The 60,948-nt window shown below is 39.4% G+C and overlaps 2 protein-coding genes, 1 long non-coding RNA gene and 1 pseudogene across 5 annotated transcripts; 2 read left to right on the top strand and 2 right to left on the bottom strand.

Annotated features, from left to right (window-relative positions):
* Nucleotides 1-4,147: 4,147 nt before the first annotated feature.
* On the bottom strand, nucleotides 4,148-6,001 carry LOC103695904 (hydroquinone glucosyltransferase pseudogene; annotated as a pseudogene). Its single transcript, XR_015972113.2, has one exon. The product of XR_015972113.2 is annotated as a hydroquinone glucosyltransferase pseudogene (transcript).
* An 18,403-nt stretch (nucleotides 6,002-24,404) lies between these two features.
* Nucleotides 24,405-39,165, top strand: SEH1H (Transducin/WD40 repeat-like superfamily protein). Of its 2 annotated transcripts, none has more exons than XM_008777350.6 (8): nucleotides 24,405-24,694; nucleotides 28,569-28,680; nucleotides 29,939-30,039; nucleotides 32,306-32,383; nucleotides 33,989-34,144; nucleotides 35,652-35,764; nucleotides 37,446-37,572; nucleotides 38,673-39,165. In XM_008777350.6, the coding sequence occupies exons 1-8, from the start codon at nucleotides 24,542-24,544 to the stop codon at nucleotides 38,811-38,813; spliced, it is 981 nt and encodes a 326-aa protein (XP_008775572.3). In that variant the 5' UTR covers nucleotides 24,405-24,541; the 3' UTR covers nucleotides 38,814-39,165. The 2 variants fall into 2 exon arrangements, with proteins under 2 accessions (XP_008775572.3, XP_008775573.3); XM_008777351.6 differs by having other exon boundaries at nucleotides 24,426-24,694; nucleotides 38,610-39,165.
* Nucleotides 39,166-40,366: 1,201 nt separating this feature from the next.
* On the top strand, nucleotides 40,367-43,592 carry LOC103695901 (uncharacterized). Its single transcript, XR_015972118.2, has 4 exons — nucleotides 40,367-40,408; nucleotides 40,585-41,093; nucleotides 41,281-42,116; nucleotides 42,722-43,592. It is a non-coding gene; the product is annotated as an uncharacterized LOC103695901 (long non-coding RNA).
* Nucleotides 42,560-45,344, bottom strand: LOC103695902 (putative WRKY transcription factor 41). The gene is made up of 3 exons (XM_008777349.5): nucleotides 43,957-45,344; nucleotides 43,716-43,844; nucleotides 42,560-43,451 (listed from the first exon to the last, which is right to left on the bottom strand). Exons 1-3 carry the CDS (start codon nucleotides 44,268-44,270, stop codon nucleotides 42,818-42,820), a joined length of 1,077 nt encoding a protein of 358 aa, XP_008775571.3. The 5' UTR covers nucleotides 44,271-45,344; the 3' UTR covers nucleotides 42,560-42,817.
* Between the last annotated feature and the right edge of the window lie 15,604 nt (nucleotides 45,345-60,948).

Here is a 60,948-nt window from a genome sequence, read left to right on the forward strand (position 1 = left end):
CCCCCACGTCCGTTCAGAACCCAGGAAGAAGAATTTCTTCTTCCAGTCATGAATAGATGAAGGAGCACCCTGAAAGAGTGGCCGGCCCGCCCGAAGGGCGATGTAGAGCCACTCTCCGTCTCCCGGATTCGACTTCAAAATAAAAAGCCGCCGGAAGACGTTGACAGAAGTCGGAATCCCGTGCAGCAAACACAGCTACAGGAAACCGATCACTGTCCTCCAGGCATTTGGAGCGAGTTGCGCCGGAACCAGTTGGTATACCGTCAGCAACTCATTCACAAAGCCGTGAAGAGGGAATCGTAGGCCGGCCCAGAGTGATTCTAGATACACTCCAACCCGGCCTACCGGAGGATCAGTTACCCGATCCCCCCGCCTGGCGGGTTCCAAACGAAACCCTTGAAGAGGGAAAAACCACTCTTCGGTCATCTCGACCTCCAGGACGCTCATAGTGGACTCGACTTCACTCGGAATAGAACCCATTACGAGGAAGAAAGAGATTAAGAGGGAAAAGGGGACCTGCGGAAGACGCCGGAGAAAGAAAACTTCGGACTGGAAAAAGCTGGAGGAAGAAGGCAATAAGAAGGGAACGGGAGACCAGGGGAGAGTTTATATAGACCTCCCCAACGGCCCAGATCAGCAAGAAAAATGCTGCATCTCGTTTAGATAACAATACGTGTCGGCCCGAAAGACAGAGCGCCGCATTTAATTTAGGTTGACGCTTCGAACACCGAAGCGCCCCACCGGATCGAGTGGCCCCATCATGAGCCCACGACGCGAGGACGCTTCGGAGAAGGCGTCCCAATAATGAGATATTTCGGAAAAGAGGAGACGCCGCCTATTAAAGGCACCTCGAAGCGCCCGATAATTCAAAACGCGCAATAATTTAAAATTTTCGGAATCTGTAATGACCCAACTAAAACTACTTCCCGCGCTCAAGCTGGTAGCCAGCTAGAACTCGGAAGTCGGGGGGTAGTGTTGGGGGAAAAACCCAAGTCATGTCGCCTCGGAGGCGCCCGACCAAAAGGGGCGCCGACCAGCAGCGCTCAACTAGAGAGCGCCGACCAGAGAGCGCCGACCAGCAGCGCTCAACTAGAGAGCACCGACCAGAGAGCGCCGAATAGAGGCGCTCGGCTAGAAGGAGCCGACCAGAAAGTGCCGACCAGAAGCAACCCCGCCACAGGACACTCCCTTAGGTAACCAGCTCGGCTCGGAACCCGGGCCGAGCCCGTGCCTTAGCCAAAAACTCAGTCCCCGCCTAACCCTCTAAGGGACCTGACAACTCCACTACAACCTGCCACCATCTTTTAAGCCATTAAGGCACAAGATCTCCGCAGGTATTCGGCACGACCTATCATTAATGCATGAGACCCCCTCAGGTCTCCGATGCACTCAGTCATTAAATGAACACGGCTCAAGATGATCTCCGGATCACTGAACCATCAAAGCGTATGGCTCTCCCTGACCGCCGGCTCACTCGGTAATTAATGCACTCACCATCTACGAACTCCAGGCCCACCACGGCCGACGGTTCAACCACTCCAACGGGTCTGATCAACCGCGACAACTCCCTGACTCCGGTCTGATTCGGCCTTATTCTCCACTACGCCATTAATGAGCCAAATCGTGCTCAATTATCATGAAAGAGGACAAATCCCCTGTCACCTCCCAGGTAACAAAATACCCTTCTATAAAAGGGAACCTGGGGGAAGGAGGAAGGGGACCAACACGAACACAAATACACACATAAAGAACAAACATTCTCCTCTTTTTCTCCCCCCCACATATTAGCCCCCTCTGACTTAAGCATCGGAGGGCCGGCGCCGGAAAGCCCGGCCACCGGCTTTTTTTTTGCAGGACTCTCTCTCTCTCTCCAAGGAGGACGCCACCAGCCGGCACACCGCCGTCCACCGTCCCTGCGGCGGAGCTCCTCCCCCCTTGGTTCGCGGCGGCTCCCGGGTCCAATTTCCAGCAACAATAACAATTATGTAAACATACAAAGGATATTGAAACAAAACTTTAATGATGAACATGTTGACCAAAGTTGTGCAACCAATATGAGTAAGGTGCTTGACCATAACAGATCCTCGGTATCTACAATTTCATTTTCAAAAGGCCAACTTGCCGTCTAGTATCCTGTCGCCATCAATTTTTTTTTTTTTTTTTTTTTTTTTTGTTGCTTCATAGTGCTCCATCATTTTAATTGCGCTTTTGCTCTTGTCCATAATAAAAAAAGAAAAAGGAGCCTCTGCACAAAAAAAAAAAAAAAATTCTAAATGCGTAATTATTCTAGTTTCCTGAAAAATCATAATAATAAAAACATCTACGATTCTTAAACAAAGATCACGTCTGCCCATCCGCGCTTGATGATAACAAACCAGCAAAAGCCAAACGGATGAATGACAGCATGCAAAAACTGAGGAAACAGCCAAAATAGAGGCACGTTATTTTATCGCTCTTTTTTTTTATAAAAATAATAATTTATAAAACTCTAATGTGAATACATTCTGCCAAATTACGAGAAAGTAAAAGAAACAAAAAAGAAGCAATGTCTAGTGCTGCAATCCAAAAGACCTTTCTGGCATGCCGAACAACAAAGGAAGTAACCCAATCTGCTGCCTTGTTTGCTTTCTCAAATATATGTGCTGCCTGAAAATCGTCCATCTCTTGAGCCAATCTGCGGATCTCTCGGATAAAGGGATGACCATCACCTTACCAGTCCTCTCTCCGGATCTAGTCAATCACCACAGATGAATCCCCGTCAAGATACACCCGCTCGGAGCACTAAGTATCCGCCTCGCATCGCATAAGATAAGCTCGTCCACGCTATCCGGAGCTTTGCCCCAACAATAGTGAGTCCTGACATATGGCGACCACCAGCTGCTACCAGTCTGCCAAAAGAATCTCTGATCACAAATCCAACACCTCTAGACATGCCGTCCGTCGATATGCTACCGTTAAAGTTCACTTTGAGATGACCAAAGGGTGGGAGCACCCAAGAAACTAGGACAAATCTGGGTGCTGTAACAGCAGAAAGAGCACCCCAGATGTCCTTGGCCATCCTGGAAAAGAACAATGCGGTAGCTACGGTGACCTCTCCCGCATGTAACATAGCTTTATCCACCACCATCCTCGGAGACGATCTCCTGCCCTTAAACAGATCGGCATATATTCTTATCCAGCCATATATAATAAGCCAAGTATGCTCTGAGGATCCTCATCTCAGCAGAACTGGGACTCCGCATGGAAACTCTCAGTAGGTGAATCAAGTCATGTACCGACTCCATCGACTGGGGTAAAGGTACCGATGACCTATTCCATATCTTCCTAGCCCTGGGGCACTCCAAAAGAACATGACCAATGGTCTCTTCAATATCCGTCCATATCTCACAGCCCGTAGTAATCCGCACGCCTTGCCGAGCTAACAAACTCCTGGTCGGTAGACAATTTCATGCCACCTTTTAGATGAAGAGCGTCACACGCAGATGAACTCATGACACACGACCTCTCGGCCTTTGGAATTGCCTCTCCTTCCAGCTAAGAAATGGAAAGAACATCCATTTTCGGGGAGGACTATTGGATCCCGTCTCTCTTCCACCACGTACCAAAGAAGAATACTTCCGCTGCTTCAAAATGGAAATGGCGAAACCTAAGCTGGGAAGTCTCTATCCCCTTTCCCCTTCAGAGAGTTGAGGAGGAAGACTTAAATCCATCGTTCTCCCCTTCTCCAGCTTGTTCATCCTCAATCATGCAAGGATAAGCCCCGCTGAAAGCTCGCAGCAGACTAGTAATCCTATGTTAAATTCTTTTGCTAGTTCTTAAATAATTGTACAGTGATATGTCTAATTTATAAAGCTTTATGGAAAGCCACACTTTCAAACAAGTCAATTTTTGTGGGCATAAGGAGCAGGTGAGATACTTTTCCTAATTTATTGAATCAAAGCTGAACTTAAAAGTAAGAGAAGAAGTATATTGAGGGAAAGGAACAAAGATTTACAAACAAAATGTCGTTCTCTACGATTTCATTATCAAAAAGGCCCACCTGCCGTCTGGTATCCTGTCGCTATCAAAAAAAAATTTATTGCATAGTGCTCCATCAGTTTAATTGCGCTTTTGCTCTTGTCCACAAAAAAAAAAAAAATGGAGCCTCTGCAAAAAAAATAATTTTTTTCTAAATGCGTAATTATTCTAGTTCCCTAAAATATCATAATAATAAAAAAAATGTACGATTCTTAAACAAAGATCACGTCCGCCCATCTACGCTTGATGCGAAGAGGGCAGCAAAAGCCAAACGGATCTTTAGCAAAAAAAAAAAAAAGCCAAACGGATGAAGGACAACATGGGAAAACTGAGGAAACAGTCAAAATAGACATAAGTTATTTTATCGCTCGACAAAAGTGCAAGCAGACAAAGAAATTAAACGCCATCCGGTTTTCACGCGGCTATTCCAGCTTTCCATTTTCCAGCCACCTCGGCGAGCGCCTTGTAAGACGATCCCTCCTCCGTCAAGGCCCTGGCCGCCGCCTCCCGGAGCTCGGCCATCCTGTCTCTCGCCGCCTTCCCTCCCTCCCCTTCCATCAATTCTTTCACCACCCTCGATATCTCCTCCCTCCGGACCACGCCGTCCTTCCCAACCTCCGGCCTCATCGCCACCTTCACGCTCTCCGACAGCATCACTGCGTTCGTTTTCTGCTCGGCGTACAGCGGCCAGGCAATCATAGGCACACCGTGGACTACGCTCTCCAGGGTCGAGTTCCACCCGCAGTGAGTCAAGAAACCCCCGGTCGAACCGTTGCTCAGCACTTCAACCTGTGGAGCCCAGAACCGGACCACCAAACCGGACCCCTTGGTCCTCTCCAAGAACCCTTCCGGCAAATAGTTGAGTGGGTCCTCAGCGCCATTGTCGCCAAAGAAGGCCCCATAAGCCCCCGTGTCGCCCGGACACCGGACCACCCACAGGAACTGGGTCCCACTCATCTCCAGCCCAAAGGCCACCTCCCTCAGCTGCTCCATGGACAGGGTCCCACCACTCCCGAAAGAGACGAATAAAACCGACCCACTAGGTTGACGGTCTAACCACTCCAAGCACTCGGAGCAATTCTCCTCGCCGTCGTTCGAACCGGCCCGGATTAGCGGCCCGACCGGCCAGACCGGCGGCCTCCCCGGTTCGTTCTCCATGAGAATCCTGGAGGCCACCGGTTCCATCTCCACGAAACTGTTCACCAGAATTCCCTCGGCCTCTCTTGAACGCTCGGAGATGTGGAGGAGCCACGTGTAGGCCTCGTTGGTCCGGTCTTGCATGGCGTCCAGAAGGTCCTCTCCCCTGATGGGCGCGCACCCAGGGAGGACGACCGGCTCGGCGAGGTCCCGGTACTCGCATGAGGTGCTCCGGTGAAGGGTGGGCACGTAGAACAGGAGGGAGAGCACCGTGAAGTTGGTGGTGCGGTACATGTAGTGGGGAACGCCGAGCTCTTTGGCGATGCAGAGGGTGTCGAAGCCGAATATGTCGATGACGTAGGCGGCGAGGGGGGTGGTGGCTTTGAGGGTGGCGAGGATGTCGCGGAGGCGGGGGACGGAGCGGGCGATGACGTGGCAGAGGCGGGTCTCGATGCGGGCATCGGCCGGGAGGTCGTCAAGGGAGACGGGGGGGAGTGAGAGGGAGGAGAGGCCAGGGGGAAGGGAGTTGAGGAAGGCATCTTGCGCCGGGGAGGAGAAGTCAGAGAACGTGATGAAGGTGGCGGCGAAGCCGTGGTGGAGGACGAGGCGCTTGGCGAGCTCGGCGAGGGGGATGAGGTGGCCCATGCCGGGGCTTGAGAGGATAGCGACGTGGGGGGTTCGGCTTCCCGCCGCCATGGGCTAGCTGCTGTGCTGTGCTCGTCTGGCGTGTCTCTGAGTGAAGAAAAGTTGAGTGGTGGTCCTGGGGGATGGGGAGGATGGTCGATGGTCTTCAACTCTTATATTGGCGGTACTTGGTTTACTTATCGTTGCAGTGGATGCCATCTTTGATGGATCCTGTACAAACTTCAACTCATCATTAAAATAAATTAATTATTTTATTTTATCTTTTGTGCTGGTTTATATTAGTTAGGTTGAGTCTTACATTCTCGTTTAGTCAGAAAGATTCGGACCAGGTTAGAAGATTTTTTTCCCGAGGCATCTTTGTGAGACAGAGAGGCAGCAAGAGTTCTGGTATCTGCCGCGAGCAAAGCTGCTGCTGCTGCTTGCTTGTTTGCTTGTTTTTGTTTTTGTGTTTTTTTTTTTTTTTTTTGATACAGCGGTACCTCACGCTATTAGTGTAGGAGCACAACTATAAGAGTCATAAAGAAGAAAAACGAAAGAGAGAACAAGAAACAAAATTGAAACTTGTTGCTGGAAATTGGACCCGGGGGCCGCCGTGAAACCAGGGGAGGAGGAGCTCCGCCGCAGGGACGGTGGTCGGCGGTGCGCCGGCTGGTGGCGTCCTCCTGGAGGGTGTGAGTCCTGCAAAAAAGCCGGTGGCCGGACTTTCCGGCGCCGGCCCTCCGATGCTTAAGTCAGAGGGGGCTAGTATGTGGAGAGAGCAAGGAAGAGATATGTGGAGAAGATGAAGAGAATATTAAGCTCAATTGTGTCTGTGCTGTTTACTTGTGTTTGTTTCGGGTCCCCCCCTTCTTTCCTCTCAGGCTCCCTTTTATAGAAGGATTTTATGTTACCTGGGAGGTGACAGGGGAGTTTGTTCTCTTTTGTAATAATTGGGCACGATTTGGCCCATTAATGGCGTAGTGGAGAATAAGGCCGAATCAGGCCGGAGTCAGGGAGTTGTCGCGGTTGATCAGACCCGTTGGAGTGGTTGAACCGTCGGCCGTAGTGGGCCTGGGTTTCGTGGATGGTAAGTGCATTTATTGCCGAGTGAACCGGCGGTCAGGGAGAGCCATACGCTCTGATGGTTCAGTGATCCGGAGATCGTCTTGAGCCGTGTTCATTAAATGACTGAGGGCTCTGGAGACTTGAGGAAGTCTCATGCATTAATGATAGGTCGTGCCAAAATACTTGCGGGGATCTTGTGCCTTGACGGCTCAGAGATAGCGGTAGGTGGCAGGTTGTAGTGGAGTTGTGTATATAGCCGTCAGATCCTTTAAAAGGTTAGGCGGAGGTTGAGTATTTGGTTAAGGCATCGGCTCGGCAGGGGTGCCGGGCCGAGCCGGCTGCCCAACGGGGCGCCCTGTGGCGGGGTCACTTCTGGTCGGCGCTCTTTGGGCGAGCGCCTTCTAGCCGAGCGCCTCTATTTGGCGGTCTTTCCGGTTGGCGCTCTCTAGTCGAGCGTTTTCCTGGTCGGCGTCCTCTGGTTGGCTTTTTCTAACCGAGCGTCCCTACTTGGTGCTTCGGTTGGGCCTTTTCGGATCGGCGCTCTCTAGCCGAGCACCCCTCCGGTCGGTGCCCTTTGATCGAGCACTTCTTAGCGCTCTCTCTGGTCGGCGCTCTTTGGCCGAGCGCCTCCGTGGTGATATGACTTAGGTTTTTCCCCCAACACTACCCCCCGACTTCCGAGTTCGAGCTGCTTTTTGGCTCGGACGAAGGAAGTAGTCCAGTCGTCGATCGTCCTGTAATATAGCCAAATATGTATAGAGATGTACGTGCCAAGTAGGTTGTACCTCTCATGCAGTTGGAGTTAAAGCGCTCCAGGTTGACTCAGCGGCCTTCTTTGGCCTTGTCTGTTGGCGATCAAGCCGAAATCGAGGCGAGCTCGATGTTTGATGGAGATCGGGCCGAGCTCGATGGTCGATGGAGAACGAGCCGAGCTCGTTGGTCGATGGAGAACGAGCCGAGCTCGTTGGTCGATGGAGAACGGGCCGAGCTCGTTGGTAATTAACAACCAAGAATGAAAATAATTGAGATTATGTAAAGGCATTAATTGAATGAGTACCTGGTACTGAAGACGCTTTTTCTGCTCGGAGTCCGTTCTTTGGGGGCGTCGGCAGAGAAGAATCCAAGTAAAAATAAATGGGATAATGTAAAGACATTAATTGAATGGGTACTGGTACCGTGAACGTTCTTACGCCGAGGCGACTGAAGACGACCCTCTGCTCGGAGTCCGTTCTGGTACCGTGAGCGTTCTTACACCGAGGCGACTGAAGACGCTCCTCTGCTCGGAGTCCGTTCTTTGAGGACGTCGGCAGAGATAGATAAATCCAGTTTGTTGCGAATCACGGACTTTTCGCTGATCACGGACAGGAGAACGAGCCGAGCTTATTGGCTGAAGTCGGTGGAGAACGAGCCGAGCTTATTGGCTGAAGTCGGTGGAGAACGAGCCGAGCTTGTCTGGTCAATGAAGACCGCATCCCAACGTATCGGGGCATCTCGACGTCTCGAGGCATCCCGGCCGAGGTCGGGGTAGGAGAACGAGCCGAGCACGAGCCGAGCTCGTTAACCTGAAAATAGATAAAATATTGAATTTATTTGAAGCCAAAGTGGCGTCCTGTACCTTTTGGAGATATTTTGATGGCTCTCGAGCTTCGAAGTCCCTCAGGACTTGATTCAGCACTGGCCTTCTTTGGCTCGATTTTCTAGGTGGTGTTTTGCGCTCGGGTTTCTGAGCTCGGTCTGCATGAGCTCAGCGGGGGCTTCAGTGATGGCGACGCTCTGAAAGGGGAGCAATGTCGCAGGCGCCGTCCCAAGGAGGGAGTACATGCTGGTTTCTTGCTTGCTGCCGGAAGACAGAAGACTTGGAAGGATAATGGGATTTAATGGGGCTGTACCCTTTGTCACAAAGGCTTACAATCCCATTTTAAAGCTCCATAACTCTCCTTCTCCAGACCTCAGCTTTTATTTCTCTTTCCCCCCAACTCGTTGACGTGAGACTTGGACCACTACTTCTCACTGGTTGCCCCCACATACGTCGTTGCAGCGGGAGCCCTGCCTGATTCGAGATGGTTCGGGAGTCGGGAGTGATGACCCAAAGATTGATTCATAGATTGATTTTGATGATCACAAAACCTTGAAGTATAGATACTAATGTTTATGTTGCAAGGAGAAAGATATTTATTTTGCAAGGAACATAGCAAGTTGGAAGAACATAAGAAGGCCTCCAAAAGCTCTCAAGAAAAGTTAGAAGAAAGCTACAATTCATTGGCCCAAGTTTAAAGTTCAAAAGGTTCAAATTGGAAGAGTAAAATCAAAGGAAAAATTCGAAAGAATAGTCTTCGAGTCGACTCCTGAGGAATTCGAGTCAACTCCAATGTTTACCGAGTCGACTCCGGGGAAGTATGAGTCGACTCCTAGGAGTCACAGGCAGAAAAGTCAGAGAGCAGTTTTCGGGTCTGAGATTCGAGTCGACTCCAGTGGAACGCGAGTCGACTCCGATGGTTGGTAGGTCGACTCCAAAGAAAGCAAGAGTCGACTCTCAGCGGAACACAAGGAAAAAGTCAGAGAGCATTTTTGGGACTCTGAGATTCGAGTCGACTCCCGCATTGCACGAGTCGACTCCGAGACTCCGCGACCATCAACAGACAGAAAACCAAGTTACTGCCTCTGAGATTCGAGTCGACTCCCAGACAGTTCGAGTCGACTCCAAGGCAGCGCGACCCCAAAAATGCAGAGGATCAGTTTTCGGGCTCTGAGAGCCGAGTCGACTCCAAGAGAATCCGAGTCGACTCGAGGAAGAAAATCAGAAAGTATGTCCTCTGGATTCATGGGATGAGCCGACTCCGAAGATGCCAAGTCAGCTCCAGATGTTGGCGAGTCGACTCCGGGTTAAGTCGAGTCGACTCCCAGTCAAGGCATGCACTTTAATTCAAATTTGGAACAGTAGCCGAGTCGTCTCCAGTAAAGCACGAGCCGACTCCTGCAACAGGCGAGTCGACTCCTGATCGCGCGAGTCGACTCCGATCCCAACGGTAACATTGTCAGGAAATGCAGACTGTGTCCAACGGCTCTTTTTCTTGTCTCTAACGGCTATATTCTTGTTTCCACGCCATCTAAAGCTATAAAAACAAGAAGAGAGCTAGGGGAGAAGGCATGGAAGTGGGAGAGAACTTTTAGGGAAGAGATTCCAAACAGATTACAAGGGAAATCTCCCAAAAGCACAAAAGGGCCATTCAAAGTGAAATAGAGGGAAGAAGAGCATCCAAGTGAATCCCAAAGCTTCCTCTCCATCCGTGTGCTGCCTCAGTGATCCTCCACTTCGTGCCAAATCAGAAGAGGATCAAGTAAAGAAGAAGTCGAGCTCCTTCATCTTCCAAACTCGTTTGAGGACTTCACTTTACTCTATTTGCTTATAGTGTTATATTTGCTTGTTTAAGAAGCTTTGATTTATCTTAAACTTTGTTATAATATCTTGTAACTTGATTCAATCACGGGATTGAATCAAGGGGTAAAGGTTTGTTGGTGAGCCAAAGGGAAAACCAACGGTGTAAGGTTTGTTGGTGAGCCAAAGGGAAAACCAACGGGGTTTAGGTTTGTTGGTGAGCCGAGGGTAAAACCAACGTGTAAGGGTTTGATTGTGAGCCCGGGAAAACAATCGGAGTGGTTCTAGTCGGTGAGCCTGGGAAAACCGACCGAGTTCGTTGTGCGCTCGTAAAACAACAAGTTGGGTTGTGAGCTTGTAAAACAACCGGCTGTAATCGGTAGGATTATAGTGAAATTCCCAAGAGGTCTTGGGGAGTGGATGTAGGTGCTGGGGTGCACCGAACCACTATATGTCCTTTGTGTTTGTAATGCCTCTAGTTATTGTCTAACTAACACACTTACTTACTTAGATAAATTGCTTGCTTAATTCTTATCCGCACATCCTTTAGTTGCAAGCATATTTAATCAAGTCGAAGTCTATACATCAAACCCTTGCTAAGTTTAACTTTCACTGTGCATCTAGACAACTTAGCATAGTTAATCAAAAAGTTTTAGAAGTAGTTTAAAAGTTTTAAAAGACCCAATTCACCCCCCCTCTTGGGTTGTCACCTTGGGCAACAAGTGGTATCAGAGCAGGTGCTCAAATATTATTTGTAGTCTTAACCGACTAGAGCCAAAGATCATGACAACTCAAATAGATAGTTTTCTAGGAGAAGGACAATCAATTGATACACCACCACTATTTAATGGCATAAACTATACACATTGGAAAATACGCATGCGCATCTTTATTCAATCACAAAACTATTATTTATGGAAAATCATAATAAATGATCTTCACACACTCTCTCAAACTTTTAATGAAAAGGATTTAGCACAATTGAATGCTGATGCCATGAACCTTTTATATTGTGCATTAGATAGGAATGAGTTTAATTGCATATCTTCTTGCATGACTGCTAAAGGAATATGGAATATGCTTGAAGACAAATATGAATGCACTAACAAATCTGAAACATCATGTGTAGAAGGAGAGCAGTATCATATTGAAAATCCATGCTTGGTGGCACATGAGGTACATGCTGGAACTGAAAGCAATTTTACATTTGATGAACTCCACGATGCCTTTTCTGATTTGTATTTAGAATATAAGAAACTTGTTTGTAAGAACAAGAACTTGAAGAATGAAAATCAAATTCTAATAGATGAAAAACTGAAACTAACTAGTAAAACTGAAATCTTAATTAAAGAAAATCAAGAACTAAATCAGAAAAACCAACTTCTCACTGAAAGCCATGATAAACTTAAGAAAAATAATGAATTGCTTTCAGAAGATAACAAAAGATTAACTAAAGAAGTTGACAAATTAAAACCTGTTGTTGAAAGATTTACTTTGAGCTCTGAAAAGTTGAATCTAATGATAAATAATCAAAGAGCTGAATTTGATAATATTGGATTGGGATGTCAACCTTGGTACACCCAAAAATCTTTCAAGAATATGTTTGTTAAAACAGTTTCTAATCATTTTAAAATAGATTCTTATAATGCTGATAAACAGGAACAAAGGTTATGCAAAATCTCTTCTGTTCCTAAATCTGTACATTACAAATTTGATAAACCTAAAAGGCAAAAACAGAAAACTGAAGGATTATCTACCACTCATGTTAAATCCATGTTTGTTAAATTTAATAAGAAGATGCAGAAATACACTTCTTGTAGTCCAAAAATCTGCAAGCCTATGGACAAAATAGCTATTAAGAAAATATGGGTTCCAAAAGGAACAATAATAGCTAACCTGCAAGGACCCAAAAGAGCTTGGGTTCCTAAGTTGAAAATCTAAATATTTTCTGCAGGTGTGTCTAGCACTCAAGGCTCCAACAAAAGATGTTAAATTGGACATTGAGTGCTCTAGACATATATTAAAGAATAAAACTTAAATGTAATCAAGAAAAATAATTAAAATAGAAGAAATAACTTCAAATTTCTCCATCTTTCTATATTATACTTTACTTATTGTTGGATAAGTTGCTAGATGATTAATCAATTTATTAAGATTAACTCTATGAATTCTCTATATGCTTGATTGAGAGCTTTTATCCATGGCATTATTGTTTATTGATCATAGATATGAAAATGTGTACTTGGTATGCCTTTGAATATTGCACTATAAATACCAAGATTAAAGAAACCATCTTTGGCATATAATATCAACTCATGCGAGTATGGATTTAATTTCAAAAGACTTTGGCATTGGCTTACTTAGAGTATCTTCTGAAAGGTCAAAGTTTGCTATGCATGTTAACTAAGGAAACAAACAAGAATCAATTTCTAAATCTAAAGATGTTGTTTCTATCACTGAGTTTTCAAAAGCTTACATTGGATTTGTTCTTGGCAAATAAAACTGAAGTATTTTCTGTATTTGCTAAATCCTGTAAAAGTGTTTCAAATGAAAAAGGTTTCCAAACTGTGAAGAATCATGACACAGTGTTGAAAACCAAAATCCTGATAAAAGTTATACAGAAAATAATATTAAATCCAATGATTTCAGCACCAAGGACACCATAAGTAAAATAGAATTAATAGAATTCTTGAAGAAATGAAAAAGACAATTATGTATGATAGTCATCTACTCAAACAATTTTTAAAAGACTATCATCACTGCTTGTCATACATATGACTTCTATTAAATCTATTTTTGATGAAAATTTTGATCTTCTGAAAAATGGAAAATGAACCATTGCATATCCTTTTCAGTCGTACATGTTATGCTTGATATGCTCTTATGAAAATAATGCCAAATCTGATAAAGATATTTCTATTCTTGGATATCATTCATCAAGCAATGCATATAGAGCATTCATGAAAAGATTCTAGTTGTAGAAGTATCAATTCATTTTGATTCTTTATGAGACTAGTGATTTATTATCAAGATACTAAAATTATATGGTTAATCTTTTACATATAACAATCTGAAAAACTTGTTAATAATTAGAACCAAATTGGATTTTTCAGATATGCTCTTAATAAAAAAAATTTTTGACTATTAAAAGACTAAATTAAGAAAAGATAAAATAGATCTTGATAAGATTCTTGCATAATTAGAAGTAAAAATCACCTTTATCATTTATTTGCTTTACGAGCGTTATTTTCTATCAAATGAATGTGTAGAACACACTCTTGTGTGGTTATTTCATTAAAAAGGAGATCTATGTAAAATAACCACCATACTTAAAAATACACATTACATATATGATAAAGCAATATGAGATTTGATACAAGCATCAAAAACTTAATATATAAAAGCTTAAGTAAACTTTTTGATAGAAAGCAATAGTGATAAATCTATGGATCAAAAAGAAGAATTTGTAATATTTTATTTGCTCAAAGAATGCATTGATGACATCAGTTTTGGTTCTACTAATGAAGAGTTATATGAAGATTTTACTTAGCTCATGTAAGGTGAGTTTGAAATATGTGTGATGAATGAATTAACATCTTCTCTCAAACTCCAAATTAAGACAAACAAGAAAGGGGATCTTCATTGACCAATGTTAGTCCACAAGAACACTCTTATAGAAGATTGGCATGAAGAAGGTACATCTAAGACCCCATCTTGTAGAATTTGAATAGGATGAGCAAAGTAGATCTATTGTTTAAAGTTGTATTGAAGATTGATAGAATAATTATTTCATCATACAGCTAATAGACCAGAATGTATGCTCATTATGTGCACTTGGGCAAGACTTCAATCTAACTTTAATGAATCTTATTTTATTGATAACAAATAAATCATAATCTGAATTTCTGATAGAAACAACTGTTTAAGATAAAATTGATTAAAACTTAGCTAAAATATCTTATTGATAATTATCTTAAACAAATAGAATCTAAACTAAATTATTTTTGAAAATAAGAAATTGAATTGACCTTGATAAATCTTCTATTGCCTCACATGCTTGTCCTTGAACTATCTTGGTTAATGAAACTATCTCTTTAGTTCAAGTGAAATGTGCTTGCTTATATTTAGGCAATCTCTTGAGTAAAGTGATTCAACATTTGATTATTGTCATATCTTATGATTGAGTCATCTAGTTTAAATAAAAATATGTTGGTTGAATGTTTTGTATCTTGAAGAAACTAATGACCTTCTTTCAAGAAAGAAAAGGAGTTTGTTAATAATGCAGGATCCTTGAGCAAGAAAATGAGAGATCTCAACTTGAAGGATATCTCCATGTAAGATACAATAAACATTCACATGCAAACAAGAGAGAGGACCTTCTTCAGCCAAAAGTTCATACATAAGAAATCTAGTAGGTATTTGACTGAAGAATGCAGAATGAAATGGTAATTCTAGATACTTCTCTCATAAATTAATTGAGCAAAGTCAATAACTTAAGTCTTATTACGACATGATTAAAGTCTTTAATTATTAATTTTTGATATCATGTCTATAATTGATTGAATTGTACTTTTAGAGAGTGTTTCATGGTTTGCCAAAACTAGAATATATCTTTGCATATGTCATAACCATGAAATACACAAGTATATGCTTAAAATTTTGATGTAAAATAACTTATGAGAAGTTATGAATCCATGAGCATAATGAAAATGTTGTTTGCATGATACACATATAAATGATACACAAGATAAATTCTTTATTCTGCTCTTTCGTGTAAATTACTTGAGAATAACAAAAAGAGAGAGAGATAAAGAAAAGAAAATGGATATTATTCAAGAGAAGTAAAATCCAAGTAGAGGCAAATACCCCAATCTTAAGGAAAAGCAAAACAAGCATAATATATTCGGCACATTTGGAAGGGATAAAATTCGTAATTAATTACACTTAAACAGGAATAGTTTGAAGTGAACTTTATAAATTTTCTATATTGCTCATCATAGGGATGGTGCCAATGGGGAGGCTAGTGGTAGTACCCGGCACTATTTGACCCAACTATTCGGTGTAGGGCATATTAGGGACGGCACAAGAGGGAGGCTAGTGGTAGTACCTCGTGCCCCTTCCAACTCCACCGGATAGGGAGCAAATAGAGTATAGAGCATAAGAAAGTTATAAATGAAAGACAAAGTTAATGAAAGTAGAATTAAGTCAATTTTTTTTTTAATCACTTGAAAACACACTTTAAGGATAAAATCATTGCAAGATTATATTTAAATAGGGGGAGTTTATTTGAAAAATATTGATTTGGATCCTTGACATGCTTGTTCTTAATATTTTAATGCATGATTTAACACATGATTTATTTTGCATATGGTATGATGTCTTGATTTATTGGTTCTCAATGTTTTGTAATGCTTCATCCTTGGACAATTTGTTTGAATGTTTGAATTGCTACATAACATCTTTTGTTTGGTTCTATTGAAAAGAAATTTCAGATTTGTCGTTCACAATCATCTTTAAAATCTGAAAGTTAAATAAATTTGTAAAAAGGAGAAGAGAAAGATATCTCTATTTAGGCAGAATGAATTAATCTTGATCTATCCTTCAACTTGCCTAAATTTGGTATATAATGTTCAAATTCGTACCAAAACTCAACATTTAATACAAAGATTCTGAATATGCTCTTATATGTTTGAAATATGTATTTTCAATCGTAATGATTTAAGATGAGCTATAATGTGGAAGATACATATCTCAAATTATGATTTTGAAAGCCTCAATTGAAAATCCTATGTAATTCAGAATCTGATTTTGTATACAAGCTTAAACTCAATATGATTTCTAAATAAAATCTTAATGTAAGAAAAACAGAATTAATTCTGATGCCTTTGGTTGATTGCTCCGATACGCATCCGAAACATATCATTTCTTATCTTCAAAGTGTACTAATATTGGTCCAAATGATGTGTTTTTCGATGATCTTGATTGCAAACAAAAATTTCTAAATATATGATTTTATTTTGATATTAAAAAGATTTATTGTGTTTCATGAATACATTGGTGAAAAACTATGATTAAGAAATTGAGTTCTAAAAATATATATATTTCAATAATCATCTATATGTTTTTCTCCCCTACATTATTAAACACTTCTATCAATAGAGTGAATGATCTTAAAGCTAGAAATATTTCAGCTCACTCAAATGATTCTAAAAGAAAGAAAATGTAAATGCGGTTGAAAGAAACTAAGCTTCAAATGAATCATTTTCTGATTAATATTTCTACACATTTTCTCTAAGATTATGAGAAAGCATAACTTGTTCGTAAAGGATTAGAAAGAGTAATTACTACAAATTTTGAAATAATACTAGATTACTCTACATTCTTGATATTACAGAATTTTAGTGTTATTCACGTTTATCACTAAAGTCTGAAATTCAACAATTAAGAATGATTAAAGAAGTACGCATCTTTTGAGGGGGAGCTTTAGATATTCAGTATCTTATCCTAAAGTTACTTCAATTTGATGTATACCTTAAATCTTATGGATTGATTTTTATGAACTTCCTTATATTGCAAGACATGCTTTAAATTACCTTGAGATAAGTTCTATAAAGGTTGTCTTATCTCAAACCTTGAGTCTTATGAAAATAAGCTGAAACTTATAGAAAATATATTTTTGAAATTGACAATTTTATTGAACATTATCTTAGGATTCTAAACTCTTAAATGGAATGATCAATTGAGGGGGAGAAAGAAAATTTCAGAAGGAGAGGTCTTATGGAACTTAATCACATAAATCTATAACTAAAGGAGAGAGAAAGAATACTAAATGAAAAGTGATTCTAATACTCTCCAATATGTATCATCTGAAATTTAAATCTGAAAATCTTTATGATACACCTTGAGGCGTGTTATTTGGTTAGTATATCTCATGCATCACTCTTGAACCAAATTGCAAATCTTAAGAGCCTCTAATTTAATGAAAAAGGAGGAGAACAACGTGTAAAATTTTCTTGAGCATCTCTTAGAAAACCTATTTTGATATTCACTAATGAGTCCTAATTGACTTGATCTTTAGAACTTAAATTGTGTGCCAATTCATATTTTTATGTATCAAATTGTTTTTTTTTGGAATAGAAGAATAAAGTCTTTAAAAGAGCTTTAAAAGAACCTTCAAAGCCTTGAACTTTATGTATACTCTAAGATATATTATAAATTGCATGAATTCATATTTTGGTATTTATGCCACAATATTTTTACACCATAAAAGAACTTTGCAATCATACTTAATATATTGTTCTTATACTCAGAAAATTAGTTAAATTGCTCTCATGTTGATAAAATACTTAATAGATTGGGCACAAGATCTTAAATGAACAAGCTTTCACACTTATTATTGAAGAGAGGTTAGATTTCCACTTCTTGAATTAACCTAAGGAAGATCCCACCTACACTTGATTAGAAAACTATCTGTGGTATCAACTTAGAAAAACTTCTTGAAAACTATCTTAATTGGCTCTGATCTGTGCTCACTAATCTGATTCCAATATTATTGCCTTAAGTTATATGATTCATATCCTTGCAATAATTTAACATTCAAATCAGAGTACAATAAGGGAAAGAAATATTTGAGTGTTCTTATCTTTGTGCTTAATGTTTCCCTATCTTTTTGATGTTGTCAAAAAGGGGGAGAAATATCTAAGTATATGCAAATATCTAAGTATATGCTCATAATGCCTTTATGCTTTGAATTGAATACAAATCAGCTTAAATTGAAATATGTTGATTGTGTTAAGCTGATTAAATCTAAAGCATTATCATGAAGTATGTTTTAAAAATATATGTTTTCTACTTCATGCAACTTTGCTATGTATTACTTCTAGAAAACAATATCTTTTATATTGCATATACTCCAAGTTTTGTCATCATCAAAAAGGGGGAGATTGATGACCCAAAGATTGATTCATAGATTGATTTTGATGATCACAAAACCTTGAAGTATAGATACTAATGTTTATGTTGCAAGGAGAAAGATATTTATTTTGCAAGGAACATAGCAAGTTGGAAGAACATAAGAAGGCCTCCAAAAGCTCTCAAGAAAAGTTAGAAGAAAGCTACAATTCATTGGCCCAAGTTTAAAGTTCAAAAGGTTCAAATTGGAAGAGTAAAATCAAAGGAAAAATTCGAAAGAATAGTCTTCGAGTCGACTCCTGAGGAATTCGAGTCAACTCCAATGTTTACCGAGTCGACTCCGGGGAAGTATGAGTCGACTCCTAGGAGTCACAGGCAGAAAAGTCAGAGAGCAGTTTTCGGGTCTGAGATTCGAGTCGACTCCAGTGGAACGCGAGTCGACTCCGATGGTTGGTAGGTCGACTCCAAAGAAAGCAAGAGTCGACTCTCAGCGGAACACAAGGAAAAAGTCAGAGAGCATTTTTGGGACTCTGAGATTCGAGTCGACTCCCGCATTGCACGAGTCGACTCCGAGACTCCGCGACCATCAACAGACAGAAAACCAAGTTACTGCCTCTGAGATTCGAGTCGACTCCCAGACAGTTCGAGTCGACTCCAAGGCAGCGCGACCCCAAAAATGCAGAGGATCAGTTTTCGGGCTCTGAGAGCCGAGTCGACTCCAAGAGAATCCGAGTCGACTCGAGGAAGAAAATCAGAAAGTATGTCCTCTGGATTCATGGGATGAGCCGACTCCGAAGATGCCAAGTCAGCTCCAGATGTTGGCGAGTCGACTCCGGGTTAAGTCGAGTCGACTCCCAGTCAAGGCATGCACTTTAATTCAAATTTGGAACAGTAGCCGAGTCGTCTCCAGTAAAGCACGAGCCGACTCCTGCAACAGGCGAGTCGACTCCTGATCGCGCGAGTCGACTCCGATCCCAACGGTAACATTGTCAGGAAATGCAGACTGTGTCCAACGGCTCTTTTTCTTGTCTCTAACGGCTATATTCTTGTTTCCACGCCATCTAAAGCTATAAAAACAAGAAGAGAGCTAGGGGAGAAGGCATGGAAGTGGGAGAGAACTTTTAGGGAAGAGATTCCAAACAGATTACAAGGGAAATCTCCCAAAAGCACAAAAGGGCCATTCAAAGTGAAATAGAGGGAAGAAGAGCATCCAAGTGAATCCCAAAGCTTCCTCTCCATCCGTGTGCTGCCTCAGTGATCCTCCACTTCGTGCCAAATCAGAAGAGGATCAAGTAAAGAAGAAGTCGAGCTCCTTCATCTTCCAAACTCGTTTGAGGACTTCACTTTACTCTATTTGCTTATAGTGTTATATTTGCTTGTTTAAGAAGCTTTGATTTATCTTAAACTTTGTTATAATATCTTGTAACTTGATTCAATCACGGGATTGAATCAAGGGGTAAAGGTTTGTTGGTGAGCCAAAGGGAAAACCAACGGTGTAAGGTTTGTTGGTGAGCCAAAGGGAAAACCAACGGGGTTTAGGTTTGTTGGTGAGCCGAGGGTAAAACCAACGTGTAAGGGTTTGATTGTGAGCCCGGGAAAACAATCGGAGTGGTTCTAGTCGGTGAGCCTGGGAAAACCGACCGAGTTCGTTGTGCGCTCGTAAAACAACAAGTTGGGTTGTGAGCTTGTAAAACAACCGGCTGTAATCGGTAGGATTATAGTGAAATTCCCAAGAGGTCTTGGGGAGTGGATGTAGGTGCTGGGGTGCACCGAACCACTATATGTCCTTTGTGTTTGTAATGCCTCTAGTTATTGTCTAACTAACACACTTACTTACTTAGATAAATTGCTTGCTTAATTCTTATCCGCACATCCTTTAGTTGCAAGCATATTTAATCAAGTCGAAGTCTATACATCAAACCCTTGCTAAGTTTAACTTTCACTGTGCATCTAGACAACTTAGCATAGTTAATCAAAAAGTTTTAGAAGTAGTTTAAAAGTTTTAAAAGACCCAATTCACCCCCCCTCTTGGGTTGTCACCTTGGGCAACAGGGAGAAAGTTTTGATTCGAGATGGCTCGGGAGTCGGGAGAAAGTTTCTTCCTCTGCTTAACATGATTCCGTGGAGGCGGCACAGGAGGGGCCTCCACTTGTTGCAGGCTTTGGGCTGCAATGGCTAGCGCTTGGACTTGCTGCACTAGCGCATCGAAGTGCTCGAGTTGGACTTGTGGAACTTGATCTACCGGAGATCTTGGTGCTGAATTCTGGACTGAGCGTTTGGGACTTGGAGCATGATACTCGAAGGGGAAGCCCGCTTGTAGGGGGCTCCGGTTGAACTGGAGCCGGAGGAAGCGGTGCCGTCGGGACGCCCCTGGGTTGCAAGCCTTGAACAGCGGTAGCCAAGGCTTACACCTGTTGCACCAGGGCATCAAACTGCTCCGGCCGAACTTGAGGAGTTGACTCGGCCGGAGGCGGCGAGTTTTGGACAGAATATTCAGGACTGAGTGGAGGACGTCGAGAGGCGTTGGAAGCCCCTTTACTTTTTAGCTTCATGGCAGCAACTCGGGCCCTTCCTCTAGCGCCAACTGTTGCTGGAAATTGGACCCGGGGGCCGCCGCGAAACCAGGGGAGGAGGAGCTCCGCCGCAGGGACGGTGGTCGGCGGTGCGCCGGCTGGTGGCGTCCTCCTGGAGGGTGTGAGTCCTGCAAAAAAGCCGGTGGCCGGACTTTCCGGCGCCGGCCCTCCGATGCTTAAGTCAGAGGGGGCTAGTATGTGGAGAGAGCAAGGAAGAGATATGTGGAGAAGATGAAGAGAATATTAAGCTCAATTGTGTCTGTGCTGTTTACTTGTGTTTGTTTCGGGTCCCCCCCTTCTTTCCTCCCAGGCTCCCTTTTATAGAAGGATTTTATGTTACCTGAGAGGTGACAGGGGAGTTTGTTCTCTTTTGTAACAATTGGGCACGATTTGGCCCATTAATGGCGTAGTGGAGAATAAGGCCGAATCAGGCCGGAGTCAGGGAGTTGTCGCGGTTGATCAGACCCGTTGGAATGGTTGAACCGTCGGCCGTAGTGGGCCTGGGTTTCGTGGATGGTAAGTGCATTTATTGCCGAGTGAACCGGCGGTCAGGGAGAGCCATACGCTCTGATGGTTCAGTGATCCGGAGATCGTCTTGAGTCGTGTTCATTAAATGACTGAGGGCTCTGGAGACTTGAGGAAGTCTCATGCATTAATGATAGGTCGTGCCAAAATACCTGCGGGGATCTTGTGCCTTGACGGCTCAGAGATAGCGGTAGGTGGCAGGTTGTAGTGGAGTTGTGTATATAGCCGTCAGATCCTTTAAAAGGTTAGGCGGAGGTTGAGTATTTGGTTAAGGCATCGGCTCGGCAGGGGTGCCGGGCCGAGCTGGCTGCCCAACGGGGCGCCCTGTGGCGGGGTCACTTCTGGTACTTCTGGTCGGCGCTCTTTGGGCGAGCGCCTTCTAGCCGAGCGCCTCTATTTGGCGGTCTTTCCGGTTGGCGCTCTCTAGTCGAGCGCTTTCCTGGTCGGCGTCCTCTGGTCGGCTTTTTCTAACCGAACGTCCCTACTTGGTGCTTCGGTTGGGCCTTTTCGGATCGGCGCTCTCTAGCCGAGCACCCCTCTGGTCGGTGCCCTTTGGTCGAGCGCTTCTTAGCGCTCTCTCTGGTCGGCGCTCTTTGGCCGAGCGCCTCCGTGGTGATATGACTTGGGTTTTTCCCCCAACAAAACTCTCTTACAGAAATTCTTCTAAATAGTATGCCACGAAGAAGGCAATCCAATCTGCTTGATAATGAATAACCCAAAAGAATGGGGCTACGGCCCATCTAGCCATACGTAACAAGGGTTAAATACTAAACTAATTACTTTAGACATGGTTGTCATAACATGGCAACCAGACACCATAGGTTAATATTCATTCATGTTCAAATGTCCCTTTCAATTTGAGTCGTGCGGCATACTTTAAATCTTGTGCCCTCGGTGGCTTATTTGTTAAAAAGCTGCACTGCTCCATTTCCCACTCCATATGTCATGTGATGTGAACCTGATATAGTAGTTTGCAACAACTTAGAATGCCAAAAAATACTTTGAGATGCAATCTAGCCATCTTGAGATCCGCCAGTCTCTCTTTTTTTTTAGTAGAACTGTACAAGCTTTGAGGAACTGTATGGCAAATGAAAAGCACTAATTTTGTTGGCTGGCGGGGCCACCCTTGTTCAATCAGAAGTGGGACAAATCCGTTCCTAAAGTATGTCTACCCATCAAGGCAAGCCCATGCAATTTGTTTCGAGAACCTTCATAGTCTATATTTCTTAAAGCAACCAGCAGCCCTTGTAGTGTATACTCTACGAAGGGATGCCGTTCACGTATCTCTTGTATCATACACATCCATGGCTTTTAAGAATATTTGAACAAGTGTGCCTATCTATATAGATCTTGAATAAGATCGAGACTTTAGCCATCCATCATGTTTCTTTGCACATGCATCGTACATGTCAAAGTCTAGAGAATGATAGGAATAGTATCATCATCATACAAAAATTTTGCACATTAAAATATATTACTAATGTATAAATGACCAATTACTTTGCTCATTGGCAACTAATATATAGCTGGAAGCAGGCAGGCTAATGAATTAGAGGGACAAACAGGTAGAAGTTATCTATTTTAGAGAGAGAGAGAGAGAGAGGGTTAGTGGAGGCTCAGGCTAAAATTTTAAACCTGATAAATTGAGCTAGGTTTCAATTTTTGCACTTGATTAAAAATTGGGCTAGACTCATACTTTTGAACTCATCCTAGCTGGACCTGAAGTATAAATATTTTATTAAATATTCTATTTGTAGATATTATACCATGCACTACAATCTGGAATTTATTAATTTAAATAATATAATTCTAATATATTTTGAAGTGAAAAGGCCATGAAAAGGATGGATATAGAGTTGGCGAAAAGGAAACCTTAAAACCTAATCTCTTTCCCCTCTCTCCATTTCATGCCATCCCCTCCCTCCCTCCCTCTTCCTTTTCCCATTTGCTCAAAATTGCTGCCAACAACTCCTCCTCTCTCTTTCCCACCTTGCTCGTCTCTTCATCCACCTCTTCCTCCTCGCATGATCTCTTTCTTCCCTTCTTTCTCTCTCTGACACATGCGCCAGTCGTCGACTCCTCCTTTCCTCTAGATTTTAAAAAGAATTCCAAATTTTTTGTGACTATGCGTGAATCCAATGCATTAAGTAAAAAGTAACCGTATATTATGAATTTCAATCCAAACCAAGCATATCAATGGATCGGGTAACAATAAAATTAACACAATAACACCGTTACTTAGTATTAGAAAGAAAACTTTCAATTGAAAGAAGATTGTTGTTATGCTTAAGTGCTCACCCGAGGCTATGCACTAACATGGCAACATGTAGTTGGTTATTTAGTGGCTTGCACTGGCTATGAGTAAAAGCATGGACTTTTTCATAAGAAAGCATGGACTAAGAGTACAAATGAGTGGAGCAGCTCGCGAGTTGGTCGATCTCAACTCGACTTGTTTATTACCGAGCTCAAATTGCTCGGACAATTTTTTGAGTCAAGCTTGAGAAGCAAAATACTCCACTTGAAAGCCTGCGAGCCTATTCGAGTATATATATTTTTAATAATATTATATTTTTTATTTATTATTAATTAAATAATTTAAATTATAATATTATGTTATATTTGTTTTAACCATATTTTTAAATTAACCTCTAATTCAAGCTTGAGTATGACTCAATTGATATTCGAGTTGAGTCGAGTCGATCTCGAATATTGCCTCCTTTTTTTTTATCAAGTCGTGTTCAAGCTTGAATATTAAGGCTTGATCAATTTCTGAGTCCAAAATGTTTGAATCGAATCGAGCTCGAGCCTCTAGTTACTCAACTCGACTCGGCTCGATTGCACTCCTAATGATAACTTAGTTTCACTTTACTAAGTCTAGTTTGATCAAAATCAACAACATAATATACTTGCTGATTTTCCTGCTATAATTAGCATCTACAACATTTATTCCTACCAACTAGAATTCATCATGGCACACAAAATCCCGGTTTGGCACTCATTCCATATATGCTAATGGGTGCCATTCATTATGAAACAAAGAAGACCTAAGAAGGATTTCTCTATGTAATTAATTTATACGATAAGAGGGGTTATGCGCAAAAGTGGCACTTGTTGGACCGCTGGCCGGGGCTTTAAGCAGCGGGGCTGGGCGCGCGGTAGGATTTTTCTATATGATCAATTTATACAGGAAGAGGGGTTATACGAAAAATCCTCCCTTTATCTATATGATCAATTTATTGGACCGCTGTCCAGGGCTTCAGGGACCGGGGTTGGGGTGCGGCCTCCTTTGAAGTCGGCACACCAAACATCGACGATGGAGAAGGAAGTGGCGACGGTGGAGAAGGGCGCGCTCTGCTGCAGCTGGAACTACTGCGGGCAGAGGCTAGCGGTCGGCTTCGTCGACGGCTCCATCTCCATCCACGACTCCCTGGACGACTCCTCCTCTTCTTGTTCCTCCAAATGGAAGGTCTGTGCCACCTCGCCTTCCTTGAACCCTAGCGTTTCCGAACCGCACCGCGTTATCCTTTTCCATTGCAATCATGGAAGATTTCGCGTCAAGAAAACCTAGTTACATCGATGCTTCATTCTTTATCTTGTTCTTGTTTTTAGGGTTTCTCTTATGTGCTGATATTCCTGTTCTGATATATGTGGTTTTCGATGCAAGAAAACCTAATTCGTTCGTCTTTTTGATGTGCTTTATGGTTTATTCTCCGCTGATTACGGCGTCAAGAAGACATAACGGTATCGGTGTGGAATTCTTTATTTTGTTTTTCTTTCGGATTTCCTTTCTGCTGATTATTGTGTTCTCTCCTGTTCCGATATCTGCGGAATTCGCTTCAAGAAGAGCTAATCAACAATGTTCCTCTTCTCTTTTTAAGATAAATGCTTGTTTTGGGTTTCTTTTTCGGCTGATTATTGTCATCTACCTTGTTCTGATCGTGGAGAACTCAAAGAAAACTAAAGAAATCAGTTTCCGGTTCGATTTCTTTCTAGGGTTTCTTTGCTGCGGATTGTTATGATCTCTTGTTGTAGTATGCGTGGAACTTCAAAAAAACCTTATCAACTCGGTGTTATGTTCTTTAGCTTGCTTTGTTCCCAATTACAATCTTGCTCTTATCACATTCAATACGTCAGGCCACTATCAGTCTGAACACGTCGTCCAACATGCAGAAACTGGTGAATCATTTGATACAGATTCTCATTAACCGGTTGTTGTGTCGCCCTCGTCCATCCAAATAAAACCTAAATTAGCTACTCTTAATTTCGAGAGTATTCCTTTGGATTCAATAGTGTAAAGCTTGTAATGGTCTTACAAAGGGTTGGTGGTTGCACAGGCCGTGCCATGAAACTTACCAAAACCACATCCTGTGGAATCAAAAGTCTTGACCTAAAGTAGAATTATCAAATTTCATTTTTTTTTTTTTTTGACTTACTCTCTTCATGGATCGTTTCTTTGAGAGTCCCACTCTTTTGCACCGACAATTCCTGCAATTTGTTAGCATGTTGTAGCTGTAGAAAGGTGAAAGTCAATTTTTTGGAAATAAAATCTTCAAAGACCAACTTGATTTAATTTGAACACCATTCTGTAAGATTATGTGTTCGTATGGAAACATGAATTTGAAGGATCTCCTATAGTAACTACTTTTCCTGTTAAGTTATAACTAACCTTGTTCACATGGTTGGCCATAACAACACATTATCAAATTGAATATTAGACAGTCCATCCTAGTTGGTTCACCTTTGCTTTTTCTCCAACATTCAAGCTGCAACTTGACAAAGTGAACCATAATGACTGGAAATATATGCAAACATTAATTGTAAAACCACTATTTGTATTAATTAGTTCTGTTTCATTGTCTTTTACAGTCATAGAGCAGACAGAAGACATGTTTGAGTTAAGAATTAAAATAAAAAGAAAGAGGTTATTATGTGAAGAAGGAAGAGGAATCCTTTCCAGCTAGTTATATAAGTTATTTTTTTACATTGTTTGTGTGATTAAAATTCTAGGGTTTTTTTGCGTATATACCTTTTTAAATATTCATATTTGCATGAATACCCTTCCAAACACTTGTTTTGTATGTATACCTTTTTTTTTTTCAATTTTTTGCGTATGTACCCATGTCATCTAACGCCGTTAAAAAATTAGCGGTTTAAAATTGAAATGATGAAAATACTCTTAATGGGTAAACATGCAAAAAGAAAAGTTTATATGGATATACATGCAAATAGCAATTTTGGAGGGTATTCATACAATTTCATATATTTAAGAGGGTATACACGTAATTTTTTTTTTTGTATTTTTTTCATACCCTTCTAAATATTGAAATTTGTATGAATACTCTCCAAATCGATATTTACGTACTATTTTTGTATGAATACCTTTGATATAGCAATTCAGCTGACATGATTAGCCAAAATTATATTTATTTAAATCAAAAATTAATTTAAATTATGATTTTTTTTACCCCTGAAGTAGGTAATAGGTTAATGAGTCTCGCTGGAAATTAATATCTCTACCTTCTTTTACAAATTCTTCGATCTCTCTCGATCTTCTCTTTCACTTTTTTATCCAAAATCAAAACCATTCTCTCGATTTTCTTCTCCACTATAGATAGCTCTTCATTGTATCCTTTTTACATGAGGATGGCCAGGTCCTTCCTTTAGCTTTATAAGTTATTTAAAAAAAGTGATGTGAGAGATTTGCAATATTTATCTTTTAGTGTGTGAGGTTTGCAATATTTATCTTTTAGAGCTGAAATATTTTTCATGTGTAGGCTGGTGGCTGATTTAATATTACTGTGACAAAATGGCCCCCATACACTAGATCTTTTCTTCTTCTAGAAAATTGACGCTCTAAGAACAAGTGGCTTAAGGTACACAACGTAAGGGGGTGATCTTCTATCATATGGCCGCGGAGGTTGTTAATAAGTCTGAAGGGTTCAAAGCATGGTCTGCCGAACCGGTCCGTACAGGCCGGTTCGGCCTGGAATCGATATCTGGACAGCGTGGATACCGATTCTAACTATTTTCGGGCTGGTACCGGCCGATACGCATGCGTACCGATTGCGTACCAATCTCGTACCGGTCCATATCGGTGCAAACCGGCCGATTCGCATCGGTACCATTTTTTTTTAACTACAGTGCACGCTATGGTGCAGAGCGCGTGGCCTGAAGGCAGAGTGTCCCGCACGTGGGGCAGAGCGCCCCGCGTGGGCGCGGGGCCTCGCGCGGTTCCCACTCGCGTGCGGTGCGATATCACGCGCGCGGGCGCGATTCCCTGTGCTGGGAATCACCTCGGGTGCGGTTCCCCAGCCACGCGGGGTAGCACGCTCGCGCGGGCGCTCGCTCGCGCGCTGCCCCCGCATCTGCGCGCGGACGAGAACCGAAAAAGAACAAGAAAACCAATTTGTACCGGACCGATTCCGGTACGAACCTATCTGGTAGGTGACCGGTATGCCTACCGGTACCGGTTCAACGTACCTTGGTTCAAAATCTCTCAACAATTTTGCTTGGAGATGATTGATGTTGTTTTTCCACCCATGAGCATAGCAATAGCAAGGAAGCTTAATCATTGCAATCTATCGTGCGCCTTTTAAGAGATTCTAATCCTTTTTTATATTCTAATATATGCCTTTGTATATGAATCTATAATAATAAATATTACAAGCTGTGTTTTGATGAAATAAGATATAATGGTTGTTATAAATGAAGAAGAATAAAGGAGAATAATTCCATAATTAGTGAAAAAACTTCTATAATACTTTTTGTTATCTAATTGTCAAATCAATACTTTTCTTGAGCAATAATTTTATAGAAATATTTAGGAGTAGGTATTAGACAAATTCAAGTGTTAAAATAAGTTGAAATGAAAAAAAATAAAGTTGGAATTTTTTTGCATGTAAACCCTCCTAAATATATAAAATTGCACGAATACCCTCGCAAAGTTGTTATTTGCATGCATACACTTCTAAATGTTTTTTTTTGCATATCTATCCACTAAGGATATTTCAGTTATTTTTAATTTTAAACCGTTAATTTCTTGACGGCGTTAGATGGTGTGGGCATATGTGCAAGAAAAAGGAAAAAAAAGGGTGCACATGCAAAATAAGTATTTTATAAGGGTATATATGCAAATATCAATTTTAGGAGGGTATTCATGCAAATTTCAATATTTAGGAGGATATGTACGCAAAAACCCGAAATTCCAATAAACTATGCAAATATAGGTTGCTTTATAAAGTTTTCTTACCTCCTCTCAAAGGCGATTAGTTATAGATGGGTCCTATGTTTGGCTGCCTTCAAACAAAAATTGATGCTTTTCTTCATTATATTTCCTACAGGCGCATGCGAGCAGCATTAAGAATATTGTTTGGCTTCCTCCAGAATTTGGTGATGCTATTGCTTGCATTTCTGCTGATGCTTCATTGTCTTTGTGGGAGGAAGTAGAAGACGGTTTGCAATTTAATCTTTGCTGATATTCTTTTAGCATTTCTTTGGAGTTTGAGCTATCATCCTGTGGTCATCCCTGTGTGCTGTTTGTTATTTTATTTGTTTTTCTGATACTTGAACACTCACCTTGCCATATTATTTTGTAATCGTAGGTTGACATTTATTGCATTATATTAGTGGCTTGATAACATGAGAACATATCAAGTATTTAGACTGTGCACATGATTTCTTCTTCTACTCTGGACCTGTAAATCAGTCGATAGAGATCTTTACAAACTTGAGGCTGATAAGCAGTCCTACTTGTGGAAGTAAACATAGTTGAATATTAAATTTTCGCTTTGATGTCATATTCCTTGGTTTTTTAAATTCTTTGCCTGCAATTTTATATCATCAACGTCTTTTTGATCTTGCATGCTTTTCAACTTTTCTTTCCGGAATATAATATAGAAGAGAATATTACAACAATATCTTAATAACTTGACTGGGCATTAAGGCATAAGTTCTAAACTGAAAGTAAGGTCTTCCCTAACTGTGCAATAAGATATTTCTGAGTTGGGGACTGGCCAAAAGACCATGTTGATATATTTGCTCATGAGTATATATGGATTTTAGATGGGCATGGAGGATGTGTATCTTCCTGAAACTCCTACTTATCAAGGTGATATGAAAACCTTCTTCTCTCAAATTGGATTTTTACGCCTTAGGCTCTTATGAAATGTTTCATATATATTCAAATCTGTGTTTTGGTTTAACTGTCTTTTGTACCTTAGAGATTGGTACAATTACTCACGACAAACTTTATAATTTTTCACCTTCACCTATATTTTTTCCAAGTTTATAGAATAATTTAGAGAATTTGCCTTTTCTTCTATAAGCTTAAACTATGCCGATAAGGTAAGTCCTCCTTCTTGCAATTATTCATTTTGATTTCATGGTGGGTCACTCTATGGCCCGTTGCTTTGGCTAGGATTGTAAAGGTTTGATGTCAAGTTGGTAGCCAATTATAATACCTGCCTTTTCCTTCGATGAAGCCTTGCTGCCTTAGAGTTCTTCTCCATAGCTGGACCCACTTAATTGGATGATGGCGATAATAATTCTTCTCTTGAATCATTTTTTCTTTTTTTTAGTCTAGTGTTGTTCTTTCACTCAACTTTGTTTTTTATTGTTAATAATGATTATTTATTTTTTTCATAATGTAAGTCCATTAAAAATCAAATTTTTATCTATGGTAGCTGATCGCTCATTTCTCAATTTCTGTTAGATACTCAACCTCTTAAATGGAAGATGTGCAAGACCTTTGAAAGCAGCAATGCTATTGTACTTGACCTTCAATTTGGCGTATATTCAACAAGTTTGAAGATGGTGAGTTCTAGTTAAAAGTAGTTTATTATGATTTGCTTCTCAAATGAATTGTGAAGATAAAATAAGTAATCTTGCAGAACTTTGCAGTTGTAATTTCTTAGAAAAAAGTTTAAAATATTAGAGTTCTGATTAAGAACAGATTTAAACTTCATTCTATTTGTTTTTTGCACATTCAAACCTTTGTATAATTGATCTCAAACTGCAATAATAAATGTTAGCTTCATTTAATTTATGAGTTTGGTGTGTCCAAATAATCTAGTAGATGAAGCAGTCAAGCAAGCTTGTAGTAGATCTAATTCAAAGAGATGTATGTGACATTGCTTAGTCTGTCATTTGAATTGTTTCTCGTTGTTGAGCACAAAAAAAAAAAAAAAAATCTCTCAGTAATGTTAGACATCTGATTATTGGAAAATGTTTCTATTAAATGCTATTATCTTCTCGAACCTGCATCATGAACATTCATGGTGTGATGTTAGTGGCTGATTTGTTGATAAAATCACTTAAGCATGTAGGCTAGATATGCTGTAACTTTTGAAACCTACTTTGTGGAGTGCTTGTTTATGTGGAAACCACCCGTGCATTCGCAACAAAAACCAAAAGAAATGACTAACTTTTTCCTACAGTGTGGTGGGAAGTATGGAGAAAGGAACTGCTGGGGCTTGCAGTTACCTAATTCCGACATGAACAAAATTAGGAAGCTAATCACTTGAGGCATCTCCTCCAACACATCAGTCTTCTTATAATTGGGTTGTCGTGCCCCTTCGTGTCACCTTGACCTTGCATGTTCACCATGATTTGTTGTGATCCCCTTCAGTTATGTATATTCTAATACTTCACTATGTACTTTGTATTTGAGTTCAGACATAGTCATAGAATAAAAATAAAAGGGGTAATTAATGCAAAAAATTGGAATTATAATTTTTTTTTTTGATTATTACGAATATAATTATATAATGAACTACTTAATTCCAAACGAAACTTGGTTGATTCTGAAATCGTATGTTTACTAGAACATGTGAGTTTTCATTTGAAACTAGTAAAGATGGGCCAAGGCTGGGTAAATTTGTGATCATCTTTTTTCAGCCCCATTATTTGTCGGCAGCTTGAAAGGTTAAAGGACTGGTGGTGGCTGTGCATCTCATGAGTGTTCATTATGCTCTGAATTTGGAATATTGATTTTCTTATAAAGGGAAATACAACAAAGGTTCAGTTAATAGACGTAGGGCAGCTAGCCACCATCCTAATTAATAAAAAAAATGATATAATGTTACTTGTTGGGATATAAACAGGGTTAAATATAAAATAGAAAGATATGGATCTTGACTAGAAAACTAAAACATGGTACTTGGAGTGCAATTCAAGTAGATGAATCCACTCAGTCAAATTTGATGATCAAACTAAAATGTGTTTATTCTATCTATAATAATATATTCACCTAGGACTTGATAAGACATGCCTAATGTAAAGGAGCTGAGCAGATAAAGTATACAAGCTTAAGAGAATTCTTTGAGAAAACTATAACTTGGTAAGGCTTGTAGTGCTATATGGTTTCAAATATTAGTGGAAAAATTGGCCCATGCACATAAGATTATCACCACAATGATGAGAATACGTGGTAATGTTAGGACTATAGGTTTAAAAAGGACTTAATGTAGAAAACAACGGAGTTGCACCTCTTGAAGAGGGAATGTGGTTAGCCTATATGTACACATGCAATAGAAATTCTGAGGTGGTAACAATGAGGAGTGATTTGAATTTTGTGTTGAAGGGTCGTGGAAGTGGGGAAGACCAGAGACTTGTGCATGGATGGAAGTTGCTACCATCAATTGAAGAATGCTCGACCAAGGATATAAACGCTAACAGGAATAAGCGGAGAACAAGGATCCATAAACACTCTGAAAAAGGTTGGGACGAGTCTTCTTGGTTATGTATAGCATGATATGATGATCACAAAATTTAATTACGATACTCAATTACTGTATATAAGAATGATTGATAGTGGTTTGCAGAGCTATTTGCTTAAAGTGAAATATTCCCCTTTTGGCATTCTATAATGCAGGATTGATTTCTGGGTTTGTAAATGTTACACTGGATGGCCTATAAGAGACCTAAATAGGTGATATAAAGCTTGTTATTTATGTTTGTACTGAATCATAGTTGTCTTTAATTGTTGTTCACTTTTATATAAAAGCTTCTGAATCTGGGCTTATTCTAAGGCTGCAATTCTCTCTGATATTATTACTAATTTATAGGTGATCTTATGTAGGTTGCAGCATATTCAGATGGACATGTGAAGGTGTATGAGCTCTTGGACCCTTTGGAATTAAACAAGTGGCAACTTCAGGTTTATCTATTCTTCATTCTATTCACTTAAAATGAAAAACAATAAATACATGAAAATGTACTAACATTAAAGGTTAACATAGCATGCTGTTGCTATGTGGTTCCATGGTGACTACAGAAGTCAAAATGGGTAACAGGTGAAAATAGAGATTTTCACAACACAATGGGTTGAAAAGTGATAAAAAAAGACCTCAGTTGCTGTTGCTTGTTATTGCCACAAATATGGTCATGATCTCACATTCTTTGTGAGTCATGAGAAATGTAAGAAGTGATTTTACCATCCTTCTCTGAACAATTTAAAGAACAAGATATTTCTTTTAAATCATTACATCAAGAGTTATATTAGTTACACAAGATATGCTCTCCATGAAGTCATGCTGAAGTCATGAGTGTGGCTGCAAGGTGGGTAGTATAGTACCGTACAGTTTGTCTTACTCAGCTGGGTAAAACTTGATTGAGGGAATCATGAAGGAATCTAGAAAGCCATACTACTTTGCCAATTCAGTACAAGGCAATAGATTATAAGCCGGGATTTGGTTTTATCAATTAATTGGTGCTCTCTCCTTAGGTTTCATATCTTCTATTTTAGGTTTTTCTTTTGAAATTAATTTCTAAGATTATGTGCATGCCCCTGAAAGGAACTTCTTTCCTTCAGTTACATTTTGAATCTCAACATTCTAGAACCAGGTATTATGCGCATATTGAGTACCTTAAAATCTCCTGAAATATTTCTAGATGAAGATCTGTCATCAAATCCGGTGTTCATAATGGCATAATTTTCTAATTCTAATTTTAGTCAGCAACAATTTATTTCTAAAGGTTGAATTCACCCCTTTCAAGTTTTTCCTTTGCCTATGGTTTCCTGGCTCCTTGTTTTTTACATTTATAACCACTACCTTATGTTTGTCTCACTCTTCCAACATTTGCATATCTATCTCTTTGTTCATCAAGAGAACCTAATCCCTCTCTGACACATGTGTTCCATGTTCACAGTTGCCTGATCATATGCATAGTCTGTATTCTTTGATATTCTCTATTACTTATTCAACATATCATTCAAGCACAAACTGCAATAATCATCCTTCCTTGAAGATTTCTTTCATTTTTAATCACTTTCTCTTTAATTATATTTATATATATTTAAATTAATTTCCCCTCTTGCATCATACGCCTGAAATGTTGCTTAGCCAGCATTCAAATGGCTGCTTGAATTTTGAAACAGTAACTCTCCTAAAAAAGAATTTGAAACACTGGCTATAAGTTTATCTATCAGTGAAAAATTGTCTTCATTATCTTTGATGATACATAAGCTGGTGTCTTTCATTGTGCATTCTTTGTTGAAGCCTACAGTATTTATAACAATTTTGGCTAATGGCTTCATTTTCAGGGAGGAAAATTTGGAATTGCTGGGCACATAGATTTGCCTCAATTATATAACTTTTTGATTGACAAGTATTTCAATGCATTTCACTGGTCACACTTACAGTACTGGAAATATTTGTTAAAATAGTGTCATAAATAATTATAGCTGATTTTTTTTTGGTGGTATCTGTTCTTCTTTTTGAGGAACTGAGTAATGTTTACCCTGCAATTCTTTTGCTGGCAGGCAGAGTTTCAGAATGTGATTGATTCAGTTTCAAGATTTGGAAAGCCATCATGTGCGAACGCATCCATTGCATGGAATCCACGCAGGGGTGAAAGCCAGCAGTCAAGTTTCGTCCTGGGATTTAATTCAGATCTGCCTCAATTCAATTCCTCTAAGGTTTGTGGAATGGTAGCATGCACTTTCTGCGTGGATGTGCAGTTGGATTTTTAATTTATTAGGATAGCTTGGATCATTGGCTGCTTTTTCAATATATTGTAGGTCATAATGATTTATTCACTATCTGATGATTGTGAGTGACCAGTCAATGCAACTCTTTGTTATTTGTTCTTTTGATAATAATGGTCCCAAATGAGTTAGCTACTACGAATATATAACTCTTGCTTGTCCAGCAAAATGGCTTGTAGATTGGTTTAATGCGTTGGATGGGTGACTAAATTATTATATGGGCGGTATTTTAAATGTTTATGCACACATGCAGCAAAGCATTCTTTTGTTGGACATGCTGAAATGTGTTCCATTATATATGATTATGCATAGAGCTAGATGAAATGCATGAAAGTGCCTATAAGAGAGCACATGATTACTTATGATGCATCAATGCTTTGGATGGGTGACTAAATTATTATATAGGCTGTGTTTTAAGAGTTCATGCACACATGCACTGCATGCTTTTGTTGGCCATGCTGAACTCTGTTCCCTTATATATAATTATGCATAGAGGTGGATGAAATTGCGTGAAAGTGCCTATAAGAGAGCATGTGATTACTTATGATGCATTTTTTGATTTTATACTTTTTGACATGGGTGAAGAACTATGGAGGCTGTCCGCTAATAAATTTCAACTCTTCATTGGTGGAAACATGTATAGTTAAAAGAAAAAAAAATGTGAAAAGGCCCTAATTAGCAGAGGTGTTTGGATACAGAAAACCCTGTGATGATTTTGGATGTAACAAGTAATATATAAGTACTCAGCACTTACTAAGTCGGCCCCATATAACGGGATCAAAGCTTAATGGGTTTGATTATAATTATATGCATATTCATCTATTGCTTCGTTTTGTTGACAATGGATTTGAAGAAGCTTGTGTTGATCAAGAATTTATTTCATGATAGGAATAAATTATAAAGAAATATTCATAAAGCTAAACATAAGGAGATGTGAAAAACTTTGTCAATTATTATAGTATGTCAGCTTGCTGCATGTCCCCGTGATGATGTATGCATGCATAACGGTGTTCACATATATGCACATGTGGCTTTGTGTGCATTTGCATCTACGTGTTTGTCTAGTTGCTTGGTGTGTTGTTTTTATAAATGTCACTACAGTCATTACAATAATATATCTGCTTATTTACCAACCAGGTCTTTCAAATTATTGTTGTATTGGGTGGTAACAGATATCCATTCGCAGGAAGATGCTTTCATTGAATAAAGTTTTGAAATCTTAATATGATTTTTTTTTTTGTTGAAAATCTATGAACTAATGATTACTCTTTTAGGTTGATAAGTTAACCATGATTACAAGCTTCTTCTCTGCCTGTGCGTGAGCACCATTTCTCTCTAATGTTAATTTTCTTATTAAAGTATCTATTTACACGCTGTATGAGTAAGTTGCTCATAAAATGGAAAAGTGCTTCCTCTCATGCATTGTAACTTCAAACAGATTTGGGAGTTTGAAGAGGCTCATCAGCGTTGGCTGCCAGTTGCAGAGCTGGCTTTACCAGGTGACAAGGGCGATAGGGTACATGCTGTAGCTTGGGCTCCTAACATTGGCAGGTACATCTTCACAAGCAAGCTGATATAGCCTGCATATGTTCTTGTTACAGGATTGGCTCAAAATTTTGATTATGGCAGATAATCAAATTTATATACATGCATGTCAATTAATATTTTTCTTCTGATTTTCTTTTGCCAATATCGAGAATATTTCATAGCCATATGACACTGGCTAGATTGGCAACCTTGCAGATTAGCTCTGTTTTATTGATTTTTACATCTTTAATAGGACATTCCTTATTAAATGGAGAAGCAATGAATAGGATATTTTGTTTGTCTCGTAATTTAAGGTTTGAATATTAGAAAATGTGTTATAATGCTGAGGAGGTTGTTATGTTTTATTGTTTTTTCATGTAGTGCCAAGTTTTTTCTGTCACGTTTATAAGTGATTACAAGGATTTAAATGCTAGTGTTGGTGGATGTGCTGGTGAATGGCTTCATGGCATATGTGATGCCATGAGAAGCACTCACAAACACACAAAGGCGCTCATTACAGAGTGACCAGCATGTCTCGATACAAGGTGACAGGGCCAACATGTTTGATACTCTATGATGCTCCAAGGTACGATGGCAGACATGCATGTCTTGTTTTGGCACCAGTCCAGCAGAGTTGGCACAGATCAGTTTTTTAATCCTTGTATTGCCTATAGTGCTGCATAGATAATAATTTGGTTTTTATGTTTGTGAAAGGACATTAGAAACAACCATTATGTTGTCACCATTCCCCTCCTACTGATGTCCTTATGTCCACTGTACTAAATAACCCAGAAGCTTAACATGCACCAATGCCATCATCTGTTCTTGCTGAAGATAGCTGTGTCGTTGTATCCATCTTATTAAATTTCAATGGACCAACACCTTAAATTAATCTGCACATGCTTATCCTTCTTTCTTGGGCGGGGCAAAGATACTAAAGATAACCACTTAAATGCAAATCGTTGTCATCAATAATGACTGAAGACTTTGAAAATGCATAGTTTTGACTTACTTATTATAATAACTAGAAAATGTTGCAGTGAGAATATTTGTATGCCTGAAGTACACAAATATTGCGAGTTGTTAACTGAAATTCAGTATCACAGGAGAAACTCCCTGCAGTCACTAATTCTTAGCATGTTAAACTAATTTAGTTCATTTGTCATGATTTATCTCTATGTTTTCTAACTCATCCTCAACAAACCCTGAAAAGGAAATGATAAAGGATCAATCCCTCTAGCATCATTAATATTATTTTGACAGTGAATCATGCTACATAGCTTTGCACATAATACCAATGTGAATTGAACTGAGAAATGGTTATTGTACACGAGTTACATTATTTTGACAGTCTAATATGAAGACAATTCTTTGTAGCTACAAACGTGATGTTATCTGTGGTATTATATGGGTCAAAATATTCATGCTTCTACTTAGGAAGCTCCATATTGCAAGTTAAGAGACCTAAGCAAGAATTTGTGAAATCCAGTTTTCCCATTCATGGATTGAACCCAACTATGCTCAAATTGGATTGCATTTTACCAACTTAGATGTTTTTATTCACCAAAATTTTCTCCAGAACATTTTTTCTGCTCTTTCACTTTATTACCACATTCCTGTTCTTGAGTGCACATTGTCTCTCAGTTTTATAGCTGCAATAAATTGTTGACCCATTTGTTGATGAGAGATTATGAATGTCTTGTAGACCTTACGAAGTTATAGCTGTTGCAACTTGCAAGGGGATTGCAATATGGCATGTAGGATTGAATCCTGAGTCTGATGGGAGACTCTCAAAGGAGAAGGTTGCCTTACTATCTGGCCATGACGGCGAGGTATGAAAATGTTCACTTTTAGAATGATCTTACATTATTTGAGAATGTTGAATCCTTTCTAGAAACCACTAAAGCTGCACACGGCATGATGGTTTGACCAATATTTTATCCTTATTTTACTTCCATCAGTTGGTTGTTCAGCCTTTCTGTTTCTCATGATTAACATTATATTGTTTGCACATAAAATGCACCAGAGGGTCTTCCCATTATTAGATACCATTAATTTGTGGATCTGTGAATGTAGTTGCCTGAAGTTGACTCGGTAAGCCTTTGCTGCTAGAACCTCCATGGCCAGTATGCTAGTTTCCTCATGTCTTTTTACATGGATGATATGTGCATCCAATATCCCTGATTCTCCTCATCACTCGCTAAATACATTTTATTGGTATATTGATTATAGGCATAGGTTCTTTCTCCCCAATCTTTAACTTACTGGCGGTGGTTTAAAAATTTGCCTAAGTGGCACCTTCAAATAATTTCAACCTGTGTTCTCTTAACAATTTTTTCCCCTAACTGTATATGCCAGGAAGGTAAACTTTTTCATTATTTTTGTACTTAGCTGTTTTTTTCTCTGCATTCCTGCCAAAGCTGCCTCTGTTATATGATTGGTAGTCTGGATGCTGCAACTTATGTATGGACTTCTTGACTTCATGCTCTTAACTCTCTCCTCATGTGAAAGCCATCTCCGTCTTCTAGCACTAACGTTTTCATGTATACCTTTCTCTTGTGCAAACATGTACTCTAAAATCCCAACCTTTCTTTATTGGCGTTAGTTGCTGCACAGAATATCTTGTTCATACTCTTGCAAGTTATTAATACCACCAATCTCTACTCAATTTGCCTCTTTTTACCTTCCCTAAGTGTTTCTGTACCTTTTAGAGTTCATTAAATTTCAATCTTTCATATCTTGAGACACTGTTTTATGTTCTATTGATACCATGATGCTGATGTACATGAACATTCTCTCTCTCTGTCTGTCTGTCTGTCTGTGTGTGTGTATAACACATGCTCCATTTTTTTTTTGGTTTCCATTGTAGGTATGGCAATTGGAGTGGGATAATCTATCTGTCTATTTTCTTTTTTTGTGGTTTCCATTGTAGGTATGGCAATTGGAGTGGGATATGAGTGGTATGACGTTAGCATCGACAGGAGCTGATGGCATGGTTAGGCTATGGCAGTGTAATTTAAATGGTGTATGGCATGAACAGGCAGCTCTTGAATGCAACGGGATGCAGCAATAGGAAGACCAGTCAGGCTATTCGCTGTCTTGCTGTACTTTATTTCTCTCGAACCTCGCCTACTTTGATTAAGATAGAAAAGCTGCAGCCTTCTTGCATAATGGTCGCAACTGTATGGTCCTATGTATCACTTGCATCTAAACCCCATTCTTCCGAGAGGTGATGTGCCGATGTAACTTAGTAGCGGAAGGTATGTTTCATTTAAATTTTGGGTTACTTTCTTTTGTCAAAAGAAAGGGGAAAAAACACAAATCAGTTGCTTGAGTTTTCGAAATGTTGCCATGTGGGAGATGAAACATAGTGCGTATAACAGGTTCTTGAAGCTTCTAGATGCCAGGCTTCATATTTGTGCAAATCGTTGTTTTATAAATTACCATAATTCAACCAGAGCAGAATTTTTTAGATATTCGATCCATTCCAAACCCTATAGAATTTATTTAACAAAATCCTATAAGGGTTAATTATAAAGTCCGTTTCTGACAGTGCCAGACATCTGGATTAAAGCCTAGCAAATCGCTCTTGATTTCTTTTGTGAGGGTGCTTATTGGGCCTTGCCATCTTCTTCTCACAAAAAAGAAGAACAAAGCACAAAAAAAAAAGAAAAAACAATGGACTTCATTGGGCCTTGCGGATTTAAATTTAAAATACATTACGATTTGGAATGGGTTTGAAATTTGCCTCGAATCCAATATATATATATATATATATATATATATATATATATATATATATATATATATATATGTATAGCTTGAAAATTTATTTATATTTAGATTGTTGCCAAGATATTTATATCCATTTTTAGTTAATATTATTATCCATTTTTTGTAATTTCAGGTTGGATACTTGATCCGAATAACTTTGATTAATTGGGCATCTGATGGATTTATCATTTGTTTGATAGGATGGGTTTGAGGTTTTTTTTTTAAATTTTTAATTGGGTTTGGAAAGGATTTAGATAGCAAAATTTTAAATGGATACGGATGCTGGTAAGGCAAATTTAGTGGGTAATGTAACCATTGCATTAGTAGTTTCTCTAAGTCCAATTTTTTCTTACTTTGTTTTCTCTCTAAGATTGGCGATTACAAGATATATTTTCTATTGTGGACAAGAGTTGTTATATCAATGGTTTATTTACTTCTTTATGCTATGACAAGTGATACAACTCTACGCAACTCGTCATTGTATATCAAACTCAATTAAACTTTTAACCCAATCTAATTGGGCTCGATAACTTGAATCCTTTTCTTTCATTTTATTCGTTAGGAGCTATACTTTCTAATTTTTTTTAAAAAAATATTACCTTTTTTGCTGCTTCATATTAAAATATTTTTAATTTATTTTTATTTTTTATTTTTTATATGTATTAAATTATTTTTTTTATAGTGATGCATTCATCCGTCTATCTTGTAAAATATACATGGTGATTTATTGATTTTTGTCTATAGTGGATTAAGGTTGGATTGCTCCATCCTTTTTTTCTCTTTAAGAAAAAAATAAACATTTTTCATCTACAATTTGCTTTAACTTTTCGTAATCCAATTGCTTTTCTACAGGCCGTTGCACACGAACAAATTTTAGCCATACGGCAAAAAGAGGTCGGTGCAACTTGTGAGATTTATTGCTGGATAAAGGGTTACTTTTTGAATTGCCAAATCAATTGATATGGGTCCGATATATTTGGTGCACCATGTGCGCATGATAGCCACCCCAAAATGTTTTTTCTTGTGAATTAAATAGATACTTACATGGGACATCTCATTGTCAATGTCAGCATGACAGCATATCAACTATTTCAAGTCCCATTTTGATGTGCTATTATTATTAATGAGAAAAAGGTCCACGCCTTATCTACTGCCTTCTACACCTATCCATTTATTACATCATCCCGCCTGCGACCGCAGGCAGCTGCGTCCTAGAAAGGCGCGTCAGCCCCGCCTGATTCCCGCACCCAAAGCCAGAGTGATCGCCAGCCGCGTCCAGCTGCTCTTCTTCCACAGCAAACCCCTTCCACCTCCGACGCTTTCACGGGACTCCCACCTCTCTTAAGTCCTCCAACCACAAGACCCCCGGCGGCTTCAACAGCAGCAAGAGGAGGAGCTCTTCTAACGGGGCAAAAATCTCATCATCCCTGGGCACCGAACGTTGATTGCCAGAGCGTGGCCTTCGCTGCCTTCCTCTTTCCCCACCTAGGGTTCTTGTACTTCATCGCCGGATCCAAGACCGCGCCAAAACTCACCCTCTTCGGGTTCTATTTCTTGCTCGCTTTTGTTGGGTCCACAAGTATGTCTCTTCATCTGCCCATCTCTTGTTCTTTTTTTTTTGCTCTTCCCCTGTTTTATATGGAATCAATATAACCGTGCTTTCTTGCTTGATTGATCTCTTGGCATGGCTTGCCACCTGCTGTCATGGAAATGCTCGTGAACTAATGACATCTCAACAATGAAAAACCGTTTCTTTCTTCCCCCAGATTTTGAGCTGCATACGAATCACGCGACTGCAAACAAATATATCCATGTGCTATTTTGATGATTCATAGAATGTGGAGATTCTATATGGTCTGCATTAGACTGAAATAGATGCAGAAAGTACTTTGAGGTTCTCAGAATTGGTTCTGCTGAATTTTGGGACCTTAGAGCTGAGAACAAGTAGTTATCTTTCTCTTCTTATTTCCTTACTTTGATTTCAGCTGGGTTAGGCCAAAATATTGCAGGTAAGCCATTTGTTACATGACGTGACTACATGTCTGCAGCACCACAGAACTTTATGAAATGTAAAGTGTCTGAATATAATCCTTGCAAGCGAGCAGACCGGTAATTTTTTTTAAGCTTGCGTCATACCTCCTTAACAATTTAGTTAGTGAAATTGTCATTAATTGGCTGATTTGTTTTATTATTGCATTACTAGAAAGCTCCGCGTGTTTTGTGCATGCATAATGAAGGAAAGCAGCAATGACCTCCAATAAACTGAACATGTATAAAGTACATAACGGGACTTCTTAAGTGATCTTTTATCCATATTCCGACAATCTTTTGCCTTTGATTTGCATAAATGATTCACTGTAAATTATAGTTTCAGTTCCATGTAAATGTGTGACAAACCTTTCTGGCGATGGTTTTGGTAATCCTATTAAAGATTCAGAGCATGAAATGCAACCCCCCATATAACACCAATTTTGTGTCTGAAGAGAATTTTATTAGGAATAACACACTTCCTTTGAGTGTTATTCAGTTGTTGCAGGTTTTTCAATGGTAAAGATTGTGATCCAGTCAGCAGACTCTCTGATGATGTCTCTACTTTAGCAAGGTATAGTATTGCTCGTAGTTTATCACCTAGCAATTGTTGATTTGCATTATGTATATACTTAATGCACATAACTTGTGGTCATTCAGAACAAGAAAGTCTATAGAAGAATGCTGTCTGATTCTAAATAGGACCTTGAGATCTGCTCATGTTGAGCAAACTAAAACTCCGCAGTTTTGCCTCATGTCTTAAACCTTCTCCTCCTCTCTATCATTTTATTATTGTAACATAAAGCCTATGAATTAGTACAGAATCAGTGGAAGTTTATATTTGGAAAGGAATTCAGGTAAAATTAAGGGTCTAAGCATTCGGAGTTTTTTTTTTTAAAAAACCTTTAACTACATTAGGGTTGCCAATATTTAGCATCTCTTCCGAGCAGACTGAAGAGGGAAACAGAGCAACCATAAAAAGTTGGCTAAGCAGTATCAAAAAGAATTCATGCTGAATTTATGATCAAAGGAGCTTTATTGATCTTCATTAATTAAAGTAATAACAGACACAGCTACAGAATCCAAAAAAGAGAGACAGAAAGAAAGAGTTCTTCTATTTCTACTACATTAGCCAGAAAATAAAATCACTTGGCCCCTGATGGAGGTGACTTACTGCAGGCTGAGCTACTTCTGGCACTTCCTCCTTTGGTAGCCAGGATTTCAGGCTAAGGACGTATCTAATAACCTATGTCCATTGTATTCTCTCTTGGAGCCTTATGAGAAGAAGCTGGAAACATCAAGTTGAAATTTTGGATCGAACTCCACTGGTTCAAGCATGAAATCCAAGTCCATCAGAGGAGAATTTGTGTCTGAGGTTGCAGCAGACATTATTTCAGTGAGGTCGGACTCGGCTGTCTGAAGATTGAACCCCCCACCATGGTAACTCATTCTGCAAGGGGATACTGAGAAATAGTTGGACGCTGATGTTTGCGAGAGGAATGACGGAGAGAAGCTGCCCGTGAAACCATTATCCAGTGCTGAAGGGGAGGAAAAGAAAAGGTCCTCAGCCTTTACGCCACTGACTGGAGTGGAGGGGAAGGAGAAGGATAAAGAGCTCTTGTCCTGAGCTTCCGAGCCCAAGCCTTGGGTTATTACTTTGAGGTCTCTTTGGAAGGTTAGAAGCAGGTTTTGGTCCTGCTGCTGCTGGGAATGCTCCTGGGAATTAGGTTTGTTTTGTTTCAGCTCTCGTTCCCGGGATGCTGATTTTGGGACTGATTGGGACCTCTGGTGGCATGTGTGAGTCCCATGGTAGGTGACATCAAAGACCGACGGGTTCTCATCGGATCTCTGTACTTGTTTTGTTGCTAGGCAGCCCTGAGTGTTGCGATGTGTGCATCTGTAGTAGCCTCTGCAAAGAGGTGCAACAATGTCTGGTTAGAGGGAAGGGAAGGATGTTTAAGACTGGCCATCAATATAGCCCATGATTGTAAATACTTTTCTCTCCTGTTTTATAGCATGAAATGCGAATATACTTGTATTTTTGCATTTATCCTTAGCTACATGTCATTGATTGAGGCATGCTGAAACAGTAGTAGTATTTTTTTATGAAAAGGATAAGAGTTTGGGACTTAAGAGGTGGAAAATAATTAGATAAGTATCATTATTTATTAACCTTGGATATGTGGCTCCAAGTATATCTTTCTGCCCATATTTCCTCCAGCTATGGCCATCGTCCAAAGGCCCTTCAACTCCTTCCCCTGGGCACACCTTGATCTGGCTTGTCCACCTTGGCAGTGTCTTCCTACAGTTTGCACAGAATGGGGAAGCCATGTTAGCGAGGCTGGCTTATAGTTCTGATTTCAAGCCTTAAATCTCAATCTATCTGGATAAGAAGCAGGGGAATTTCTTTGTACCTCTTCTTGGACATCTCTTTGCGGTCATAATCCCTGAAGGCTTGATTGGAATTCTCGCTGTGCGGGCTCTCGGTGGCAGAGCGTGGGGAATCAGTGCCGGCAAGCTGCTGCTGCTGCTGCTGGCCCTCTGAATCACTCTTTTTGGCCATACAAATGGACTTGTCAATGGAAGACAGTATCTTTTCTGCTAAAGGTTTGCAGAATTCGATCGGACAGGGCTGATCGAGATGCGCCTCCATTTGCCTCGCTAGCTCCCGAATTTGAGTCAGTTCAGCAACTAGCAGACTTCGATCACTCCCTGCTCCATTCTCCATTCTGGCCTCTAGTACGTGCTGAAGAAGAAACACTGGGAGTACAAAAAGGCACCAGGCAAAGAACGCAGAGCAAATGCGTGGGAGATTGGAATTATGTTCTGAATTAGAGTAAAGCAATGGCTATGAAGTAACGTCTTCCTCTTGTACCTAGTCTTAAAATAATATGACTAAAGGATCGTATTTATATTGGATGCGAGTGAAGATTACTGCACAAGAAGAGCAGTGGTAGTGCAGGAGCCAGCTGAATTGGGAGGAGAATAGTAGAAAATTGCACAGATACACTAATAAGTAGTAATAAGAGTACTTTCGAAACTAGAAAGAAGCAAAATTTGGATAAAATAAGTGGAAAAGGTATTAGATAAAGCTAGAAAAAAAATAGAACCAGGAAGTATGGAAAGCAGAGGAATGGTGTTCAAACCAAAAAGAAGCTATCTTTGGCAGTGGTTATAGGAGAAAAGAAATCCAGAGCAACAACAGATGGCGTTGTTTGGATCCACTAGGAGTATTACCATCAACCGCGCTCTCTTAAGAAGAGAACCTCGATGGGGAATCTCAAAACTTCCCCTGTTTTTAATTTGAGTTAGTAGGCAAGAGAAGCAGAGAGGAATGAGCGTTTGCTGGTAGAGTGATGGGGAGGCGAATGAACCAAGGGCGTGGCTTATAAACGCGGAAGTGAGCGGGAGATAACGCGTTCGGATGGAAGGCTTTGGCTCGCTCGTAAATTAGAGGGGGGCTTGACTTAGAAAAGCGTGCTCCTCGCTCTGTTTTCTATTCCTTGTCTCCCAAAGACCGGTCTTTGGTCATAGTGGCAATGGGGGATTAGATAAGAGATTAGAGAGAGCCCACTGCTGACCATTTCCTCCCTTCCTGTCTTGTCTCCAGTTCTTCTAGTCATAGACGAGTGGCGATAAAGGGCAGGTCACAGAGGGAAGGTGCTTCGAACTGACCAAGAAGAATCTTCCAACCTACTGACCCGCAGAGGAGAGAGAGAGAGAGAGAGAGAGATAAAAAAGAGAGGATAGTGACATCACAATATGCCCCTCTGCTTACGCTTGGGAGAGGTTGGAGATTCACAAGCACAACCACACATGCGGCAAGAGATGCCAGAACCGGGGGAGGGGGGTGAACTCGCCAGTGATGGGTGTCTCTCTTGATTGATGGGGAATAAAGGGACGCGGTTTCCCTCAGAAATGAGAATTTTCTATTTGAAGAGGGTCCACTTGGACATTGTCGTTCTTGGCGGTGTTCAAAAGTATAGATATGCTTTCCTTCTATCAGTACTGAGGTGATGCCGGAGTGACAACCTCATACGTGGTAGGATTTTTCGTGGGTTGGGGAGGGCACACAGAAACTTGCGATCCACATCAAACATTCTCTGATGGAAGAAGAGGCCAGTAGGGGCCGCTACGCGGTTGAGGTTCTGCCCCTCTCCTCCCCTCCTATCTTTAACCAAAAAATAAAAATAAAAATAAAATTATGGATATGCCACATGTTAATCAATAGGATAAATTTACATTGAGCATGATCTCTTTTCTTATGATTGATCCTTTGCCCCCCCATCTCTTTGAATCTTTTAGAAAATATACTATTCGCATTGGACATGTCATTTTGGTGATATGTTGGTGGATAGAGCTAATCGTTGGTTGGGCCTCAAGTTTAAAATATATTCATTTTTATTTAGGCTTTCGGTTAGGCTTATTTAAAATTTGATATTTTGTTGTTCCCAGGTTCAGCCCATAATTAGCTTTGTTAGTATATGCTCTTCCAAAAGTATTTTTTTTTCTTATTATCTTATTTGTGTTTGACTGTCAAAATTTGAGCTTGGTTCTTTCAATGAAACCTTAGACATTGATTTTGAGGAGAGATTATTGGATGGACCACGTTCACCAACTTGGCGGCCAGTCTTACCATGAACCAACATATGCAAATACGAGAAAGTAGAGACGAGAGAAAATGGAGCGATACATGTGCGTTTTGTGTGTGTTGGTTCGTAGTTGGATGGGTCCACGAGCATAGCGATAGATCTAGTCCAACTAAAAAAATTCATCTTTTTGTATTGAAACTATTTATTACATTCATACCCTTGTTATGGAACCTTAGTTTATGTTGGACAAAATTGGCACAATTGCCCCAACACCCCCACCCCTGAAAAAAGGAAAAAACCCAAGCTTAAATTTGTTCTAGTTAATAGCAGACAATTTCTATACATTCGATCATCCATCATTAAAACATGAAAATCAAAATTGAGGAACAAGTCCCAATAGTTATTTAATACTAGTTGATTGAGACTGATCAATTTAATTTGGCAATGGACTAAATTTTCTATTGTAAATACATTTTTCGTATCTGTTGGACATGTAAAATTTGCCATACAAAATATCGAACCTTACAATATTTTCGAGATGATAGGGTTAAAATTGTCTTATCCAATCGGCTAAGCATCAACAATCCAACCAGTACTATTTTGATGCTTCAGTCAATTCAATATTGAACATAGCATTTCATGAAATATAGCAATTATAAATATGAAAACTCCAAGGCTATGTTCCTTGACCTTTACATATTATCCAATAGCAAACATCAACCAACAATTTGAGCTGATGTGTCAAGCCACTCATGTTGGAGAAACACATAAAGACATGAGTTAAACCACCACGCAGGGTAACTTGCAAGTCTCATATCAATTGCCAGTAGAATATTGAACAAGTCAGCAGATTGAACCATTCCTCCCCTTGAAAAGAGGGATCGGGTCTTATCTTTTGCACCTTCCCTCGCATGAATCTACTATTAGATCAACCACCATGCATATCTCAAAGCGCTCCGAACTCTATCATTTAGCTATCTGCACAGATGTCAAGGCGATCGGCGGATGATCCAATGATGGATGCGCACGATCCAACCATGAAGGAATGCGAAAGGTACAATCCGGACCTCCAAAATGCACACGATTGAGACTACTTTTACTGACATTTCCTTGCCCTCCCACGACCCACGCCGAAGAAACTCCCATGCAGGCACCACATAATTGTTACTAACTCGAACGTGAGGACGATTGAAAAAGAGTATTCACGTGGCACGAAAGAGATCTCCAATTGAACACTGGATGCAATGCCGCGCGGTGAGCAATTTCTCACGCGGTTGCGAGTATGTCGTTTATACTTTCACGAAGCATCAATCATGGAGATGGGAGTAATTGACCAAGTCATCCTCCTGACCGGGGAAAAAACAACGGTGGAAAGGGAGGAGCAGCATCTGACGACCATTCAAAGTTCTGAGTCTTGTGTTCAATTGCCTCTTATCATTTGGTGCACTTCTGGAAGAGGAAGCTAGAAGGCAAAATCTTGGTGCCCATAGTCCGCGTAGGAAGCTCTTTGTCAGCATAAGATATGCCTTGCCGCGGACAGTCCGCGTCACAAGCTCTGTAGAAAAAAGTGTTTCTAGTAGATACGGTCTTGATTTGGTCAGTGCACAGTGCGTTTGGCTAATTGGAACATCTGTCTTTCCATTAAGAAAAAAGTTGGTGGTGCTCATCAGATTACACATACCGATAGAAAAGCGAATAGAGCAGCTGATTAGGTTGTATCCTATACGGCCACCATTCTGGTGGATTGTGTGGAAGAGCGGGACAGAATACCGGGTTTTTTATTTGCTTTGTTGTTTTTTGATTTTCTTAACCGCATCCATACCTATAGGGTGGGCCAAGGGTACTAAAAGCAGAACTGTTGCCCAAGGTGACAAGCCAAGAGGGGGGGTGAATTGGTTTCTTCTAATTTTCGGTGCTTTAAACGTTTTCTCAATATAAGTGCAGTGGATGCTTTCTTAAGCTATTAGAATGATTTAAACTAGTGCAAAGATAGAAGATGATGCAAGAATAAAAGGAAACACAAGCACAACACAAACACAACAATATATAGTGGTTCGGTGCTCTCCTTAGCACCTACGTCCACTCCCCAAGCGTCCCCTTGGGAATTCACTATAATCTCTCGGATTACAGTTGGATTGTTTTCCGGGCTCACAATCCAAAAACCTTTGTTGGTTTTACGGGCTCACCAACGAACCTATACACTTTGGTTTTCCGGGTTCACCAAAAACCTTTGTTGGTTTTGCGGGCTCACCAACGAACCTTTACACTTTGGTTTTCCGGGTTCACCAAAAACCTTTGTTGGTTTTGCGGGCTCACCAACGAACCTTTGTACTTTGGTTTTCCGGGTTCACCAAAAACCTTTGTTGGTTTTGCGGGCTTACCAACGAACCTTTACAAAGTGTTTAACAAATGAAAAGAAAAGATTCAAACTCCTAAATGAGCATATGAAACAATATAAACTACAAAGAAGAGTTAGAAGGTATTTATCGCTTTGAAGTCGCTTTGCTCTTCTTTGTCAAGGATGCTTCACTCTTCAAGGGAGGATGGAGCTCTTGATGACTCTTTGAATCTGCTCAATCCCTTTCTTTGATTCTTGAATGAAGCCCTTGGATGAAGCTTGCCTTGCTAGGGTTCTCTCTTGAATGCACTTAATGTATTTTCCCAAAAGCTTGCTTCCTCTGATGAATACTCCCTCTTAAATACTTCTCCAACCTCCAAATAGTCCTTTCTGACCGTTGGATTGAAGAAACTAGCTGTTTATAGCCGTTGGGAGTCCAAAAAGCATTTCTGCACAACTAGCCGTTATGTTCAGCCCGTGTTTGGGTCGGCTCAACCTGTCCTTGGGTCGACCCAACCTTCACTTGGGTCGACTCAAACATTCCTTGGGTCGACCCTCTCAGAAAACACAGAAACTTGAAATTCAGCCTTCTGTTGCCTTGGGTCGACCCAACCTTTCTTTGGGTCGACTCAAACCTTGGGTCAGCTCAACATTTTTCTTGGGTCGACCCAAGGTCAACTTCAGAAAATTCAGAGCCTTGAATTTCAGCCTTTCTTCACTTGGGTCGACTCAACCTTTCTTTGGGTCGACTCAAGCTTGGGTCGACTCAACTTCATCTTGGGTCGACCCTCTCAGTAAATCCAGAGAACCATTTTTCCTTCATGTTTTGAGGTTCTTGAAGTTTGGGTCGACTCATGCTTACCTTGGGTCGACCCAACCAACTGTTCATCTGTGCCATTTTTGCAGGAGTGTGCCAAATGATTTCTTGATGTGCCGGGGTCGACTCAAACAATCTTTGGGTCGACTCAATCCACACTTTGCTGCATTCTCAAGGTTAGATCCATTCAAATGAACAAGAACATATATATATTTTCAATTTAAACAAATATACTGAGAGTAATGAACTTATAAATGAAGTATCAATTTAACTTATAGCATGCTCTAGATAATTGCTTGTTAATCATCAAAATAACACTATCATCCTCAATCTCCCCCTTTTTGATGATTACAAAATAAAGAGTATAAGCCTATTGATACTTGTCTTTAAAATCAGTTTATAAAAGGGATTAAGTTGCTGAATTTCAGCTTTTCATATATCCTTGTGAAATCTCCCCCTATATCATTCAAATGTTGCCAATTTGACTTTTTGAATTGCTCCCCCTTTCATTTATAATTCATTAGCAATGAAACTTCAAAAATTTGAGATAAAATATGAGTTTCAGCTTATGTATCGGGGTGCTAGAGGTGCGTGCCAAATTCTGAATTTTTATTTGCCAAATTCTGAATTGTGATAGAAATTTTTGATTTGATGATTTTCATTGTTACAAATTGCTCCCCCTTAAATGTATAAGCTTTCTTATATGATTTCCAATTTGTTTGCCCATTTATTCCTCTTTTCTTAACATACTCTAAACACTATTTTTACTTCTCCCCTTTTTGTTATACATATCTTTACTTCTCCCAAAATTAATACTCTTTCTTTACTTCTCAAATGAAGTGCTCTTTCTTTTCTTAAATTGAATACTCTATCTTTTCTTCTCCCCCTTTATATACTCTTTTCTTCTCCCCCTTTATATACTCTTTCCTTCTCTTCTCCCCCTTTTTGTTATCATCAAAAACATATATATGGGAAAGGATGCAATAAGGAACAAACTTCAGACTTCATTGATCAAAATAGGAACATTTTCATACATTAATGCCCAAAATAAAGATAAGTACAATGTTCCTCAATCAAGATTTAAAGATATAAGGGAAAAAACAAGATACATATGGGAAAAAGCAAGATACATATGAGAACTAGATATCTAGCCTAGGCTCTAAACATAGATCGTGAGACTCTCTCGGATTGCTTGGCTACGGCTCTCTCGGGTCCCATTTCTCCAAGATATTGAAGTAATCTACTGTTTGGAGATGATTGGAGAAGATTTGAGAGTGGGAAATAGGATTTTCGGAAGAAGACAAAGGGTAAACAGTGCCCTAGATAGCTCACGGGTCCCCCTTTTAACAGTGGGATCCCGACGTTGGGTCGACTCAAGAAACTTCTTGGGTCGACTCAACGTTGGGTCGACCCTATTCTGGGTTGGGTTGACCCAAGTGCAGAATTTTTCTTTTCTCTTCCTTTTTGCTTCTAAAAATTTTCCTTGCTTCCGATCCTTATAAATTCTTTCTGGGACAATGATACATGAGTAAGGAATCTATAGATAACAAGTTTGACTCATGTTTCATAGATTTTTAGAAATTGGAGGAATGTATCATGAGACTACTTGCTCCCTTTTATATTTCTTCAATAAAAAGGATCACATATACCTAATTCTCTCCTTAGCGTGCAGAATCTATCTTCACTCAAGGGTTTTGTGAGTATGTCGGCTAATTGTTTTTCAGTGCATATATGCTCAACACATATGTTTCCATTTTGCACATGATCCCTAATAAAGTGACATCTTATTTCTCTTTGTTTGGCTTTAGGAATGAGATATTTACGATGTAAGCCGGAAGTGATCTCTAAATGTAGATTCCAAGGATAGTTTTGAAATCAAGTGTAGATGGAATCTTTTTCAAGTTATTTTAGGGAGTATCAAGAATAATATTCAAAGAAAGGCACGGATGAAAATCCAACATTTTTTTTTTAATATATTAAGTATATAGCAAAATGAGAGCAATCTAATTAATTTTCAGAGTATAGTATAAGATCAAATAAAGATCAAACCTTATATACTTGAAAAACATAAGATTATGTTGAATCCTTAATTCTTAATGACTTTAAAGTTCTTTCATGATATAAAAGTATTGGGGCATAGACACCAAGACATGAATTTATGCAATGTAGGATATATAAAATTCAGGGCTTTGAAAGTTCTTTTAAACCTCTCTTAAAGACTTTCTTTTACTCCTTTAAAGATCATAGCATCAAAATCAATTAAAATGAATTGGCTCATGATTGAAACACTAAAGTGCAAGCCAATAAGAACTCATTAGTAGATTCCAAAGTAAATTTCCAATACTAAGACAAATGGAATCATTTTCACTTAGTTTTCAAAACAAGTGATTTACCAATTAAGTACAGATAAAAATCCAACTTTCAAAAGATATTCAACGAAGCACAAAGTTTAATACCACTTCACATTTAGTATTCTTTCTCTTATCTTTAGTTGAATTTCAGATTTTAATGATAAACGTGAATAAAACTGAACCTTTATGATATCAAGAATGTAGAGTGATCTAGAATTATTCAAAATTTATAGCAATCACTCTTTTTAATCTTTTAAGAACAAGTTATGCTTCCTCTTAATCTTTGAGAAAATGTACTGAAATATTAATCAGAAAATGATTCATTTGAAGCTCAAATTCTTTCAAAAGCATTTACATTTTCTTTCTTTTAAGAATCATTTGAGTGAGCTGAAATATTTCTAGACTTGAGATCATTCACTCTTTTAATAATATATATACATATATATTTTGATGAAAGTCTTTAACAATGTAGGAGAGGAAAAAATATATAGATGATCATTGAAGTATATGTATTTATAGAACTCAATTTCTTAATCAAGGTTTTTCAGCAATATAATATATGAAGCACAATAAATCTTTTCAATATCAAAATAAAATCATATATTAAAAATATTTGTTTGCAATCAAGATCATCAAAAGACACATCATTCAGACCAATATTAGTACACTTTAAAGATAAGAAATGATATGTTTCAGATGCGTATCGGGGCAAGCAATCAAGGCATCAGAATTATTCTATTTTTCTTAAGCTGTAATTTTATCTAGAAATTCATGTTGAGTTTAAGCTTTTATATAAAATCAGATTCTGAATTTCATAAAGATTCTCAAGGAGGCTTTCAAAGTTGTAATTTGAGATATGTATCTTCTCATTGTAGCTCATCTTAAATCATTACGATTGAAAATACATATTTCAAGAACATTAGAGCACATCCAGAATCTTTGTAATTCATATTAAATTTTGGTACAAATTGGAGGACATGATGTTCTAATGTTAGGCAAGATAAAAGATAAATCAGAATCAATTCATTTTGCCTAATTTGCAAATTCAAATTATGCTTTTCTTTTATTTTTCAAAATATATTCATTAAAACAGAATGATGTTGTTGTTGGTAGTAATATGTTTCAATCAAATTTTATAGGCATGAAGCATTACAAGTTATATTCAGGAAAGATCTTTGGTATTTGAATATTGAAGACACATAATTCAAAATATCATGTCACATGCAAAACATAATATGCATTAAGTCATAACATCATGTATTAAAACATTAAGAGCAAGCATGTCAAAGATCAAAATTTATTCTTTTCAAATAAACTCTCCCTATTTATATATAATTCTACACTGATTTTATCCTTAAGGTGTGTTTTCAAGTGATCGAAACTTCATTTGGCTTTTCACAAGCTTTATATATACTTTTATTTATCTTGTCATTCATTTCCGTATTTTTGAATTTCTTCCTTTAACCATTTAGTGAACATTCTAATCTTCATTTCTTTTGGTATTACTTTTCTATGCTCTATACTCTATTTGCTCCCTATCCGGTGGAGTTGGAAGGGGCACGAGGTACTACCACTAGCCTCCCTCTTGTGCCGTCCCTAATATGCCCTACACCGAATAGTTGGGTCAAATAGTGCCGGGTACTACCACTAGCCTCCCCATTGACACCATCCCTATAATGAGCAATGTAGAAATGTTCAACTGTTTTCTTTAGCAACAAGATATTCACTCCAAACTCTCCCTATTTAAATATAATTAATTACGGATTTTATCCCTTCCAAAAGAATGTTCACACAAGTCTCACAAATATGCTGAATATATTATGCTTGCGCTGCTTTTACTTAAGATTGGAGTATTTACTTAGCTTTTACTTCTTCTGAGCAATGTTCATTTTCTTTTTCTTTATCTCTCTCTCTTTTTGTTATTTTCAAGTAGTTACATGAAAGAGCAGAATAAAGAATTAATCTAATATGCTGCATATAAATATATATCATGCAAACAGCATTTTCATTATGCCCAATGATTCATAGCTTATCACAAGTTATTTTGAATTAGAAACTTGAGGCATAAACTTGTGTATTTCATGGTTATGCATTATACAGGCAAAAGTGAACTTCAATTTAATCATACCATGAAACAATTATCATTAGCATGAGAATGAAGCATGATATCAAGAAGATTAGCAATTAAATGTTTAATCATGCTACCATATAATTTCAGACTATTGATTTTGCTCAACTAACTCACAAGAGAAGAGTTTAAATTACCAGTGCATTTAGCATTCTTCAAGCCAAATACCTTTTAGATTCTTTATTCCCTTGGCTGAAGAAAATCTTCTTTTTTTTTGTTTCCAAGGGAATATTTATTGTATCTTTCATCGAGGTGTCCTTCAAGTTGAAATTTCTTGCTCACAAATCCTGTATTATTAGCAAAATCTTTTTCTTTTCTTGAAGGCAATTCATTAGGTTCTCTAGGATACAAAAACATTCATACAACATATTTCTTAACTAAATGACTCAACATGAGACATGACAATAATTGAATTTGAGTCACTTTACTCAAGAGATTGCCTAAATATAAGCAAGCACAAGTCACTTGAACTAAAGAGATAACTTCATTAAGTAAAATGGTTCAAGGACAAGCATGTGAGGCAATAGAAAGATTCATCAAGATCAAATCAATTTCTTATTGTCAGAAGCAATTTAGCTTAGATTCTATTTGCTTAAGATAATTATTAATAAGATATACCAGTTAAGTTTTAATCAAATTATCTTAAATAGTTGTGTCTATCAAAATTCTGATTGTTACATAGAATCAAAATGATAAACTATATTCTCAATAAAGGATCTAGTTTTAATAAGAATAGTATGAATTGATATCTCTACAACTAGTATCTTTTCATTGAATATTCTATATGCATTGCTTGAAGAGTAATATCCAAAGGAATATTTGTTTTACCAGATTTGATATTATTTTCATAAGAATATATCAAGCATGACATGTATGACTGAAAAATATAAAAGATATACAATATATCATTTTCTATTTTTCAGACGATCAAAAGGAGTTTTCTAATAGAAACCATATGTATGACAAGCAATGATGATAGCTTTTAACAGAAATCATTTAAGTAGATGACTATCATACAACATTGTCTTTTTCATTTCTTCAAGGATTCTATCAACTCTATTTTATTTATGGTGTTCTTGGTGTAGAAACAATTGTATTCAATATTATTTTCTGTGCACAACTCAATAAGAAATTGGTTTTCAAAACTATGCCATGATTTCATAGTTTGCAAACCTTTTTCATTTGAACCCTTTTTGTGAGTTTGTGCCAATGCAGAAAATATTTTAATTTAAGTGCCAAGAACAAAACCAATATTAGCTTTGAGAAATTTTCCACAATTACAAAATCAGAAAGCTTATCTCCTGGGTTCACAATCCTAGAGATCCAAATAAGTTCTTATGAAGAGTTTTCAAAGGCTAAAAGGTGAAAACAATATTTTCAGATTTAGAAATGATTCTAGTTTGTTTTTCTAGATGACATACATAGCAAACTTTGACCTTGCAAAAATTAATCTAAGTGAACCAATGACAAGGTCTTTTGAGATTAAGTCCATACTAGTATGAGTTGATTTTATATGCCAAAACTAGACTCTTTAATCTTGGTATTCTTAATACATATATTTAAAAAAAATACCAAGTAGACATTCTTATGTTTATGATCAATAAAGGATAATGCCATGGATAACAACTCTCAATCAAGCATATAGATAATTCAAAGAGTTATTCTAAGAGTATTGATTAAGCAAATTATCCATCAATAACTGAAGCATAATATAGGAAGATGGAGTGATTTGGATATATTTTCATTTCATACCAAGAGTATCGCCTATATCACAGAAATGATTAATACTAGCTACAATTTCAATATGAGAGGATGCAAGGATTACTAATTTCATTATTTCTTCCATTTTGGTCACTCTTCTTAATTATATTTTAAATTCTATTCTTTAACACGTGTCTAGAGAACCCATTGTCCAGATAACATCTTTCATTGGAATCTTGGGTAGCTAGACACATTTGCTAACAATGATCATGTTTTCAACTTAGAAACCCAAGCTCTTTTGGGTCCTTGCAGGTTAGCTATAATTGTTCCTTTTGGAACCCATATTCTCTTAATTACCATTTTGTCTATTAGTTTGCAGGTTTTAGGAGTACAAGTAATATACTTCTGCATACTCTTGCTAAATTTAAACAACATAGATTTAGCAAAAATAGATAATGAATTTTCAGTTTTCTGTTTTTGTTTATTAGTTTCACCAAATTTGTGAAAAATCGTTTTAGGATGAATAGTGGAGGATTTAAGAAATATATTCTCGAAAGATTTTTGAGTGTACCAAGGTTGATATCCCAATCCAGCTTTGTCATATACAGCTCTTGAGTTTTCTATCATTAAATTCAGTTTTTCAGAGCTGGGAGTGAATCTTTCAACAGTAGGTTTCAAATTATCAACTTCTTTAGTTAATTTTTCATTATCTTCTGAAAGCAATCCATTGTTTTTCTTAAGTTTATCATGGCTTTCAGTGAGAAGTTGATTTCTCTGATTTAGTTCTTTATTTTCTTTAATTAAGATTTCAATTTTATTATTTAGTTTTAGTTTTTCATCTATTAGAATTTGATTTTCATTCTTCAAGTTCTTGTTCCTACAAATAAGTTTCTTATGTTCTAAATACAAATCAGAAAAAGCATCATGAAGTTCATCGAATGTAAAATCATCTTCAGTTTTATCATATACTTCATATTCAGAAGAGGAGACACTTTGTGTTTCAACACATACCTCGTTCTTGTGTCCCACAAGGCATAGATTTTCAATATCTGCTTGCCTCTCATCTTCTTCAAAGCTAATTTTTGATTTGCTAAAAATATTAGTGCTTTCATATTTAATCTCTAGCATATTCCATATGTCTTTAGCAGTTATGCAAGAAGATATGTAATTAAATTCACTATCATTTAATGCATAAACTAGCACATTCATGGCTTTTGCATTTTGCTGAGCCATTTTCTTATCATGATTAGTGCTTGTGCGCATGCGTGCTTGCTGAGCCATTGACTATGATACTCCATAAATCATAGTCATGTGCTTGAATGAAGATGCGCATGCGTGCTTTCCAATATGTGTAGTTTATACCATCAAATAGTGGAGGTCTATCAATTAGTTGTCCCTCACTCATAGAACATCCCACTTGGGTTGTCATGATCTTTAACTCTTGATTATGAGATCAATGAGTACTATTAGAGCACCTCGCTCTGATACCACTTGTTGCCCAAGGTGACAAGCCAAGAGGGGGGGGTGAATTGGTTTCTTCTAATTTTCGGTGCTTTAAACGTTTTCTCAATATAAGTGCGGTGGATGCTTTCTTAAGCTATTAGAATGATTTAAACTAGTGCAAAGATAGAAGATGATGCAAGAATAAAAGGAAACACAAGCACAACACAAACACAACAATATATAGTGGTTCGGTGCTCTCCTTAGCACCTACGTCCACTCCCCAAGCGTCCCCTTGGGAATTCACTATAATCTCTCGGATTACAGTTGGATTGTTTTCCGGGCTCACAATCCAAAAACCTTTGTTGGTTTTACGGGCTCACCAACGAACCTATACACTTTGGTTTTCCGGGTTCACCAAAAACCTTTGTTGGTTTTGCGGGCTCACCAACGAACCTTTACACTTTGGTTTTCCGGGTTCACCAAAAACCTTTGTTGGTTTTGCGGGCTCACCAACGAACCTTTGTACTTTAGTTTTCCGGGTTCACCAAAAACCTTTGTTGGTTTTGCGGGCTTACCAACGAACCTTTACAAAGTGTTTAACAAATGAAAAGAAAAGATTCAAACTCCTAAATGAGCATATGAAACAATATAAACTATAAAGAAGAGTTAGAAGGTATTTATCGCTTTGAAGTCGCTTTGCTCTTCTTTGTCAAGGATGCTTCACTCTTCAAGGGAGGATGGAGCTCTTGATGACTCTTTGAATCTGCTCAATCCCTTTCTTTGATTCTTGAATGAAGCCCTTGGATGAAGCTTGCCTTGCTAGGGTTCTCTCTTGAATGCACTTAATGTATTTTTCCAAAAGCTTGCTTCCTCTGATGAATACTCCCTCTTAAATACTTCTCCAACCTCCAAATAGTCCTTTCTGACCGTTGGATTGAAGAAACTAGCTGTTTATAGCCGTTGGGAGTCCAAAAAGCATTTCTGCACAACTAGCCGTTATGTTCAGCCCGTGTTTGGGTCGGCTCAACCTGTCCTTGGGTCGACCCAACCTTCACTTGGGTCGACTCAAACATTCCTTGGGTCGACCCTCTCAGAAAACACAGAAACTTGAAATTCAGCCTTCTGTTGCCTTGGGTCGACCCAACCTTTCTTTGGGTCGACTCAAACCTTGGGTCAGCTCAACATTTTTCTTGGGTCGACCCAAGGTCAGCTTCAGAAAATTCAGAGCCTTGAATTTCAGCCTTTCTTCACTTGGGTCGACTCAACCTTTCTTTGGGTCGACTCAAGCTTGGGTCGACTCAACTTCATCTTGGGTCGACCCTCTCAGTAAATCCAGAGAACCATTTTTCCTTCATGTTTTGAGGTTCTTGAAGTTTGGGTCGACTCATGCTTACCTTGGGTCGACCCAACCAACTGTTCATCTGTGCCATTTTTGCAGGAGTGTGCCAAATGATTTCTTGATGTGCCGGGGTCGACTCAAACAATCTTTGGGTCGACTCAATCCACACTTTGCTGCATTCTCAAGGTTAGATCCATTCAAATGAACAAGAACATATATATATTTTCAATTTAAACAAATATACTGAGAGTAATGAACTTATAAATGAAGTATCAATTTAACTTATAGCATGCTCTAGATAATTGCTTGTTAATCATCAAAATAACACTATCATCCTCAAGAACCCCAGTCCCAAGCTATAGGACGACAAATGAATTAGGCGCTGGTGGACCGATCGACCTCAAGCCCTATCGTCAAAGACAGACTCTTTTGGTGCAATGCCCTCTCATCTTAAGAAGCAAGCCAACCCAACCAACCTGACGAGAGGTTCCCTGCTTGCTCTCTGATCATAGTTCTATGAAATGGCACTCTGGCTCAGCCGCACCACCCGAGGTTGGGGGCACTAACGGGGCGCTAACGGTAAGAAAGAGCACCATGGGACCGGGGAGCAGGTCGCGCTCCAAACCTTCAGATCAGAAGAAGCGGGGTCTCGGTTCGCGTGTGCTGACTCAGATATATGAGAAAGAAAGAAAGAAAGAAAGAAAGAAAAAAGTTGCATCCAAGAAAAAATATAGAAATGTTATAATGGTATAGTGCTATGGGCCTAGATTAGAGAACAACATGATCGTATTACCATAAAAAGTGATAATAATCCTGCATTAGATAGGAAAAAAAACTTAATGATACTTACGTACTCATGAGTTTATCCATTTATTAGCTTAAGCTTTAGGGATCAATTAGTTACTTAGCATCATTTTAGAGTGCATGACCATTTTTGCCCGATCGTCGCTTTGCTTTGATCCTCTGCTTTGATCCTCATGTCGTCTCTTGATACTGAAATATACATCAGCCATCCATCTATGATCTTTGAGTTTTTGGAATCAATTGATTACTCGATAGGCATAACTCTATCACATGTGGTATGACTCTTTCAAGGTGAACTGATGAGAATCATGGTGCCATGGGCCCATCCTATTTAAGTGGTGACATGTATGAATGCTACCTTGCATCTGTGGCAACATACTAGCCATATTTTTTTGGAATTAGAGTGATATAATGACGTGGTGTTATCTCCAAGATTCCTCCTATTGTGGTTCAAATTTGGCCTGAGGGTGACCACGCCGGAGGAGTCGTGGGAGCTGCCGGAGTGTGAAGGAAGAGGATGAGAGCCACCTCCCGCGATCGGCAGTGTACCTGCACAAAACCTCATCGGTGCTTTCGGTGAGGGCCCTCTGACGATCAAGTTAGTGTGGTACTCAGTTGGTCCAGCCAAAAAGTCCCAGGTGGCGAAGGTATGGCCCGTTTCCATCATGAGTGGGGATGGCGCGCAGCCAGAGTTTGCTTGTGGCGCATGGCACAATCCGTCCTTGTGAGTGGTAAGGCATCGACAATCGTAGCAGGATATGGCTGGAGTAGCATGGTGCTCTCCTTGACTGTCGTGTGCTAGGAAGCAAAGCATGGCGTGATGGTGTCGTAGTATACGGCCACACAGGCGAGTGTAGACACGCAAGTAGATGCGGTTGTTGGTGAGGTTGGGCTCGGTGAGAGGTTGCATCACATATTTGATGAGGTCGGCTTAGCTTCCTCAATAAAGTGCCCCGAGCTCGAGGCTCAAGGCGGGTCGGCGAATACAGGAGGCGCCTCGAGCTTGGTCGGAGCGGGTTGTCGAATACAGGAGGCACCCCGAGCTTGGTCGGGGTAGATCGGCAAATACAAAAGGCGCTCCGAGCTTGGTTGGGGTGGGTTGGCGAATACAGAAGGCACCCCAAAGTCGAAGAAGCTTCTGGGGTGTCCGAAGCTCGGGCTTGGGACGTCATCATGAGCATCAGAAGGTTACTGCAGGTCGTGGCAGCAGAGAGATTCGGTCGAGGTCAACTATGCCTTCGACGGAGTCTGGGCTCAGACTGGCTCTTGGCAGGGCCGATATCCGACTCACTCGGTGCTGGGCCCATTTGGCTAAAAGTGAGTGGTCCCATCGTTGCGAGCGGGACGATCCATTTTGCCCCCCATCATTTGTCCCTCGACTTCCAAGGTCGGATTCCTTTATGGCTCGGGCGAAGGAAGTAGTCGGATTGTTGGTTGTCCTGCGATGTCGCCAAGCGCCTGCGAAGCGGCGTACGCCGAGTAGGGGACACTTGATGTATCTTATAGCTGAGAGCTTTGAGTCGGGCTTTTGGAGCCGGGCTTAGGTGGCTTAGGTTACCACGTTACCCCAAGCAGAAACCGTCGTGGGAGCTTCTTAATGTTCCACGTGCGCGCTCCTTTTCAAGGGGTTGCCGGATGGAACGCGAGGGGGCGATTATTAATGCTTCGTCCCTCGAAGCGCCTTGCCTGATGGAACGCGAGAGGCCGGGTATTAATGTTCTGCTCTTTGGAATACCTCGCCATAATGATCGGCATTTAGTGCTGCGATCCGAAAAGATTTGTTGAGGTCATTTCGGGGTCTGCCACGCAGCGGAGTTTAGCTTGCCTGATTGCTTAGGCTATCCGATCAGAGCCGTCGTAGTGGGCTATATAAGGCCTGGAGGGGACCCTAGG

The sequence above is a fragment of the Phoenix dactylifera genome, chromosome 1 (assembly GCF_051530095.1).
Source record: "Phoenix dactylifera cultivar Ajwa chromosome 1, Ajwa_hap1_PhDact_Kaust_v1.1, whole genome shotgun sequence".
Taxonomy (NCBI): domain Eukaryota; kingdom Viridiplantae; phylum Streptophyta; class Magnoliopsida; order Arecales; family Arecaceae; genus Phoenix; species Phoenix dactylifera.

Coding starts and splice junctions, on each gene's coding strand:
- SEH1H (XM_008777350.6), top strand. CDS start 24,542: ATGGAGAAGGAAGTGGCGACGGTGGAGAAGGGCGCGCTCTGCTGCAGC. Junction 34,145..35,651: donor CTCAATTCAATTCCTCTAAG/GTTTGTGGAATG, acceptor AACTTCAAACAG/ATTTGGGAGTTTGAAGAGGC. Junction 37,573..38,672: donor TATCTGGCCATGACGGCGAG/GTATGAAAATGT, acceptor TTTCCATTGTAG/GTATGGCAATTGGAGTGGGA.
- LOC103695902 (XM_008777349.5), bottom strand. CDS start 44,270: ATGGAGAATGGAGCAGGGAGTGATCGAAGTCTGCTAGTTGCTGAACTG. Junction 43,845..43,956: donor AAAGAGATGTCCAAGAAGAG/GTACAAAGAAAT, acceptor TGCAAACTGTAG/GAAGACACTGCCAAGGTGGA. Junction 43,452..43,715: donor CTTGGAGCCACATATCCAAG/GTTAATAAATAA, acceptor ACCTCTTTGCAG/AGGCTACTACAGATGCACAC.